Genomic DNA, 67331 nt, shown 5'->3' with positions numbered 1-67331 from the left:
GTCATGAAGGAATTTGGTGGGCAACAGAAAAGTCCTAAATGTATTTTTATAGTACACTTTTGTAGCCCCCAATATTTTTTAAAAATTTATTTATTTTTGGCCACACTGGGCCTTAATTGTAGCACTCAGGATCTTTGATCTTCATCGCAGCCGGTGAGATCTTTAGCTGTGGCGTACAAATGCTTAGTTGCAGCATGTGGGATCTAATTCCCTGATCAGGGATCAAACCTGGACTCTCTGCACTGGGGGACGGAGTCTTAGCCACTGGACCATCAGGGAAGTCCCTATTTTTAATATTTTAGACCAAAAATGGGAGAGTTGAGTTTTTCCTAGGTGTTTACATGTCTAGGGGGTTTAAGTAAAGAACTCCATTGTGATCCCCTCAAATAATAGCTAAATACTCACTCCCCGACCCAGGTCAGCATGAATGCAGCCCAAAAGCATATTGCTGAGAAGAAAAACAGATATATCAGACCTGGTGTTTTAAGAACAGGCCATGGAACTATAAATCAACAATACTTCAACAACCACAAGAAAAAAAACAAAACCTGCCCCAGATATCATGCATCATTTGTGCAACAGCAGTATGGAAAACTAAGGGGGAAACACCCAGTTTGGAGCAGTGGGAATTTTAGGGGGAGGGGTAGGCAAGGTCTGGGAACATCCAGGACTTTAAGAAGAAAATATCTGCAGTAACCACATTCTTCACTCTATCTCCTCATCTGCCGTATTTTCTTTATCAGAACCTGACGTCACAGCCGGAACACGCAGATCTGCTGGGTTGTGTATTGTCCGCCTCCTTCTCCTAAGATGTCAGCTTCCCTCCGTCTCCCAGCATCCAAGACACAGTAGGTGCTCAATCGATAGTTTGGATCGGTCTTGATTTGCTCTGTACAGCATTATCCCAACTTCCCAGCACCCCAACCAGGCCCCTCGCGCCCCCTTCCCCACCTCAATCCAGAAGCATCATGACCTTCTGCATTCGAGCCCTAATTGTGGAAATTTTGCTGGTGAAAGGGTCGGAGGGTGACCTGGGGCTATGATTGCATTTCCTTCTTGATAGAGTTTCTTCGTGTTTCTCGACGGTGCCGGTCAACAGAAATATTTTTCATCACAACGGTGAATCAACGTTGTCATTTCAAACATTTTGTAACCACATTTAAAAAGGAAAAGGAACTGGTGAAATGAAGGCTTCCCTGGTGACCCAGTCATAAAGAAACTGCCTGAAAATGCAGGAGACATAGGTTCGATCTCTGGGTTGGGAAGATCCTTTGGAGTGGGAAATGGTAACTCACTGCAGTATTCTTGACTGGGAAATCCCATAGACAGAGGAGTCTGGTGGGCTACAGTCCATGGGGTCACAAAAGAGTTGGACACGACTTAGTGAATAAACAACAACACCTTTTATTTAACCCAATTTGTCAGGAAGAGGATTGCTTCAACATGTACCAGCACACATGATTCATGACACTTTATGTTCTATTTTTATACTAAGTTTTCAAAATCCAGTGTCTTCTTGACTGGATGGCGCCCCACTCCATACTGGGTGGCTCAAGCTTGGAGCTTCTTAAGAAGAACTGCATGGGAAGTTAAGAGTCCTCTGGTGTCCAGAAATGTCCTTATTCTGCCCTTGCAACCTGTGGCATGACTTGGAAGATGGTGGCTCTGGTGCGAGGACGTGAGGTGAGAAATCCTGTCACTGGGAACATGGGTCCCTCAGCTGCCGGCAGCAGGTCTGATGCCACGCTGAGCAGTGCCCATCTCCAGGAGACCTCTGTTCACACTCTAGAAATTTTCATATCTTTTCTTTATTCTGATGAGTTTGAAACTTCATGAGGATGCAACATGGTTGCAGTTTTTAATCCGTTAGCTGGTTTGCTGTTTTTATTGTGCAGGTCCTTGGCAGACTTTTCCACCAAGAAAGTTCTAGGAAGAACTTTGTATTACTTCTTCACAATTGTCTTCCTCCTCCGCTGGTCTTTGTTTGGAAACTGTCCCTCTGACCCTCCATATGGACCCTCCACCATCCCTTATCTTCTCTTTCCTAGTTTCCGTTTCTCTGATTTTTGTTCTTTCTTCTGTGAAATTTCCTCAACTCCTTCTTTCAATCCTTCTACCAAATTTTTAAGTTTTCAGATATTATTTTGTACCTTACAAGGACTCTTTCTTGTTTTCTTCCTGTTTTCCCAAGTGCCCTCGCCTAGTCGCGTGGGTGCCTTGTCTTTCCCTAACTGAGGAAGATCGTCTGAAGTTTCCTTCTGATCCCTGCATTAGCTCTGGTTTCCTCTGTTTCCTCTTTTCTGTTGGCTCTCCATCTCTCAAGCACATCTGAGCAAGGCACCAGGATGCAGTCTGGGGCTCATTCCCTGGAGTGGTGGGGGGCATACTTGAAACAGCTTTGGACTGTTCCCTTTTTTGATTCCTATATCCTGTGAATGGTTGAGTAGAGTCTGACAGACCCACACAATGGAATACTAAGTGCCCTTGTACCATGGCGTTGAGAGGACTTTTCATGAAGATGGGGAAATGCTTATGTTACCAGCTGTGCAGGGATACCTAGACACAAAACTCTATCAAAAGCAATGTATTAAGGCACAGTAAAGTGATCTGAAAGGAACCACCCTATGAGGTTAACAGCCATCTCTCTGGGGGCACCATGTCTTTTCACTCTGCCCCGTTTTCTGCAGCTCCCAAATCCAGGGTCCCTCTGCCCTGGGTTTCTACCGAGAACCACTCCGTGTGGCCATGAACCACCCCATCTGGCCACGAACCGCCCCGTGTGGCCACGAACCACCCCATCTGGCCACGAACCACCCTGTGTGGCCACGAACCACCCCATGTGGTCACCTCTTTCCTGGCCACTTATCATCATCTTCCTCCCAGAACTTGAGGCTGGGGTGTCTGCTTCGTTGGCAGTACTAGCTCATACCACTCAGGCAAATGCCTAAACTGAATTCTGCTCGTGTGCCTCCAGAGCCCACAGTGCAGATAGACGGAACAGCACTCCCGAGGCTGCAGAGGGCAGCCCCCGGCCCCCCGCCTGCCCTGGCACATGGGAGCCAGCACATCTCCAAGGCGCCAACGGGACCCTCAGGGACTCAGTGGTAGACAGGCCCCTTCCTCAGTCCCCAGACTTCCAACACTCCGTGGGAAGGCCCAGCCCCCTTGGTTCCCAGTTTCTGATCTATTTATGTCTTATGAATTCAGTTATGTAAGTAAAGGTGGCCCAGCCCAGGGAGGGGCCCTCACCCCCATCTGTTCCCTCTCCCTCTGTCTTCTGCTCCCCACTGTGTCCACACATTTCAGGTATGCCCCCCCACCCCCTTATCATACACTCCACATTTATTCTTTCTCATCTCTTCCTGCTAGAACCCAACTGGGGCCACCCAGAACCTCCCCCCAGACTGCCAGGCCTCCACCCAACCGAAACATCTTCAGGAAAATAAGGTCCAGAGGGCCTCTCTGAAGATCACACAACAGGGATGACCTTCCCAGCTCCTCAGGTTAATCCCACCTCTAGGAAGAACCTCTAGCGTCTCCCCTGAGCTTCACAGACACCCAGAGTGGTGCCAGTTACCCGGCTCACAGTGAGGCAGGAGCCCAAGGTCACAAGCAAGATCCCACCTATTCAGATCAGTGTGGTCATATGGGTGCCCCACTCCCAGAGAGGTGGGAGGAGAGCTGGAAGAGAGGTGCCAGGGCAGGGGAGAAGAGCGTGGAGGATGGTGGTCTTTGGGGACCCGTCTCAGAAAGTGCCCCTCCCCCAGCACCAGCACCCAGCACTTGCACAGTCAGCCCTATGCAAGCAGAGCTAGACCTCCTGACCTTTGCCTCTGACCTTTGCCTTCTGGCCATTGCCTGAACCAAAACAGGCTGCTCTAGGGGCAGGGTTCCAGGTGGGCTGGTAAGAATGGGGGTCTGGAGGGCACTCTCGGTAATACTCCTCCATCCTGAGCCTTCAGACAGGGGCAGGGCAGGTGTGTAGAGGTCAGGTTACCTAGCACCGACTACCAGGCATGTTACGGGGTACTGGGACCAGCTTCAGCTCTGCTCTGGGGGCTGGAGGGTGGGGGAGCCATGGGTAGAGAAGAACCATGTGTTCCAATGTCCCCCCGCCCCTAAACAGAAGTCGGATTTAGAGAAGGGCCCCAAAGCTAAAGGACAGCATCTAAAAAAGAGCTGATCCAGTGGGTCAGGGAAGGGACCCAGGACAGTGGTTGACAGCAGATTCCAGAGAAACATGAGAGGGAGAATTAGGATTTGGTGATGGACTGGAAACCTCAGGATCCCTGCCGGTGTCCAGCTGGTGGGTGGGCCGAGGAAGCGCATCCAGGAAATGGCAGCGGGCCAGTGGAGAGGGGTCCTGGTGTGGCTCTGGGGATCTAGCAGTGTGAACACCAGGAGACCCGGGTGGTACACGGGGAACTGTCCAAGGGAAAAAGTGCAGAGAGGAGGAGATGGGAATGCCAGCCTGGAAAGCATAGTCATGGGAGAACGTTCCATACGAGGGCATGACCATCAGGGTCCCTGGATCCTGAAATGCCAGCAAAGATGAGGCCCCAAAGTGTCCATGCGGTTTGGTGACCCTGAGGTCACTGGGGACTGACCGCTGGGGTGTGTGTAGGGGTGCAGGTGAGGAAGTGAAAGGGGTCCTAAAGCAGCAGCTGAGATGCTGGCTGGCTTTAGACCAGAGGGGTGGGGGGAGAAGACATCGTTAGAAGGGTGAATCTGGGATCTGGCGTTAGGAAGGAGGAGGTGTGGGAAGGAGGTGGTGTGGGAAGGAACAGACCGTTCTCCTCTCCAAGCAGGAGAAGCGGTGGCCAGGCACCCTGGGCAGCCGACTTGGCCTAGAGAGTGGGGTTGGAGGCTGTTGGATGAACTGCGCTGGAGTGGGCTTAAGGGAGAAGACTCGGGACACCCGGGCTTAAAGAGGCATCCCAGGGGCCACCCTTCCCCGCCTGGCGTGGGCTCGGCCCGTGGAGGGCCTTGGCCCCACTCCTATCCAGCTTGCTCTGGGCGCTGGAAGGGTCACCTAGGAGCCACGTTGCGGGGTAAGTGGAGCGTCAGTCCGTCCCGCAATCAGCACCCGGGAAAGAAGCGGCGAGGGCCCAGAACGCGGAGGGAGTGAGAGGAAGGGGCAGGGGGCCACAGTTCCATCTCTGGTCGTGCGCCTACCACGCATCCCACCTGTCCGTCCACCGCTCCTTTCCCGGCTGGGAGCTGCAATCGGCCGGCCGGGGTCCCCCGGGCGGGGGTCTCCCCAGTGAGCTCTGGGTGGGTTGGTCTGCGGGGCGGTGTCCTCGGGGAGAGTCCCGCAGGATAGGAGTCCGCGAGGCAGGTGCCGGCACGGGCGCGCAGGGACGGGTCTGTCGCGCAGGGGCTCGGGGCGGCCGGCGGGGACCCACCTGCGCGCCGCTCCTGCCCCCGCCCCGTCCCGTCCCGTCCCTCCCCCTCCGCCGCCGCCCAGCGCCGCCGCCGCCGGAAAGTTCGCGTGTGGCTGGCGCGGGGCGCGGGCGCGGAGCCGGCGCCGACCCTGGTCGGGCAGCGCTGCCGGGGCGAGCGGCCGCGGGCCCCGACCCGTGCGGGCGGAGGACGGCGGAGAGGCCGGAGCGGCGCGCGGTGAGCACCTGGGACGGGCCCGAGGGCGCGTTCCCGGCCCGGGGCCGAAGGCTGGAGCGCGGGGCCGGCTGGCGCCCACCCCTCTCGTGGGTGGGCGGGCTCGGGCCCCGGGTATTGGGTATCGCCCTCCTCATCCGTCGGACACCCCCTTCCCAACCCCAGGATGCGCCCTTCCAGCTCGGACGGGTCAACCTGGTTCCGAACTACCCGGAGGGCTGAGGGTCTCAGGGCTTCCTCCGTCCTCTCCTCCCCGGGGAGCGCGTCCCGGGGGGTGGGGGGGGGAGAACAGTGGGGTGTCTGTGGCCGCCGGGCGCTCTGTCCTCCTGCCTTCCCCCACTCCCGATTCCTCCCTCCAGCACCCCCTCTTCTCTCCCCGCGCATACACAGAACCTCGGAGACACCCCCAGAGGCGTGGGGACCGCCGCTGGGCAGTTCTGCTTTACTCCAGCAGCGGCTGCTCCCCAAAGCTGCCCAGCGGTATCTTGTTTACCCGGGTTTCCCTGGAGGGCTCGAGGGGCGACAGCACCCAGCCTGATACTTCATCTGCGGAGCCTACACTTGCCACTCTGATCCGCAGAGAAGGCAGGGCACTGCCCAGTCTGCTCTTTCCTCACTGGGCAGCCCCCACTCACAGGTAGGGGCCACAAGGTTTCTGCCCCTACTAGGAACCTACTGACTCCTGATGTCTGGGCACCTGCATTCTCCGAGGACCCCTCGGGATGCTGTCTACACTTCTGTGCTGGGGGATGAGGGTTGGTGGGGCAGTAGCACTCTGGCCCACTTCCAGGCCCGCCCTGCCCCCATTAAGTGGGAGAGGACGCAGGAATCAGGCTTTGTCAACAACCTGTGGCCGGTGATCTGATCTCACCCTGGGGCCATGACCTTCTGCCACTTGCTCTGGTTTCACAAACACCCACCAAGCCCATTCTCATCAGAAGCTGGCAGGCCCCATTCAGAAGCTGGGGTGACTAGCACCCACCTTGTGGAGCCCAACCATCCTGGTGGGGTCTTTTCCCCAGTTCCAGGTCTGGGAGTCTGGGACATCCCCAAGGGAAACTGGGGAAACGGCTGAGCTTTGAGCCCCCAGGGGTAGTGTGTTCTGCCAAGCAGGGGACAGAACACATGCCCCCCTCAGCCCGTGGAGCTGGGGAGGCTGGGAAACAGAGGAGGGGGTGAACTGGGGCTGGCAGAAAGCTGGCCCTCCGTCCCACCCCATCAGTGTCTAATCCTGAGCTACCTGTGCTGGGCGGGTGCAGTCCAGGGCCAGAGAGGGAGCCGGGCCTCCAGGTCGGTGAAGGGAGAAGGCTTGGTCCCTTGCCGTTAGTCCTCCACCCCCCACCGGCTCCCTGGCCGGGCCAGGAGAGTAATAAGGTGGAAAACAGCAGCCCTGCCTGATGCCACAGCCAATGGGAGGCGTGGAGGGGCACCTCTGCATCCAGGTCTCAATCCTCATTCATCCCTGGGGCTGGCAGGCTGCCTCTGGGGTTGCAGTGTCCCCCACGGTAGGGAGGGGGCCTGGACCTGATACTCTGTCCTCCTCTTCAAGTGGCAAAGCTCATTTACTCTTTGATGATGAGGAGCCAAGGATTTTACAAGTAGGAAACTGAGGCTCTGAAAAGTTAGATTATTGATATTTGCCCTTGGTCCCAGGACCAGAACTGGGCCCCGCAATGTCCCCCTCTCCTGTGGGGTCAGCCTCACACCTGGGTGCTCAGGGCAGGGACCTCAGGACCTCAGCCTTGCACACAGCTGAAAGTCATCCTGTACCGAGTCCTCATGCAGAGAGGTGTCTAGAAATCTTGCCTGTACTCCCCTGAAAGGCATGGGGGGCCTCATCCATTTCTGCTGCTTCTTGTGTTTCTATCAGAGTCTTAGTGAGAGCAGTCATCCTCCTCTTAAATTGGTGGCAGGGTGCTGATGCCCTGATCCCTAGGGCCCTGGGGCCCTGGGTGCCTTGAACTGGTTACCCAGCCTGGGATCTGTAGGTACTGAACTGTGTGGCATGAATCTTCAAGGATTCCCAGCCCCATGTGCCAGACCAGAGTAAAGGGAATGAAGAATCGCCGCCCTCCCCTGCCCTGGCTGGGGCCCCAGGGCAGCCCATCCTTCCCTCCCCTCTACCCTGGGGCTCTGCTTCTCTCTCCGGTTCCCAGACTAACTGACTCCTACCTGGAAGGCAGACTGGCCCAGCTGTTGCCCTGCCCACCTTGAGCTCTCCTAACAGCCCTAGGAAGTCAGCAAGGTGAACTTCCACTTTTCAGATGGGAAAGTCAAGGCACAGCTGGGCCACCCCCCACCCCCCAGCTGTGCTCTGAGGGGGCCGACATTTTGCTTTGGAGCTCCTCACTGGACGAGCCCCGCCGCTTCGCCCTCCCCTCACCATGGCTGCAGGGCCTCTGGGCAGGGACAGCTTATCGGGCAGATCTCTTCTCCTCTGTCCCCTGCTTGTGGTGCACCTTCCGCTCCGCCCGCCCCAGGCATCCTTTGTCACTCTCTGCCTCCCTGCCCCTCCAGCCTCTAGTTACCCAGGCTGCCTCTGTCTCCCTGCGCCGGCCCACCTTCTCCCGCAGCGGGGCACTGTGCCCCTCACACAGCAGGCTCCGTGGCCTGGGTGGGCAAGGGCAGGGCAGCAGGCTGTTTGATAAGAATCAGGAGATAAGGCCCCTTGGGCTAGGGACACCTGCACCGCCCCTCGTTTTCCACCCGCCTGGGGGACAACTCCCTCGGAAGGCCCTCCGGTCCAGCTCCTCCAGAGCAGCCCTAAACCTGGGCTCCTCACCTAGACCAGGGCCTGCAGACCAGCGACTCCTGGGCCCTGCCTCACCAGGCCTGACCCACACCCTGGCCCAGGGTGAGGAGCCCCACGGCAGTCTGTGTGGACCCACCCCATGGCGTCCCGTGAAGGGTGAGGGGTGAGTCACAGGAGAGTCCACGTGAGCTGGCCCCCTGAGGGCCCATCTGGACTCCGATGGGAGGAGACTGAGATCCAGGGTTGTCTGGGAACCCTCCACCTTCAGTCGTAGCCTGCACCCCTCCTCCCCACCTTCTCCCAGGCACTGCTTCCAGCCAGTTTCGTCCATCTGTCCATCCATCGGTCCACCACGTGCTCACTCTGTGGCAGGGTACCTGGTGGGAGGGGCCCATCCCCAGCCCCAGAGGGGTTCGCATGAGGCAGCCCCTCCCTGTGCCCTTGTGGAATTCAGTAGAGCAGAAGATGGACTCTGGAACCAGTGACACGATGCCTGATGGGGCCGCTGATGCCTCAAGCGTGGCTCTGGCTAGGACCAGGCACCTCGGACCCCCACTGCAGGAACCACGAGGGCAGCGGTCCTGCGTCTGGAGCCCCCGGTGGCCCGGCAGTGCTCATCTCAAAGGAACACGCTGCGACTGCCTGCATGCTATGGTCCAGGGAACCCAGGAAGCCCGGCTTGAGTCTTAGGCGGGGCCCAAGAAAGCCCCTAGACACCCCAATCCTGGGCAAGGGAGCATGCCTGTGCCAGGGGCCACCTTAAGCATATGCCTGGCACTCCTGGCTCCTGGCAAGGCTGGAAACTGGCCCAGGGCCACCTCAATAACCGCATCCCTGGGGACTAAGAAATGATGGATGGTCCTGGCACCCTACCCCGGCCTGCCAAACTGACTTTCCCAGGGGCTAAGAATAGTGGGAAGGATAGCAAGGGCTGAAGGAGGAGGTGACATCTTTGGTACCAGGCAGGACTGCGATCACTTAGCTAGCATGGAGGGGAGGGTCTCTGGGGCTGGCCCAGCCTCCAGACAGACAGTCACGGGCCGTGAGAAAGCAGCTTCCCTTGGGTGATGGCGCCAAACCCCCAGGCACGGGGCCAGACCCCAACCCCCAAGTGGCAGAGTGACCACTTCTTGCATCACTTCCCTCCCAGCTCCCACTCCATCAGTAGGATTTGGAGACTCTGAGGGAGGAGTGGTTTTAGGGGAGCAGGACACCCTGGTGATCACGAGAGAAAGCAGCTGCGCCTCTTCACACCAGAGCCTGCCCCCCACCGCACAGCCCCTGCTGCTCTGATACTCGCAACCCCGGAGGAGCGTGCAGCCGCGAGGACCTCTGCCCCAGCTGTGCAACCCCAGCCAGATGTGGGGGGCAGCTGCCCAGAGGCATGCCCCCCATCCAGCCACGCTACCCCCACCTCCTCCTGCTGCTGCTGCTGGCCTGCCAGGTGAGCACTGCCAGTCCCCCACCCAGCCCCTGACTCCCACCAGGCTGTCTGCTCCCCGTGCTGATGCCTGTCTGTCCCCTCTGTCCATCCATCTGTCCCCCCACCCAGCCAGAGACCACCTCTGCTCAGGTGATGGATTTCCTGTTTGAGAAGTGGAAGCTCTATGGTGACCAGTGTCTCCACAACCTGAGCCTGCTGCCCCCGCCGACTGGTGAGGCCCGCCTTCGGCCCAAGTCCAGTGCTCTCATCATGGGAAAGCCCTGTGCCCCCAACCCCCACCCACCCATTTACAAGTGAGGACACTGAGCCACAGAGGAGCTAGTGACTAGCCCAGGGCTACAGATCGGTGTGTCTAAGAAATGGTAGAACTGCCCCAGAACTGGGGTGCTTCACCACCCTCCTCTGCTGCTGGGCACCAGCCCTCCACGCCTGAGGTCTGGACACAGTCTTCGTTCCCATGGAGCTCAAGGCTCAGCAGGCAGTGTGTGGGGGAAGTGAACTGGGAGGGGCAGGCAGAGGGCATTGGGCCTGGTGACGTGCAAGGGGATGGGCCATTATTTGGAGTGCTCAGGCAGACCCGGCACCAGCGTTTTGGACAAGTTCTGAAGATCACTCGGGTGCAGAAAGAGAGAGAGAGACTAGGGCAGGAGGAGTGGCCTGGGAAGCCGAGCCATTGTCTGGGCGAGGAAGGGGGCTAGTGTTGGGCCCAGAAGGATGGCAACAGAATTGGGGTTCAGCCTCCAGGGATAGTAGTACTGCCAGAGGGGCACTAGGAAGAGGGGAGACCCTCAGGGTGGGAGGCGGGGTATCCGAGGGGAGGGGGCCAGGTACAGCTGGAGCGCAGGACCGGGCTAGACAGAGGCGTCCGGGGCAGGCAGGATGGTCAGCACACACTGGTGGGAGCAGAGAGCGTGCAGCAGGGGCCGTGGGGGCCAGGCCCTGCTGAGGAGCAACCCTGGCCCTGCCTCTGCAGAGCTGGTCTGTAACAGAACCTTTGACAAATATTCCTGCTGGCCAGACACCCCTCCCAACACCACAGCCAACATCTCCTGCCCCTGGTACCTGCCCTGGTACCACAAAGGTAACCGCAGGAGGGATGTGGGGGGTCTGCCAAGGGGGTCAAGCGTGGGGGCGGGGCGCTGACCAGAGCCTGTGCCTCCCAGTGCAGCACCGCCTCGTCTTCAAGAGGTGTGGGCCCGATGGGCAGTGGGTGCGTGGGCCTCGGGGGCAGCCGTGGCGAAACGCTTCCCAGTGCCAGATGGACGACAAGGAGCTTGAAGTCCAGGTCAGCCTGCGGTGGGTGCCTCGGGCTGGGGCTGGGGTTAGGTGCGGTCAGACGAGATGGCCCTCTCCAGCCCCAACTGGCCCCTGCCGTTTGCAGAAGGAGGTGGCCAAGATGTACCGCAGCTTCCAGGTGATGTACACGGTGGGCTACTCCCTGTCCCTGGGGGCCCTGCTCCTGGCCCTCACCACCCTGTTGGGCCTCAGGTACGCCCACTGGCCCGCATGGGGGTGGGGGGGTCGGGGCCACAGTGGGCAGGGGGGCAGGGACTAACTCTTTGTGCCCACAGTAAGCTGCACTGCACCCGCAACTACATCCACATGAACCTGTTCGTGTCCTTCATGCTCAAGGCCAGCTCCGTGCTGGTCATCGACACGTTGCTTAAGACACGCTACAGCCAGAGGATCGGGGACGACATCAGTGTGAGCGTCTGGCTGAGTGATGGGGTGAGTGCCCGGACCCGGTTTCTTGGCCTCCGGGCCCCGGGGTGGCAGGCGGCTGGGAGACCTGTGCTCACACTGCCCCCGGGGCCAGGCAGTGGCCGGCTGCCGGGTGGCCGCGGTGTTCATGCAGTATGGCGTCGTGGCCAACTACTGCTGGCTGCTGGTGGAGGGCGTCTACCTGCACAGCCTGTTGAGCCTCGCCGCCGTCCCCGAGAGGAGCTGCTTCCCCCTCTACCTGGGCATCGGCTGGGGTGAGTGGGCTGGGGTGCGGGGGTCAGGGGTGAGGGCAGGCAGCCCAGGGCCCCGGGACCAGAGCTGTTCTTTCCCCCCGGCAGGTGCCCCCATGCTGTTCGTCATCCCCTGGGCCGTGGTGAAGTGTCTGTTTGAGAACATCCAGTGAGTATCAGCTGACTGGAGGGCGGACTGGAGAGGGGCTCACCTCTCCTGGCTGGGAGGTGAGCCCAGCCCCGTGGGGAATGGCCATGCAGCTTCAGAGTGTGAAAGCGGCTCGGGGGTCTCTGGCCAGCATCAGTGGGGGGTGGTGAGCAAACCTGGTGCCCCGGGGTGGAGGTCATTGGCAATTATCTCCCTTCTTTTACTGAGGCACTAATTAGAATCTATGGGGGGGGGCGGGGGGTGGGAGGCCGCGCTGGGAGGCTGCCAGGACACAAGCAGTCCCTGCCCTGTAGGTGCTGGACTAGCAATGACAACATGGCCTTCTGGTGGATCCTGCGATTCCCTGTCTTCCTGGCCATCCTGGTGAGGAAACAGGGCACCTGCTGGCACCACAGGGAGGGCTGAGAGGCTACTGGAATTGCCCCCCCAGCCCCTCCCTTCCTTCATCAGCCTGCAGCAGCCCAAGGAGTCAGACAGCATCCTGCCTGGGTGGACAGGGAGGGAGGCCTGGCACTCTGCCAGGACACTGGCCAGTGCCCTGTGCCTCGGGCCAGGTTTCTCATCCTTGAGTGGGTGCCCACAGCCCTAGGGCCCCGGACGCCAGGGCCTGGCTGGCTGCCTGACCCATCTCCAGGAGGGATAGGTGGGGGCCAGGGGCTGCCCTGAGCTGTGTCCCCCACACACAGATCAACTTCTTCATCTTCATCCGTATCCTTCACCTCCTGGTGGCCAAGCTGCGAGCCCACCAGATGCGTTATACTGACTACAAATTCCGGTGGGTGTGGGGTTGTAGGGGGGTAGGCGGCTTGCCAACCTGGACACCCCTGGGGGCCAGAGGGGGTATAGGTGGGTGTGGGGCATCAGAGCCCTGTGAGGGCCTGGGCCGGGTGGCTCAGGCTCCGCCCCCGCAGGCTGGCCAAGTCCACACTGACCCTCATCCCCCTGCTGGGAGTCCACGAGGTGGTGTTCGCCTTTGTGACCGATGAGCACGCCCAGGGCACCCTGCGCTCCGCCAAGCTCTTCTTCGACCTCTTCCTCAGCTCCTTCCAGGTGCCTTCCTGCCCCATAACCGCCCAAAGACCAGGCCCTGAGCGGCCCTGACCCCACCCCTTCTCTCCAGGGTCTGCTGGTGGCTGTTCTCTACTGTTTCCTCAACAAGGAGGTAGGTGAGGGGGTGGGTGCTGGGGGGAGCGTAGACACCCTCACCCTGCCCCTCGGGGGTGCAAGCCCCTTGTGTCCATCTGCACTTACTGGGCTCAGTTGCCAGGATGCTGGGTGTCAGGCCTGCCAAGATGGGTCAGCCTTAGCCCTGCACCTAGAGAGGGAGAGCTTCCCAGATGTCCCCAGATTTCTGTGGTGACAGAGCCTGCCTGGTTCCATACCCAGGGCACCACACTGCCCTTCAAAGCTGGCAGCTTGGGGATCCTGGGAGGGTGGCAGGGGCAAGCCCTGGGTATGGCCCGACGCACCTGCCCACCCCAGGTGCAGTCAGAGCTGCTGCGACGCTGGCATCACTGGCGTGAGGGCAAAGCACTGCAGGAGGAGCGCAACACTGGCAGCCACATGACCAGGCCCCTCAGGGGCCCCTCCAGTAAGAAGCTGCTGCTTTCAAGGGGCAGTGGCAGCAATGGGACCAGCCAGGACCCCTCTACCGAGACCCGCTTGGCTGGTGGTCTTCCTGGATTGGCTGAAAACCCCCAGTGAAGCCCCCAGAACTCCAGCTGAGGCTGGACTCAGAGGCCTAGAGAGGCCATCACCAGAAATCTGGAACTGATGTCCAATGGAGGCTAGAGCATGGAAGCAAGACAGCACCCCACTGTCCACACATCCCCCAGTGTGGTGGTCTGAGGGGGGGCACGTGCTCTGTGCCCAGGGTGGGAGATGGGGTGTGGTGGGAAAACTGTTCTGTGAATGTGTGCCCCCGTCATCCTGGGTGTCAGCATGTCCACATTCAAGGAAACGTGTCCTCCAACAATAAAGAGCTCTGTATACACCCTGGGTGGAGAGCTGGGCTAGAGAAGAACTGGCTGAGCCCAGGGCTTCCTCATGAGAAGGGAGTGGCCATGGACAGCCCGTGCAGGCTCACCCCCTCTAGACTTTTCCTCACTACCCCATCATACAGGTGAATTGGAGCTGGAACCCCTGAGGATGTGAGTGAGTGAGTGGTGGCTGGCAGTGCCCCACCAGCATGTGCTGCCCCCAGCCCAGTTTAGGTGGGCTTACCCCCACCCCCAGCCAGAGTGGACAGTGCCCATTCAGTCTTGGCCCCCCACCCCTGGCGGGTCACCATTCACCAGTAGAGGGAAATGAAAGGTGTTGACGGCCTAGCGGGGAGTCCCTGACATCACAGTCCTACCACCACCACATGAATGCATCTGGCTCCCTGCTGGAGCCGTAGCCAGGACTGGACTCAGGCCCAGTGAGGGCATCATTGGACAGGCCTGAACTGGATGTCCTCTACTGGTCTCTGCTTCCACCCCAGCATCGCAGTACACCTTGCCAACTGAAATGGGGAGAGAGGAATGCCCCAAATCGAGACCATCCAAGTGCAGGCACAGCGGAGTCTTCCCAAGACTGTGACCCAGCCCAACAGTCAGTCACAGGAGGTCCCTGCAGTCCTTGCTACGCCAGCAGGACAGCTGTGCACGAGGGTGTCGTCCGCTGTGTGGTGGGTGGGCACCCTGCTTGGTAGTCAGTGAGGGCTGATGCTCATGCAGAAAGAGTCAGGTGGCACGCCGAGTCCACGCTGTGGACCCCGGGGGCACAGTGCATCTGATGCAGCGGGTAGAGGCCTAAGTATAGGAGCGTCAGGACTATGGTCATGCCTCACGAGCTGCCCCTGTGGCTGGTGCCATGATGCCCAGTGCAGGGAGGTGTGAAGGGAGGAGCAGGGGTGCTGTCAAAAGAGGGAGGGGCAGCGGGAGCCAAGAGCAGAAGCCAAATGGGCCAGCCAGGTGGCCCTGCTTCTAGGAGCTGGTGGGAAGTGACTGCTGGGACCTGGGGGAGCGGGTGCTCACAGTCCCCGCCCAGCCACGTGGGCTGGAGCTGCTTAGGCAAAGCTGGGTTAATTGGGGCAAATGAAAGGACAGGAGGCCTCTCAGGAAAGGTAAATAGAATTACTCACCTGCCAGGCACTGGGGCCCTCCTGAGGGGGACCCTGACCTCGTGCCACCGGATATTGCAGGGAGGGAAGGGCAGAAAGTGAGCTGCGGCAGACTGGGCTCTCCTGTGGCCCAGGTGGGATGAGATGTTGCTGTGATTGGTGGGGACTGCAGGACAGCAAGGCAGTGTGGCTGGCTGCACCTCTGAGGACCTGAGACCCCTGACCCTGAAGCTTCAACCACGTCTTGTCCCAGGCTCCCCAGGCCCTAGCACACCTCTGATCCCGTCCACAGGGGCACCCCTACCTGTCCTCCGTGCCCAGGAGCCTTGTGGGCACAAGCTAGCACAGGGAGGGCACAAGTTCTCCTTCACGCCATCTGAGCTCCGGGCTGACGACTGCCCTAGGAGTGTGCCGCTCACCCAGGGGCCTCCTGACAGCCCTCCCCATCCTGACTCCCTCCGCCCTTGGCCTCCTTCACCTTGTCGCTGTCCCCGAGGGAACTGGAACAGGCCGGTGAAGTCAAGGGTGGAGATGGGGTGGAGGCCGGGCAGGGGCTGGACTCATCTAGCCAATAAACATCGACTCTGACCAGGCTGTCCTGCAGGTGGGGTGGAGGGGCTACTGGTGGGGGAACCCACTTTCCAAAGCAGGGCCCAGCACCCACACAGCATCACCCTGCATTCAGGAAGATGAACATTCCAGGCTCCCTGCCCCTTTGCCATCTCTGCTTCCCTTCCCACCTCCACCCCAGCCCTTCATCTCACGCCCTTCCCCCCCAAAAAAAGCATGGGAAATACCCAGCATGTGTGTCTGTGTGTGTGTAGCCCTCAGAGGGACTAACATAAACAAGGATCACACCTAGGAGAGTGATGGGCACCCCCAGGATGGCACTAGTGTGCCAGGCAGAGTGGGTCACCGGGGGAGGCAGCCTTAAGCAGGGCAAGTTTACAGGAGAGACACCCTCAAGGGGATCAAAGTGATTGAACACACTGAGAAAAGATCTAGATAACCTGGTGGAGAGTTCAGGTCTTCAGTGTCAGTACATAGAAAACTAAGCAAATGAAAAAAGGCGATTAATAACTTCAAGAACAGAAAGATAAGCAGAAAAGAAAAAAATCACAAATTACCACATGGTTTGGCTCTGAACACACAGACATCATAATTTAAATACTCAACACTGATGTAACCAAAGTTATGAGAGAAAAAAAACTAGGGAGGGCTGCTGCTGCTGCTGCTAAGTCACTTCAGTCGTATCCGACTCTGTGCGAGCCCATAGATGGCAGCCCACCAGACTCCCCTGTCCCTGGGATTCTCCAGGCAAGAACACTGCAGTGGGTTGCCATTTCCTTCTTCTAGGGAGGACAGTGGCTGTTAAAAGCAGGTGTATGCAGTGCCAGCGGTAAAGAACCCTCCTGTAAATGCAAGAAGCCTAAGAGAAGTGCGTTTGATCCCTGGAGCTGGAAAGATCCCTGGCTCGGGAAGATCCCCTGGAGAAAGAAATGGCAACCCACTCCAGTATCCCTGCCTGGAGAATCCCAGGGACAGAGGACGGGGCTACAGTTGATGGGTTGCAGAGTTGGACATGACTGAGCACATAAGTTGGGCTTATGCAAATAAGTTGGACTGGGTGTGAGAAGGAAAGGGGAAAACCAAGAAGCAACAGTTCACGGATGCTATTTAACAACAGAAACACAAAAGATCAGCAGAAAGGCTGAAAGTGGTTGCCTCTAGGTGAAAGTCAGAGAAGTCTCAGGGCCGCACCTGGCCAAACTCTCTGCCTGCCTGGGCCTCCTCCTGGACACTGTGGCAGCCTTCAGTCCCGGGTCCTCCCCTGCCTGCCCTTTCTCTTACCTTGCTCTCCACTGCTCTCAGTCCCCCGTCCTGCTTCCTCCTCCTTTCCCTGAACGAAGGGACCCAGTATCAGGTCCCACCCTCCTCCTTTCATCAACCTTAAAATAACATCAACATTCCCTGGTGGCTCAGAGGTTAAAGCGTCTGCCTCCAATGCGGGAGACCTGGCTTTGATCCCTGGGTCAGGAAGATCCCCTGGAGAAGGAAACGGTAACCCACTCCAGTATTCTTGCCTGGAGAATCCCATGGACGAAGCCTGGTAGGCTACAGTCCACGGGGTCGCATAGAGTCGGACACGACTGAGCGACGGAACGGAGCTGGACGGAATGGAACCTTTATCTCCAACCCTATGGCCCCTCCAGATCCACACTAGACTCAGCTTCCCACTTGGCACCTCTACATAAGACATCCAGTGGCATCTCGAATTCCACTGCCCATGTTAAGCTCCTTACCTGCCCCTCACCCAGCTTCTTCCTCCCACAATTCACTAGAGGTAGTCCTCCTAACAGGTCTCTCCACTTCTACCCTGAGTCTTATGGCCTGTTCTCAACACAGCAGCCAGAGCAATCCCTTTACACCCAAAGTCTGCTCCAATGAATCCCATCACACATCATATCTCACCTCAATTTACAGAAACGCAGGGAACAGAGGAGCCTGTTAACACTACAATGATGCAACCAGCCAAAACTGGAAATTGGGAAACTAAGGAAATGGCAACCCACTCCAGTGTTCTTGCCTGGAGAATCCCAGGGTCGGGGGACCCTGGTGGGCTGCCATCTATGGGGTCGCACAGAGTCGGACACGACTGACGTGACTTAGCAGCAGCAGCAGCGTCAGGTATCCAGGGAGTCTTCAACCATAAATGGAGGGAAAATGTAGGAGGCAGTACGTGACTACGACAGACTGAAGGGACACATCCAGCTGATGCAGCTGACCTGAGTCTACAACCCACGAGGAATACATTACTGTCAACAGCAGGGGACTACGGGCTGGGTATTACATGACCCTGGGGAATTGCTGTTTATGCTCAATACACATGACATTCTGAGTACATGCTCAGGAAGAACGTGCTAAATTCAGGTTTTGATAAACAAGCTTAAAAATCAGATATGGCCAGTCTCCTACAGCAGGTCACCATTCCCTCATATGGAAGATCAGGGCAATAAAATTGCCCCCTCCCTGAGGTGTCATGGTAATAACCCCACCCCACCCCCAAGTTGCCAGCACAGAATAAAAGCAGACAGAGATGTGCATGGCACCGCCAAGGGTAGAATGTGATGGAGGTGTGGGCACCCCGTCCACCAGGACACTCCCTCATCTCCTCCGCCCTCACTGTCTGAGGGTAGGGGAGGTGTCTCCAGCCACTCAGAGTTGACCAGGCGGCCCCCCATGCTGGTGAAGATTCTATCACCAATACCCCGGAGTCCAACACCCCTCCCCTGCAACTCTGGCATGGCCATTAACCACATTCCCACCTCTGAAGACTCCAAGCCTAGGGCCTCTTTCTCAGAAAACCTTAAGTTGGCAGGGACAGCAGGAATGAAAAGGCCTTGAGGGTTGTCCCATGGGCCCACCCACACATAGGCAAAGTACCAGTGCTAGCAGGTGAGGCCGGGGGGAAGGTGGCTGTAGACAGGGGAGGCCCAGATGCTGGGGGCCCGGTGTGCCACTGCTCCCACTTCCCAACCCCACAGGAGCGAGGAATGACCCAGAGAGGGCTGGGAGCAAAAGCAAGTCGATTTTTAACCAACGCAATGTATTAGATTTTTCCAGTGTCCTGCCAGGGGGCCTGAACACCCCTTCAGGGGGAGGCCTTCTAGTCACCACAGCCCAAACCCTCACTTTAAATGGGAAACTGAGGCAGGACAGCAGTGTCACATGCCCCAGAGTTCACAGCAAGGCCAGGACTGTGGCTGCGAGAAGGCAGACATCCAGGCCCTCGAAGTCTTGTGGGTCGAGTGTCCTGTCAAGAGCATCCATGAGGTGACTATAGCGACAGCTGGCCCTAATACTCGGCAGCAACCCAGAGGAAGGTGCTCATCTCCACTTCAGGGAACTGAGGCTTCAAGACTCAGCAGCTTGCTCAAAGCACACATGCAGCAGTGGCTTGGCTGGGTTCAGGCCCACCCCTCCCGTTCCCCAGGGGGGTTCTCTGCTGGCTGACCACCACCCCATCCTCAGTGGTCTTGGACATGCTGGGTGGAGGGTATGTGTGCCTGTGTGCCCACTCAGCCTCTGACCACAGGGCCCTGAACCCCAGCCAGGCCACGCCCACCTCCTTCCAGTCACAGACAGGGGGGCTGTGTGGGTGACCCAGCCCAGCAGGCACTCAAACCCTTGGCAGGATGCCCCATAGGTCCCTAGGGAGCAAACAGGCCTGTGTGGTTACAGGAACTTGGCTCAGGGCCTGGCACCAGCCAACGCCCACTGGCTGCTGCTTATTGCATGAACCATCCTTCCTGCACCCTCATCCCTTGGGAACCCCCTCCAGGAGAAGACGTCTCCCAGAGCCACCTGTGGGGCCGCTGGAGCCCCAGAATACTCTAACAGGAAAGGCTGTTCCCGAAATAAATTCCTGTTTGGCTTGTCCGCCAGGGCTACGTCCAGGTCTGAAGGTCAACTGCACTGACGCTCTCCAAGTCCAGCAGCCACCCTCCCTGGACAGCAGATAGGCCACCCCCCAAGGGCCCAGTGCTGCCGAGGGATGTGTTACCTCCAGGGCACCCACCTCCACCTCCCACTGCCCTCCAGAAGCCCAAGCCCCCTGGTGGAGCCCAGGGATCAGATGGACTGATCTGGGCCTTGGACTTCCAGCCCTGCATGGGCAGTCGAGACAGGGGCCTCACAGACCAAGTTGCCAAGCCAATGCCACCCCACCTTTATTTACTGGTCCTCAGGTTCCATTCAGACACTTGGATCTGGAGGGCACAGAAGAAAAAAAATATGGCCCTGAAGACCCTCCCAACTCACCAAACAGAGCAGGACCCACTGGGTAGCCTCACCAGCTCAGGCCAGTCCCACGCCCCTTCCCAAGGGCGGGCCAGACCTGGCTGCCTAGAACCCTTGGAGGGGGTACCCAGCAGTGTGCCAGGCCCGGAGAGCTGGTGTCATCCTGAAGCTGACAGGGAAGGAAGGGGCCAGGCTGGACAGTGGAGTGGGGGGTCAGACGCTCCCCGTGCCCCAGCCACAGATGCAGCAGGGGTCAGTGAGGGACCTGTACTGGGTGTGCATGGGACCACCCCGTCCTGGCTCCTGGCCACTTCAGGACAAAACCAGCCCAGTCCCACAGCACAGGAGACAACAAAGGGCCCCTCATCTCCCTCCTGATCCTGGAAGTGGCCAGGGGTCGGGGGTGGGGGCAGGAGAAGGCGACAAGAATCAGGGTCGAGGCCCTGGGAGCAGGCAGGACCAGCAGCTCCAAAGGTCCAGCCAGGCCCGGGGTGGGGCATGGGCTGGCAGGGCCGAGGCCCTCCTAGGGACGGGGGTAACCTGAGATCCCCCGAGAAGAAAGGAGAGGCTCGGGGAGGAGGGGTAGGCCTTGGCCATCAATCATGCCTGTCCTGGTCCTGGGATTTTTGGCCCACTGGGAGCAAGGCCCCCTCCCCCTCCCAGGAGCTGAGCCCACAGGAGAGGAGGTGGCCAGCGGCAGGCTGCACCCAGATCTCCCGGAGGCCAGGGGAGGGGCACTGGCGCGCCTTAGGACTTCTTGGCGTCCTGCGTGTTCCGGCGCTTCAGGTCGCTCAGGTCGATGGGCTTGAAGGCTGCCGAGGGACAGAATGGTCAGTGGTGGGTGCAGGTGGAAAGGCAGGGTCTGTCCCTTGTCCTGCCCTTGCCTCTGAAAGCCCTGGGACCCAGGCCAACCCACCAGGCTGTCTTGGAAGCAGCAGGCAGGGGGCCTTCCTGCCCCCTGGCCGGCCCCTCCCGCCCAGGGCAGCCCCACTTACTCTTCAGGCTGGGGTTAGGGACCTTCTCCACGTACTCCTCCACCAGGCCCCGCTCGCTGCCCGACATCTGGCTGCGCAGGTCCCGCTCCACACCCTGCCAGGCTGCAGGAAGCAGGGGTGGTCAGGGCCCCTACTCTCGGGCCCGCAATCCAGCCCCGTCAGTGTCCAAGCAGATGGCACCCACTCCTGCCCTGTCCCTTCCCTCCAAGTGGCCCCGCAGGCCCCCCGCGCCCAAACTCCCACTTCAACAGTTTCTTGCCCCCAAGTCCAGCCTGCTTTTAACCTGAAGTTGTCCTCAACACACCCTGCTCCCTCGAGGAGCCCTGCCCAAGCCATGCCCCTTTCAGCCTCATGGTACCATGACCAGAGCTGTAGTCACAGAGGCGTAGGGGACCCACTAGGGTACAGCACTTCCTCCAGGTGGGCGCCCCATCTTTCCCACATCCTCCGTCCCCCACCTCCCAGCACAAATGCTGTGCACACGTGCTCACACCTCCACCACACCACTTCCAAGACATCCCCAGTTCCCCAGGGTGTGCCATCTTCCATGGCCCCCCTCTTCCCAAGCAAACACCACTGACTCCAAATATTGCCTCTTCTGGGATGTTGCTGTCGGGAACACCATAGTGCTGACCACGCACACCCATGACCAGAACGGGGTCTCCACACCCCACAGGAGTACAGGGGGAGGAGGGGCTCGGGGGGCTGTCTGGGGACGCCCCGTGTACCTTCGTAAATGAAGCGCACATTCTCCTCGTGGGCTGGGGTGAAGATCTCGCTGCTGTTGGGGGGAGAGCGGGGGCTACTGTTCCTCTTGCCGTTGTAGACAACTCTGGAGACGGGGGAACTGGGGGGAGCCCGGCCCGTGAGGAGGGGCTACAGGGCAGGGCCCCCCCACACCTGCAGGTCACTCCACTACCTAAGACCCACCTGGTCATCGCTGGGGCGTCTGGTCCTCGCACTCCACTGCCGTATCCCCTCGGCCTCTGGAAGGGAAGCCCCACGACATAGGAGTGGGATGGAGGCCACCCTCTCCAGAAGGGGTCCAGGGATGGGAAGGGCATAGGGGCATTTGCTTCTTCCCTTTAGCTGTGGTCTCCTTGCCTTCCAGGAGACAGGGTCGAGCCACAATCCAGCTGGCTAAGGGTATAGTACAATTAGCCAAATGCAACCAGGGGCCACCCACAGGCCTGAGTCAGAGCAGCTTGAGCTCCAAGTGGACCCCGCACTTGGACCACCGTGGCCTAGGCAGCACCTACCCCAGGGTCGGGAAGCCCTGTTGATATTCCCAATTCAAGTCTCAGAACACCATTCCTGACAGAGCGCGGGGCTGCAGGAAAGGCCTGCAGTCGTCCAGTGCCCTCACGGCCTGCAGGGCCTAGTATCTTGTTTCCACTGAGCTTCAGTTTCCTATCTGTAAAATGGGGATGTGCTTCCCAATGGGAAAAGTGCCTGCCCAGCTTCCTGGTCCCCAGGGTGTAACAGGAGGGTTGGCGGAGGGCTGTGAGCCTGGAGGAAGCCATCAGGCCAATGCTAGTGACCGAGACTCTGGGGTGTGTTCTGTTTACAGGCTCTCTCAGCCCAGGAACCAGACAGCCCTGGATGGGGGTCTATTTTTAGACTCACTCTCAAAACTGCCCAAGTGGACAAGTCCCCTCTCCAGCTGAGGACACACACCGCAGGCTGAGGAAGCTAGTTGCACAGGGCTAGTCCCAGGCCTGGTCTTGTCCCAGAATAGGCCAACCCCAGGTGCTGGGGATAGGGGGAAGCCCGGGAAGGGCCTGTGAGCACAAGTGCCTCCCCTCCACAGCCCCTGGAGCCTGGGGGTCCCAGAATGCTCAGAGCATGTAGCCACAGCTCCCTCCTGAAGAGCCTGGAAGATGAGACCCAGTGGATACTTCCTCCCTGGCTCCTTTGGCATTTAAACACCCGCACAGGGGGACTCCCCTAGCAGTCCAGGGGTTAAGACACTGTGCTCCCATTGCAGAGACCATGCGTTCGATCCCTGATAGGGGAACTAAGATCACACATGCTTCATAGCACAGCTGGGGAAAAAAAATCTGCACAGGTAAAACAGCCTACAAGTTGAGGTAGTAACGACAAAGCACAAAGCCAGCTTCCTGGGGGGCACATAGAAGCCTATGCCCTCCCAGGAGAGGGGCCCTGCTCCTCACAAAGGGACTTCTCCTTTCTTGGACTCGAGGGATCTCACTACCTATGATTCTCCTGTCCAGGTGCCAGTCCCACAGACACCATAGCACAGAGGGAAAGGCCTCTCTGGCCTGAGGGTTCCCTGGGGACACCGAAGGGGCTCAAGAACACTCATGTCTCCAGGGGCTGTTGGCAGTGCAATGAGGTGGGAGGCTTCAATTAAGAAACAGGAGGAAGGCACCTAGAGGATCAGCCAGCCCCCGCCCAACCCAGGCTGGCCCCTCCTGCCCAGGCCCCCTCAGCCCTCCTGCAGTCTGTCCTCTCAGACCTCGGGGGCCACTTCTTCAGGGTACCTGCCTTCCCAGCTTTGCCCATCTCCAGGGCTTCTTCTTTCCAGGGCAGCCTCAGCCTTGGCCTCCTCTGGTCACAGCCTGAGGGCTGCCTGGCCTTTATGGGTGCCTGACTTTGGTCCAGGGCCCCCATTCAGTCTCAGGCCTAACTCAGAGGCCAGCCCTTTCCAGCTCCCAATGCCCCAACTGCACACACGCGCATGCATATATGGCTCTGGGGTTCTCTGAGCATCTCAACTGCTCCCCTTGGTCTCTGCATTCCCAAGGCCTGGGCCCCAGGCCCCTGGAGCACTCGGTCTCCACAGTGGGAACCCACCCCTTGCTGCCCCCACCAGCTGGGCTTCCTGACCAGAGGCTAGACTCCCCCACGAGCCTCGGAGCTGTCTGTGTGCCTGTCAGCGGGCACCTGTTCACACAGATGTACTACTTGAGTGAACAAGGTTTCTGGTGCCCTGCGCAGAGCAGCCAGGAAGTACCTTGGCCAGGGGCAAGATACCCACAGGCTCTCACATCCTCAGGACTTGAAGAATTTGTAAAAGGACTTTTTAAAAAGGAGTTATTGTCTGCCTCCTCTCAATGGGGTAAGTCACACCCAACCAGGTCTGACTTCAATGGCCTGTGTCCTACCAGCTGGTTCCCACTTGTTAGGAACCCCAGAGTCCTCCGTCTTCTCCCTGCAGCTCGGCCTCCCTCCAGGGGCCTTTCTCCTTAGGACCTTGGGCTGGCCCTGCCCCGCCCCCGTGGATACCCTGCCTACGTGGGATCCAGGGACACCAAGGCTTCACCCGAGTGTACCAGCAGCTTCCCGCGAGGCCAGGGCCTGCTGCTCCCCTGAAGACAGAGGGACAGTGAGCGGCACTCGCTCACCTTCATCACCTCCTCCAAGGAGTTGGGCCCCCCTTGCTGACCACAAGGAAATTTCCTGGAAGTATCTAACAAACGTGCATGCCCCGTGACAGCCACTCCAGTTCCAGGACAGACCCAAAGGAAAGGGCCTGGTGGCCACCGAGAGGTGCACAGGAGCAACCAGGGAAAAGGCACTGTCTGTGCCGAGGGAAGAGCCACTGAAAGGGGCCCATATACACTGGGCCTGTTTCCGCCCTGGAAGGTGACAGCTACAAGTATGAGCCATAGCAACGGCGGGCGAATCATACCACTGATGCTAAAAACAGAAGCCTGGGGACACATGGCTGTCCAGTGGAGAGGGCCGAGCCGCAAAGGCGTGGACAAGGGAGACAAAACAAGGTCAGGGAGGAGATGTCTAAGAGGGCAGTTGGACTCAAGAAAGACCAAGGCGCAGAGGTGACCGCTGAGCCACCATGGCAAAATCTCCAACGACCTAGCATGAAGGGGCTCAGTGGAGCAAGAGGAGGAAGTGGGTCCTTCGGCCAAGACTGCCTGTCCCTGACAATCGGTTGTGAAGAGAGGCGCGAGGCCTGGGCTGACAGTGGTGTGTGGGGGGAAGCAAAGGGAAACTTGAGCACATTTACTGTCTGGGGAAAGTGCTGAGCAGGGCCTCTACAGAGGCGACTGCAGATGAGCCAGGCGACCAGCAGCCTGGGGAGAATGGCACACCTGGAAAAGCTCCAGGGACACCTAAAAAGACTCAATAGGCCACGAGAGTCCCCTGAGGTTGGAGTTTCCAGTCCATCTGGCCAGTAGGGAGGGAGTATCCACTTCTGCAAACATCTCCCTCCTCTTGTTTGCTTTCCGACTTTTGTTTACCATGATTATCAGGGACAGTTATTTCCTGAAGACTGGAGCTCAAAACCTCACTACATATACTGCTGCTGCTGCTGCTAAGTCACTTCAGTCGTGTCTGACTCTGTGTGACCCCATAGACGGAAGCCCACCAGGCTCCCCCGTCCCTGGGATTCTCCTGGCAAGAACACTGGATTGGGTTGCCATTTCCTTCTCCAATGTGTGAAAGTGAAAAGTGAAAGTCGCTCAGTCGTGTCCGACCCTTAGTGACCCCACAGACTGCAGCCTACCAGGCTGCTCCATCCATGGGATTTTCTAGGCAAGAGTACTGGAGTGGCTTGCCATTGCCCTCTCCGCACTACATATACTACATCCCATCAACTCTGAGAAACTTCTTTACCCTTTTAATAGCTTTGAAATCAGGCTGTATCTGGCAATCGCCAGCACAAAGGTTAGCACCATTTTGTCATGCTCGGTGGAGCTTGTGAGGCCCAGCTCACACTACTCAGGTCTCAGATCTGATGAAGCAAACAGCATCCCCTCAGCCCACATATCCCAAGCCTCCACTTACGTGTGTGTAGTCTTCAGTGACTTCTTCCCATCCCACCCACCCCTGGTCCGACATCCACTGCTCACTCTCCAGTCCATGTCGGGACAGGACCCTGCACTACCCTTCTCCATCCCTGGTACACGTGATGCCAGCATGGTCTTCCCAAAACCTGCCCCTGCCCAAGTCACTCCCCACCCAGACACTACCAGGAACTTCTACTGCCATCAAGCCCTCAGTCTGGCCACAATCTAATTCACCAGGTGTGGGTGTCACCAGCTACTGGGTCCCCAGCCCATCCCAAACACAGTCTGAGCCACAGAGCCACCTCTGCAGCTGCCAGTCACAGAGAACCACACAAAGTCCCCCGGCGTGCTCCAAGGCCTTGACTGTTGTCCACAACAGCCTAGCCCATCGCAGCCAGTGGGCTGTATGCTCAGCACCCGGAAGGGTTCAGAACCACTCCGTGACCGGGGGTCATCCATCGCTGCTCTGTCACCCCTGGACAGGTCTCTTCCCTCTATGGGCAGTGGAATGCCCATCTGAGCCAAAATAACCCCCAAGAATGTTCACCAAGCCTTCCAGCTCAAAGGGACCCAAGGACAGCCACATGAAGCCACAACAAAAAACAAAATCTCTGTGGCTGTTTATCCAACGAGACAGTGGACAGGACAATCATAGAAGGAATGTATCATCCAACTGGGCATTTCAGAGAGTAAATGGGCTGCTCTTGATTACGAAGTGAGAGCCAGGACAGCCTTGGGCAAACTGAATGCAGACAGTTTCCTCAGGCATGGTGTAGCTCCCCTCCACTGTGGAGGGGGAGCAGACAAGGGCTAACTGTGGAGCAGCCACTGCACTGAGCCAGGGAGAACACCAATAAACCCCACTTTGGAGGTTTAGCGGATGAAGCAACCTGCCACACAGCAGAGTGGGGTCTGGGCCCCAAGAGACTTCCAACCTCTCGGCCTCCCAGGCCACAGAAATTAGGGCTAGGCTAGGATCGCTGAGCTGCCCTGAGCAACCCAGAGACCGCCTCTGCCTTTGCTTGTACCCCTGGCAGGTTCCAGACCCCTGGCATCAATGTGGTTCTGCTTAGAGACAGGGAGGGACTCTTCCTGGATGGATCTATATAGCACCTTGCTCTTTCATGGGGAAAAAAGGGCTTCAGAGACCTCCAGGGAGGAGGAATGCGGGGAAGGGAGCCCAAAGCCCAGGCTCCAGACTGCCAGTCTCAAACTCTTTGCCCACACACAACCATATGTCTAAAGGCAGGGGGTGAAATGATATTCTGTTGTCTGGAAACGTAACAATGGATATTTCGGAGTTTGAATCAATGATGCAATTGCAGCCACTCTGTGTTCCTTTAAAATTTTTGATAGGTACTCAAATTTTCTCAAGACTCCACTTCCCCTTCATATTCTATGTCTTTGGGGCTCTCAACAGCCCAGTTTCTACCAATGAGACTTTCAGAAGGCAATCTACGACTTAAGGAAGTACCAGCAGGACACTGTTGTTTTAGATACCAAATGGGCCTGGCGACCCATGAAGCCTCTAAGACCCAGGCGAAGCCTCTAAGCACTGCACCATCCCTCTCCCTTTTTTCTTGGTGACAGCAGCAGCTTCCCTCCCTAGCAACAAATCCCAATGTATGCATTCCCCTCCTTCCTCACTTGGCAATCTCGCCAGCCCTTCCACTCACCCCAAATCAAGCCTCCTCCTTCAAGACTTGGCGCCTGACACTTCCCTCCCCACCCGCACGGCTTTCTTAAAGCTCTGGACACTCCCCCTGACACCTCAAAGGCTTTTGCTCAAAATGTCCCATCTGCCCAAAATCACCGCCCTGGCCCTGGAGGCCCGGCTCATGACCATCTTCTCTGGGAAGCCTTCCCAAGAGGCAGGTGGGGGACAGGACTTGTGCGCGTCCGCGTTACCTGAAGTTTCTCACAAACCTGGCTTGCTTCGTTCGCGGCCTCCCCAAGGCGGTCCCCGCCCACCCCGGCATCCCCCGGGGTTCCGGTGAGCTCCCCGAGGACTGGCAGCCTCTTACCCCCTTCCCTCCCCTGACACTGCCTCGCCTAGCTCGGAGACCAGGAGCGTGGGATACGCGGGACGGCGGCGGAGGGCGAACCGCGGGAACCCGGCCGGCCGCGTTTCGCGGTCAGGAAGCATCGTCAGGGCTGCTCCCCAGACGACGAGGAGGCGGCAGCTTCAGCGACGGAGAACGGCGGCCCGCTACTCCCTCTGAGCCCCTTGACCCGCGGGCCCGCCCCGCCTCGCCGCGCCCCTCCCCAGCCTCCGCCGCGGCGGGCCGGGAACCCCGCGACCCAGCCCGGGGCCCTCCCCTCGCGGCCCTCCCCTCGCGGCCGCCGCGCCAGGGCGGGTCCGGGCCGTGCCCGCCCCGCCCCCGCCCCCGCCGCTACCGCCTCACCTCGCCCTCTCGGCCGCCGCCGCCGCTGCCAGGGGCCCGGCCGGAAGTGACGCGTAGCCGCCGCGCACGCGCACTGGCGCAGGTCACGTGACCGCCGGCGCGCGGAGGGGCGGAGACTGAGGGCTGGGACAGAGAGGCTGGGGACTGAGGGGTTCTAGGAGTTCGTGCCGGCCGGGGACGAGGGATGTCGAGGACAGTCTTCTGGGCCAGCGGGGTCGGGGTTCTGGGACAGACAGGGCCTGGGGGTAGCGGGATCGATGGACGGCAGGGACCGGCGGTCGGGAGCCGCGAGACTCTAGCTCCTTGCTCCGACACTGCCGGATCCCCAGACCAGAGTGGATGGCGGTTGTCCGCTGACCACCGGAGCATCCGGAGCGGAAAGACCGGGACAGGACGGTCCCCAGTAATCAGGCCATCACCACGGGCTTGGGAATCACGTTTATTGAAAAAGTAAAAAGTATAGCAATAAAAAAAAAAAAATCACCCGAAGAAAAAGCCAGGCCGCGGTTGGGAGAGGGGAGGGGTTCTGCCTAGGTGTGGGGTCCTGGCCAGTCTGGCCGGCCCATAGCCCCGCTGGTGCGGCACTCCTGGCATCGGGGGAGATGGGCACCTGACTTCTCCAGGCAGGGCTAGCGCCCTGGGAGGGCAGGGCTGGGCTCAGTCCATCTTAGTCCCTTTGAATAGCTCCACCAAGTCCTTGAATTCCGGGTCAATGAGGTCTGAAGGCAGATCTCCATCGTCGTTCGCTGCTTCTCTGTCTGCCCCCAGGGAAATGAGGTACCTGGGGTGCAAAGGGCAGCCCTGGTTGAGGAGGGAATGTGACCTGGAGAATGCTCACCCCTGCCTGAGGGTAGCAGCCTGCGGTTCTGATATCTACCTGTTTTTTCTCTTTCCAGGTGAGGTGAGGAGAAAGAAACCGACCCTTTGGAAGTTTCGCTAACTTTTGCAGTTTGCTCTTGGGAGGCAACAGGGCAGAAAGGAGATTCCGGAAGCCCTTAGGGTTTTTAGCTACACTAGCAGGGCCACCTTTTGGGGGACTACATCCTGGAGGCCACCCTCTCACCTGGCTATATCAGGATATCCGTCGCTGCAGGCGATGTGTAGGGGTGTCCAGCCTGTCTCGTCTCGCTGATGAATGTCTGCCCCGTATTTGACTAGCAGCTTCACGCACTCGAGGTTTCCAGAAAGCACCGCTTCATGAAGGGCAGCCAGGCCTGGACAGGACAGGAGGGGTCAAAGCTCAGGCCTTCCCCTGCCACCCCACAGAGCCTCACTGGCCCCGCAGGCACTCACCCGAGGGGTAGATGGTGTCCAGGGAGACTTTCCGAGTCCGGATGAAGCGCCCCACCTGCTCCAGGTCGCCCTGTCGGATGTGGTCCAAGAACAGGACGTCATTAGGGAAGCGCACGCTGCGATCAGCCAGGAGCCTCCGGCGCCGCTGCCTTGGGCTGTAGCGGGCATAGCGGGCTGTTCTGCTGGGCATCCTGGCAGCTATGGTTTGGGCCACCCCTGTGGGGACCCTCCTGCTCGGGGAAGGAAGGTGCACGGACCCGAACTGTGTGCAGGCTCTTCTGACTGACGGTGACCTCCAGCACCGCCGCCACAATGCTCTCCGTGCTCCCGTTGGCCAGGGCACCTTCTTCTTATATAGGGCCGGCAGAGCTATATAAAGCTGCGCAGTCATGCTCGCACCGGAGGGGCTGAAACTGAGCCGCTCCAGCCCTGCCCTCAGGATCATGTTTAGGGTTCATCTTTCAGCCCACCTGTCGCTGTGCCTGGCCAAAGGGGTCAGATCCTTCCTGGCCACTGCTCCCTGCCCCACAACTGGACCTCGAAGGTGCTTGACAGAGGGCAGGAGAGACACTGGAAGGGCAAGGCCCATAAGTAAGGAGGACAGATAACCAAGGTCATTGAGGACCAGGGTCTCCCTCCATATCGAGAACTTGGGGAGAAGCTCATGATATGTGATAAGCACAGCCACCTCTGCCCACTGGGAAGGCAAGGGGATGGCCCACACCTGAGGAAGCACAGGAGAAGCTGTACAGAAGAAGGCCCAGCCCAGCCCATCTCCCTGTCATTTGTCACTTTCTGTCATGGCTTGTATCACTGTCAGGGGAGTTTTCCCTAAACGTGGGCTTCAGTGGCACTGCCCTTCTGCTTGGAAACCTCCCAGATTAGAATCAAAGTGCAGAACTTCCCTGGTGGTCCTGTGGCTAAGACTCTCCACTCCCAATGCAGGTGGCTGAGTTTATCCCTGGTCAGGGAACTAGATCCCACGTGCCACGGGGAAAGATCCTGCATGCTGCACGGAAATAGAAGATACCACGTGCCTTAGCAAAGACCTAGTGCAACCAAATGTTTTTTTTTAATTTCTCCACATTTTTAAGTTTTATTTATGTATTTATTTTTGGCTCCACTGGGTCTCTGTTGCTGCTCGCTGGCTTTCTCTAGTTGCAGTGAGCAATGGCCACTGTTCATTGTGGTGTACAGGCTTCTCGTTGCAGAGCATGGACTCTAGAGTGCATAGGCTCTTATAGTTGTGGCTCACAGGGCTTATTTGCCCCTCTGTGTGTGAAATCTTCCCAGAGCAGGGGTTGAACCTGTGTCTCCTGCATTGGGAGGCAGCTTCTTAACCACTGGACCACCAGGGAAGTCCAAATTTCTCCTTTTAATAAGGAGTCCAGCCTACTGGTGTCCAGGGAGTAGGGCCCACCCTACTCCATTTCCAAATAAGGTCACATGCGGGCGTACTGGGAGTTAACACTTCAGCGTATGAATATTGAGGGGCACGGTTTGGCCCCTAATGCTGACAAGATCCTCCAGGCAGTCACTAAAGACCTGGATGCTGGAGATGGGCCAGCAGTCTGTAGTGGGGGGCAGGAACTTGGTTATGAGAAGCCCTTGCACCACCATGTTCATCTTGTTCCAACAAAATCAACAAATTCATTGACACTCCAGGTGCAAAGCCCTGGGTCAAATGCTGCAGAAAACACTGCACTGCCCTGATGGGGTTTTTCCTCCTGCCTCTGTGCCGCTGACGTTCCCTGGGAAACTCCAACCGGCCCAGGCCCTGTGGGGCCCCAAGGGATGGGTGGTTCCCAGGGCTCCTGCATTTCGGGCTCAGAGTGTAGTGCTGGGCGATCCTAACTCTTGGTCACTTGTGTCACTTACGAGCATCTACAGTTTCTATCAGCGTGTTTACACGAAGCCCAGAGACAGAGTACCATGCTGTACACAGAGACAGAACTTTCCTTTGATGTGAAGATTGTTTTTTCTGCTGTTGTGGAAAGTTCTGTCTGCCTGCCCTGCTCAGAGGATCAAATGAAAGAACTCTGGATGAAGAAGCTGCCACCAACAGCCTGGTTTTTCCTGCCAGTGACAGGCCTCAGGCCAGATAGGGCAAACCATCAGGGTGGGCCTACTAGTGACCCCAAGAAGGACCCTCCCACTCCATCCTGCTAGAGGTGAGCTGAGAGAGCTCAGGATCTGGGCTTTGAGGTTTCTGTTTGGATATTTGGATCAGAGAAGGGACAGATGCCTGAAACGCATTCTGGTGACAACTTGGGAAACATGTCCTCAAAGCCATGGACACAGCCTGTAGCAACTTTTGGCAGAAGCCAGCCATGAGCAGTCTAACCTGCTATTCGCACAGCCACACCAGCACCAAACCTGTATTTACACAGCTTTGTCCCTGAGCCTCTGCCCATGTGAACTTGTCAAGTGACCTGGTTTGCACAACTTGAACATTCTGCTTTCAGGAGAACTGAAGCAAACCGAAACAGTTAATGGAAAACGCTCACTTTGAAAAGTCCGAGGAAACTCAACTAGCAGAGGTCTGCCTCCAGTAGAAAACAAGCCAGGGGCCTGGAGGGGAGTCTGGGCGGGCCCACTCGGCTGCCTTCCGGCAGATGCCGAAGCCAGAACTTCAGGGTCCAGTACACAGGCCCAGCAGCTGCTTTTTAGGTTCCAGGCCAATCGCTTCCTACCACCTGTAGAGAGGAAGAGAGAGATTGGGACGCCCTAGGCTGTTAAGCCCTGACTGCCTACCCCAGAGCCCACAAAGTTACCTTGCTAATCCACCAGCCCTGCCTGGTCTGGGACTCCAACCGCCACCTCCCAGCAATCCCAGACCCAGGAATGTGCTCATCAGCTGCCTGGGCAAAAGGGGAAAGCTATCGGTGACTCACCCCCCCTCCTAGGAGCACATGACAGGACGCCGTGCTCCGGGCAGCAATGCTGCTCCCAGACTTTCTGCGCGGAGGGCCAGGCTCTACGGAGCTGGTCAGCGGGCTCACCAGCGTCCATCACTGGGCAGAGCCCACCCCTCGCAACTGGGACTCCGGACAGCCCTGCTCTCAGCCCATCCTGGATGGGCTTCTCCGGAATCCACACATGTGCCTCTGGGAACCCTCTCCCATTTTGGAGGGCAGGGCTAACATCTCCCCGGAAATCTCCCATGGAACCTCCAAGTGCCTGAGCTCACTACTTCGCGAATACATGTCTCACCGGGTCAGCAGGACTGGACCAAGGCACAACACACACAGACCCTGGAACAGCCCCAGCACAGGCTACCTGAGAACCAGGGAAGGGAACTCTGCTGCGAATGACGGAGTGTGTGGACAAGCCAGTGCTTAGCTGCTGCTGCCCAAGGTGCTAATGCCAGGTTGTTGCTGAACACCAGCTGTATACCACATGCCCAGGTGGGAAAAGGGAGCAGCCCAGGTGGGAAAAGGGAGCAGCCCTGGGGTTTGAGGGCACAGAGCAGACACACAGGCCTCTGGCTGGAATGTAGCTGTGGTCATGGGGGAAGTAACACACACGCACACAGCTCCCTGCAGACTGAGACCACCAAGGGAAGCACATTCATATCAAGTCTCACCATCATGCCTGACATGCCCCAGCCATCTCGAAGGCCCCGGCAGCATCAGAACTAGGGGCTACGAATTGGGTAAGGCACCCATCCTTCCTACTCTGGGCAGCACGTTGGAGGGCTGATGGAGCATGTGGAGTGACAGCCTGGGCTCCTTGGAGACCTGGCCACATTTGCTGTTCCTGGCCTCCCAAAGCGGGCTCGATCTCCACCCCAGTTCCCTCCAGGAACAACGTCAGTGTCCCACTGTGCCTACAGACATGTGCACAGAACAAGAGAGAGGAAACCCTGCCCTTGGCAGGGGTGCCCTGGCTGGGCTCTGATGCCCACCCAAACCCCGCTGGCCCCTGTGGATGTCCCACTCAGAGCCCTTGTGGAACCCCAAGGCCCAAGAGGTGTCCCCAGTCCAGGTTCAGGTGCCATGAGCCACTGTAGCCAGGATGACAGCTTTGAGTCATAGTTTTTGAGTTTTGGTTTTTTAGTCTGGCGGGGCAGGGGGAAGGAAACGTCAGTTGAACTACTCTTCCTTATACAAACTATGCATAAGCAGAGGCTCTAAGGAGTCAAATTACATTGTAAAAACTAAGAGATTGGCTCTCTTAACATCAGATTCTTTTTTACACAAAGGTCTAGTGATGAGCACAGCAGTTTAAAAAAAATTTTTTTTGTTTACTCCAGCTTTGCTGGATCCTAGTTGGAGCAGGTAGGATCTCTTAGTTTTGGCTTGTGGGATCTAGTTCCCTCCCCAGGGATCAAACCCAGGCCCCCTGAATTGGGCGCTCAGAGTCTTAGCCACTGGACCACCAGGGAAGTCTCTGAGTACAGCATTCTTGAAGTCTGAACGTCCCTGATTTCTCATCCAAAGCTGCAGTGGTTCTAAGCTGCGGGGGGTGAGGTGAGGGGGTACTCTTGCACAACAGACCTGCGCTCCCCTAGCTGTCATGTCCTGACATGGCACGTTGGCAGAATCCATGCTGTGAACACTGGGTGCCCACAGCAGGTAAGGCTGCAGACCCCCAGCACAGGTGAGCCAGTCGGACAGCATAGGAGCAGGGCCAGGAGGCAGCCCTCCCTCTATCCCGGCCACGTGCACTAGGTGACACATGGTGTCAGCTCCTCGCGCGGTGACAGCTCCACGCATGGTGCCCATGGGATGTGTACATGCTTCTGGGTGTCTGCCACGATCCAAAAAAGAGATGGCTCAACAAGAGCAGCCCCAAGCTCACCTCCTCTCCCTAGAATGTCACAATTCCAATCCCCATCCCCGTGCCTAAAAGTTGTTTAAGGCAGAGGCGACAAAAGGCAGAAAATTTTAACTTTATTTGGTCAACGTGTCCAATTGCAATATTGTGGTAGAAATGCCTGAAGAAGTGTCAACATACGATTCAGCTCAAGCATCCTTGGCCGTCTCCCAGCCTGGAAACGAAGGGTCCTGGTTCTGCCTGGTGCAGGCCTCAGGCCACCCTGGACATCACAGAGCGATAAGGACCCTGGCTTGGGGAAGGAGGGGGCTGCTGGGTTGTCGTGGGCCCAGCCGCACCCTCCGCTCACGGGGGGGGGGGGGGGGGGTGCCCTGTGACAGAGACCGGAAGTCTCCATTTGATCAAATGATGCAGGAGCCACGCTCCACCATGGCAACACCGCATGAGGTGAGGGACCCGTCCAGCCTTGCCTGGTTCTGCCCCACAGAGGGCACGAGTCCCAGGGAGGCCTGGCCAAGGTGGAGCACACACCCTGACGTCCAAAAATGTCTAAAAATCCCACAGACGGAATTTTTTTTCAGTGATAGTATAAACCTAACAGGAATGAGAGACATTGCCAGCGTGAGATTCCAAAACATTTTAGCAAGCACTCTGGACAAAACCATGTACAAAAAAAGTACATCACGATTTAAAAAAAATAGGCCCACCAAGATGGGCTAGGCTGGCCTGGAAATAAACCCCTTTCCAAAAGTTGAAAAGCAAAGGAAGACGGGTTTAGATTTGCACATGTGTTAGAGTGAAGGTGGCTTCAGAAAAGTTCCCTGCATTTCCGATCGACGCTCCCTCGCCGGGAGGGTCTGCGGGCGTCCGGAGGCTGTGCTGCTGGGTGTGCAGCCCACTGGGAGGTGCCGGGTTTGGTGCCCAGGTCTGGCTCTCTGCATTACAGTTCATCTTTCACAGCTTTTTGATCATCATCTTCCTCCAGATCAGGCTCTTCTGCTTCTTCGAGATCTTCCAGATCCTGGGACGTAGGATGAAAGGGAAGGGATGTGAGAAGTCCAGGCTGGGCCAGTTTGCTAAGGCTCCACGTCCATGCCGGGGACACTAGGGACCAGTCTGGCACTCAGACACAAGCAGCCAACTTTGGTCTCTATGAACAGATGCGTGGGTGTGTGGGGTGGGCTTCCGGAGGACAGCGAGGCATGGGGGCTCCTGCCCACAATATAGGGTGGAAGCAGAACAGGTGCTCTGTGAGCTCACCCCATGCTGTCGAGTGGGTGAGTGCCTGGACCTACTCCATCCACGGCACAAGTGTGAAGATTGAGCAGGGAGCCACTGGTGTGTAATGTCCACCCCTCAAGTCCTGGAGTTCGCGGGGCTGGTGACGGCCCACCAATCACAGCAGCGCACTCGGCCCTGGCAGCCCTCACTGCCCCCACCCTGCCCCACTGCACCCTGCAGCCAGGTCTGCCCCTTGTCCCACATCCCTGCCCTATCCCACATCCCTGCTCTTCCAGGCGGGCCCGGGGGCCTGCACTGACCACTCCCTCCACCACCCTACCCAGCCCCACCCTCTCGGCCCAGGAGCACTTCTGCTATCCCCTCCTCTCCCCCCAGCTGAGAGGACTGAGCTCATGCCGGGCTGAGTAGCTCAGCCGACAGAGAACATGCTGGATGTCCCTGCGAAGAGTCCGGAGTCAACAGTGGAGCCTAAAGACCCTTCCAACCCCCCACCCCACCCTGAGCAGCACCGCGTGGCAGCACGCCCCACAGCCCCCACAACCCGCCAGGTCCAGTAACCACTTACGTCATCATCTCCAGCCCCATCCTGACCACCGCTCTCCAGGAACTTCTTAAAACCTTCCAGTGTCCGCTCCCCGTTGTAGTCGATGACCTGCAGGGAGGGGGGATGAGATGTGAGACGCAGTCCCCCCGACAGCCCCCCAACTCCTTCGCACACCCCTCAGTGGTGGGCGCACCGTCCTGTCGGCGCTGGCGGGGAAGAACTTGAGCGTGGGGAAGCTGTGCACTTTCACTGCCTCCACCTCGTTGGCCGTGGAGTCCATCTTGGCGATGACTATGTTCTCGTGGTCCTTGTACGTCTCTCCCAGCTTATCCCAGATGGGGGCCAGCTGCTTGCAGTGACCGCACCACGGGGCATCTGAAAGAAAGCTGTTCTGCGTCTCACTGGGCCAGCAAGTGCCCCGCCCCAGCAAGCCCAGAGGAGTGGAGGGCCTCACTTACAGAACTCTACAAAGACGTTCTTTTTCTCATCAAAAGCGACCTCTTCAAAGTTCTTTCCGACCAGCACTTTGACAGGCTGCTTGTCCCAGTCGTCAGGCAGCTCCTGGCTCATCAGGTGGGGCTGGAGGGCGAGTAGAGGAGTCAGGCATGTGCAGTCACCTGGGAACTCAACTCCTCTGCCACCTAGCTGCTCTGTGCACCGCAAGGATCCTCAGCAGCCCCACCCCGGACAAGGTCTGCACCTTAATCTTGCCCTCCAGGAAGCGGTGGCAGAACTCAGTGATCTTCTCTGCCGTCAGCTCATCTGACTCTGGTTTGTATTTGGTCATCTCCTCCTCCAGCGTGATGAGGCGCACAGCTGGGCACTCCTCTTTCTTCAGGCCGAAGAATTCCAGGATGCGCTGGTTGTCAGTGTGGTCGCTGTCGATGAAGATAAACAGGATCTTGGGAGAGAAAATGCACGTTGATGGCACTGCACAATGAGGGCTCCCTAGACTTCCCTGCCACCCACTCCCCAACAACCAGGACCCCACACTAAAACAGGCTGTCCCGAGGCAGGAGGAACCCGCCGATCAGCCTTTGATCCAGAGATGCCAAGCCGTTCGCGGGTCACAGGGAGCACGCACCTTGCCCTTGAAGCTCTCAGCCGCTTTTTTGAAGTTGCTCAGCTTGCCCTCATAGTCAGACACGCTTTTCGGCAGGAACAGAAGGATGTGAGTCTTGATTTCCCCCCCGAAGATCTTTGGGGCTGTCTGCGTTGGAAACACAGGTTACTTGGTCTGAGACACAAACCAGGCTATTGACACGGGCTATTCTCTCCTTGGCCCCAAGGCCACCACACATCTAATCCCTCTAAGTCAGGGTCCCCAGGACCAAACATCAGGACCCCTCCACACACACACACACACAACCAGGGCAAGATCAGCCACAGAGACACACCTGCTCGGTGAACTCGATGACCAGGGGCAACTGGTTGTGCTTGATGAAGTCCAGAAGCTTCTCCTTGGTGACCTCCCCCTCAAAGTTGTTCCGGCCTTCGTCAAACTGTGGACAGAGAAAGGCATGGCTGCCAAGGCTCTCCACAAAGCCCCCTGTGGCCCTGGCTGGCTGACCATAGCCAGGAAGGCAGTCTACAGCCTCATTTTCCTGTCTGGGTTGTGAGAGCAGTGGGTGGGTGACGGGGATGTGCCCGCAGGACCCACATGTCTCCATCCAAAGCAAAAACTCAGGTGACGGCTGCCGGAACACCTCCTCTGCGCAGTAGGCAACAGTGAGGTCACCAGAAGTGCACAAAGACTCCCCACGAACACCAGCAGGCAGCCTCCCGCACGCTGAGACCACAGAAACTGGCTCAAACCCTGCCCCGGCATGTTCCTGACAAGCCATGAGAGCCCCACGTCCTGGGTGGGGTGCCAGGGGACTCCCTCATTGCCAAGTCCCTAAAACTGTGGCCCTCCAAATGTGGGCCTCACCCCTGTGGACCCAAGGCCCTTCCAGGGCGGCCACAAGGTCAGACTGATTTTCACAACCATGCTCAGACGGCAGGTGCCTTGTCATGCATTCCCCCCCCAGAGTATGCGTTACGGCGTGTGACATTGCGTCAGACTGAAGGCAAACAGGAGAGACAGCTGTCTTCTTTCAGACAGACACCAGAGACCGGCAGATAGCTAAAACACCACCCTGATCACAAAAACATTGTCTGGGAAAAAACTAATTTTCACAAAAAAAAAAATTTTTTTTTTTTTGCCAAACCACGCAGCTTGTGGGATCTTAGTTCCCCGACCAGGGACTGAATCCCAGATGGATTCCTAACCATTGGCCCATCAAGGAATTTCCTCCCAAAATGTCTTTTTTGATAACATGTAATATTTATTATTGTTATTTTAGAACGAACAAGTTTTTTTTTTAATTTCTCAGTTCTAACATGTCTGACACAATAAAAACGGGTAGGTATTCCACACCAGAAAAAAACGTCTTCGGGAACTTCAATACTCTTATTAAAGTTTCAAAGTCCTGGAGTCATGAAAAGCGAAAGCTGCAGACACAGAGCTGAGAGGTGTGGCCCCAGCTCCGAATGGGTGGGGCAGACACAGCTCCCTGCAAGGAGGCCGAGCCGTGCCTCAGCCTGTGTGGCTGGTCAGCGAGCCTCCCATCACCTATGTGAACTGCGATGGGACCTAAAGAGAGAAACCACTCACCTTCCCTGCCTGGTCATTTCCCTCTGCATTTTCCCAAAGTAACTAGCCACTTTCCATTCCCACCCCACTTATATAGAGCTGAAGCTGGCTCTGCCTTCCCCACACCCGTGATGGGAAGGTGCAGAGCGACAAGAAGGACATGGAGGCAAGAGGCTGGCCACGGCCAGGCTCCATCACGCATAAAGCAGATCTCCCGTTAAGAGGCAAACAGACGGCCATCCCCGCTCCTCCAAAACCGCCGTGTCTCTATCAGGACACAAGCTTGGTCGAGGTAATGGTGCCACGTTACACTGTGTGCAGTGTCTGCTTTGGTGAAAAACAAACAGCCCTTGTTTATCTGGGGACAGCCACGGGAGGTCTTGGGGCCCTGGGCAGAAGCCACCTCACCAGGGTGCAATGAGAATGTCACAAAAATAAGGCCCCACCCCCACTCTTAAGCCCCTGGCTTCAAAGATGAAAGAGAAAAACAAAGTGAATACCAAACAAAGACACAGGGCGATCAGCTCTCAAACCAGTGGTCCAAGCAGACCCAAGCTGGGACTCGGACTGAGAGTTGCAAGTGGCAGCTGGCCATTCTTGGGAGTCCCATCTCTCAGGGTTGCCCACACAGAAGACTCTGCTCACACTGAGGAACTAGGCAAACAGCCTGAAGGAACAAGTAAAGGCGGAGAATGGGGACAATTGGCCAGCGGGGAATCCGCACCTTCTTCCTCTCATCCATAGAGCTGTCTGCCCGACTGCAGTTGTGACCCCAACTGACGCCTCAGCACAAAGCCCGTGGGCTCTGCCAGGCTCCTGCTCACAACTGCCCAAGGTAGCATGACATTCCAGCATGGCTGCCAGAAGCCAGCAAGTGGAAGAGGGAAGCCCCCCTCACTGTCCCCCTTCCCCCGTGTAGATACCAGAGACTTGAGGCCGAGAAGAGATGAGCAACCATGACTACAGTCTTTGTAGACAAAGCAGCATCCTTCTTAACCTTCAAGGACATGTGATCACCAGAACCATCATCAAAAGGGTGATGGAAAAGGACTGTGGATCAAGCTGATGAAAAGTGGTTTGCAAGCGCCACAGGCCTGAATCTCCCCCTCCTTCACCCAGAACTGGAGGACACACCCAAGACTTTCTATTCAAGGCCCCCAGGACCTTTATTCCACTCAACTCCATCCAACTTGGCTGGGTCTTCTCCTAATCTCCTAATCAGCTGCTCCTCAGCTGTTAATAACAGCTTCCTGGGTACCTTTGGGAAGACAATTAACTAATTTAGCAATTCTGTTCCCTTCAAAGGATGTGGTGAGGATGGTTACCGAGTAAAGAATGTAAAGAATACCTCTTGTTTTGAGGAAGAGGAAAGGACTTCGGAAGTAGCTGAAAGCAAGCCACCCCAGAACCCAGTGCACCCTGGAGGGCTGTCCTCCCTACCGCCAGGTGCCTGAGGCTCAGCAGCGCCCCCAGGAGTGCAGCGGGGGGACTGGCCCCAACACTGTGTCCTTTCTCATCACTCAGTTTACAACTACCTTCTAACCCTGGGAATGAAACAGGAGTCCAAGGCCCACCCCCTCTCCTTGAAGATGCACCTCCAGCCCAGCTCCCCCCGTCATAGCCTTCCCTCCTCCTCCACTCTGCACCCAATCCAGGGACAGCTATGTCCCAAGAGCATGCGTGCTCGGCCAGCCCCAAGCCCACTATCGGGTGGCTAAGATAAAAAAAGAGACCCCGATCACCCACCAACTGCTGTGCACATACACCAATCCCAGCTGTGTCCTAGCAAGAGTGCGGAGAAGTCAAGAGACACACGGCCTCTTCCTGACCAAGCATAACAGACATGGGGCCAGGGCAGCCTGCAGGAGCCCACAGGAGCCCTGAGGCCCAGCTCTGCAACAGAGTGGGAACACATGCCACTAATACCCCACCGTGGAAACAAAGTGACAGCTGCATGTTACCACAAATGTAATTAATGCCACTAAAAACTTAAAAGTGGTTAAAATGCTAAACTTTATCATGTATGTCTCACCACAGCTTTCCTTTAAAAAGCTAATTCTCTCAAGCTACTTGCATAAACTATCGCAATGGAGCCAATACAGAAGCTGGACATAGGGCCCACAGCTGAAGGGCTGAAGGCCACAGTCTAAGAGGCTCCTACTACCTGACGTTGCAAAACGGGCCCTGATAACAGGCGGGCCGCAGTCCAGCAGCCAGTGCTGCCTGGGCAAGGTCCTCAAAGGTGACACCAGCCCAGAACTTCAACTCCCCACTGCGTGGGGGAGGGGGGCACTCACCTTCTTAAAGAGAACAACCCCATCCTTGTCCAGCTGGTATTTGGAGAACACGTCACTGTTAGATGTGATCCCGAAGGGGATGTCATCAATGGCCTCTGCTGCCAGCAAGAACTGCTTTGCAGAGTCCGACTCCACGTCCTGGAGAGAAAAAGCAGAGGTGGCCACCGTCCCAATGCTGAGGACCCCTTCCCTGGTCAGCAATGGGGGAGACCACAGTGCCCAGGCCACGGCAGGTGAGAGGAAGACCCAGGGTGAAGTTAAAAAGCCTCTACCTTGAAGAAGCCGATGACGGCCACCTCACTGGACTCAACCAAGGACTCTGCAGCAGCCCCGTCAGACAGCGTGCTGGCGGCAGGGCCCGTGCGCTTCTTCAGCCAGTTCACGATATCATCGGCTTCTCGGCCGGCTGCGCCCAAACATAGGGAGGGTCCACTTGATATAAGGAATGCACCCACCCTCCCCACCTGTCCTTGTCCGAGCTCTCTGCCAAAACCAGAGCAAAACATCACCTTGCCATAGGAAAAGCATCTTGTCTACATACCTACCCAAATTCCAAGGTTAAAAAGGCTTGTAGTATGTATATATGGGAGACTGTGGATGTGTTTAAAGAAGGGAAAGGCAGCAGTGACCTCTGGGTAACAGATCATAAGTCACCTGTTTTTCCTCTAACACTTTTGCATCTTATAAATTTTCCTTGATAAATTTAAGTTCACTAAACACACGCGTACTTTCCCCCCAGTGGTCTCACACTAAGCTTCGTCTTATTTAACGATGTGATAGGGTTGGAAGAAAGGGCTGCTTAGCAAGACAGTCTCGAGACCAGCTTTCCCCTGAAAAAGCAGGATGGGCTCTACTGCCTCGTGCACCCAGACTGGTCAGGAGTCACTCAACCTACACACCTCCTGGACTGGCAAGAGGCAGAGACCAGACCCCGCACGCCACCACGGCAGATAAAACGAGAAGGAAAAAAGCTGCTCCTCCCAAGACTGAGACCAGTTGCCCTTTATCCCCTTGTGTGACTACATAGTCTGACCTGGAATGGGGTTGCCAAATCTCACATTTAAAAGGATTCTGCCTAGAATTAATAAAAGCTGTGCTATCAGTTATAGGAGGAATCAGAAAGGGTTTTCTCATCTACAGAAGCTCAGCGTTAATGACAGGATTGTGGTAACTCTGCATATGGCACTCCCATTCCAAAAGTGAACACAAGTAAAAGTGGGAGCAACAGAACAGCAGCTTACTGAGATCAGAGCTGATGTCAGAATGAACAAGACGGGCTGCTCTAAATGATTCGGGCGGATAAGTCATGGAACCGGTTTCATAGACAAAGATTCCCCTTTTGTCACCAGTACCAACTGGGCTACACAGGGAGGCGGCTGAGCAGCAACTGTGGGAGGGGCCGGTGCAGCTGGGCTTGGATTTGAGCTCTACCACGACCGCCACAAGCCCCAGCTTTGTACCCACTGATCTCTGTCTGCCCCGCCTCTGTGAAAGGCCATCACACCTGCCCTGGTGGCAGGCACACAACGTGTTGTTCCACTTGCTCAGCCTCCCCCCACCCCCACACTGGTCAACCTGAGGACAAGCTTCAGTCGGCTAGCCACCTTGTGGGATGACCCTCTCCACTTGAGAGAACGTTCCTCACACAACCCTGAGGCTGAACTAGACCCTAGAACCCAGTCGGAGAATAATCTCCTATTATATTCCAAGACCCTGTCTACCAGCAAGGAAAGGACAGCACCACGCTCTCACCTGTGTACTCTTTGGGGGAAGCTGTGTCTCCATTCTTGAAGAACTTGATGGTGGGGTAGCCTCGGACACCATACTGCTGGGCCAGGTCAGACTCTTCAGTGGCATCCACCTTGGCCAGTCTGATCTCGGAACCTTCTGCCTTCAGCTTCCCAGCTGCTTTGGCATACTCCGGGGCCAGAGCCTTGCAGTGGCCACACCATGGGGCGTCTGGGAGAGAAGGCAAGACCTAGAAAGCAGCACTGACCCACTCCACCGCTTCCCTTCCCTTTTCCTTTGGTACCTCCCTCCATGAGATCTTTATTTCTGCACCAGGATAACACCTCTGAATGCAGGGGCTGTGGATGCTCTTGAGCCATATCGGATAGGGGGCACGAAAGACAAACCACTGGTCCCTGCTCTCCCTCATCTTCAATGGCTAATAACTTCCTACTACCTGCAGGCAGTTAATGCAGCCGGGTCCTAGAATTTCCCTTTCGGAACCAGACACATTAAGAAGTTAAAGCTAAAACCATGGCTGCTGTATATTTACTGACAAGTAATAACTATGAGACACACATCTGCGCACACCAGCCAGAAACTCACATCTACACAAGTTCTTTAGATTCTCTCTCAACTCAGGTTAGTGGCTGTGTTGGGCCCAAGATTTCGCCGAGACAGTCAGGGCTCATACACTTACGAACACAAACAAAGGTTTTGGATTCTGGTGGGCAACACTGTTTATCAGAAAACAGCTGTCCCTGGTGAACTGTGATGTAGGCAGGGGCAGGGCTCTCCGGGAACTGGTCCAGGTGAGCAATTCGGAGGCTACCCCTGCATAGTCCTTCGTATTTGTGGCAGTTCATTGAGTCGACCCTACTTTTCTTAGGCTAACAGAGGGATCCTGCCGTGTGGACGTCAGGCACAAAGGCACATCCAGGATGTCTGCCCTGGGTCATCATCAAGGTCCAGCTGGGCACGAGGGATGCCCCCAGGACGCGGGCAGCGTAGGGACGCTGACAGCAGGTCTGTGAGCTGCTTCCGCTTACAGATGGGCCTCTCCAAGGGACAGAAGTCAGCGCGTCTAGGGGTGGCCCGCTGACACCCCTTTAGACTCCAGCCTATCTCTAGCGGGGCCGGGGAAGGAAGCGTGGGGAAGGGCACCCAAGGGCCCCATCCTCCAGCCCCCTTCCGTTCCCCAGTCCACCCCGGTGGCCCTGCCCCCTCCTCTGTCCCTGCTTCGTTTTTATCCCGCGAGTGGCCGCGAGGCCCGGCCCGGACGGATGGACGAGCTGGAGGCACTCACAGAACTCCACCAGCAGGTACTTGTGGGCCGCCAGCGCCTCGTCGAAGTTGCCCTTATGGAGCACCAGGACGTGGTCCTCCTCGTCGGGGGCGCCGGCACCCGCGCGGAATAGCGCGGTCAGGGCCAGGCAAAGCAGAGCGCGGCGCAGCATGTCGGCACGGGCGCGGCGCTTCACTTGGCGCCGCCAGGACAGCAGGCCACGAGAGCGCGCGCCGCCCGTCCCGCTCTTATAACTCCGGCCGCCGCGCGCGCGCGCCCGCCCATGCACGCCTCCGATTGGCCGGGGGGGCCTGGGGCCCGCCTCCGCTGAACTCGCATTGGGGGCCCACACAAGTCACGGCCCCGGATTCGGAATTGCTACAAGCACCTCCCTCGCCCTCGCTCGGGATTGGTCGAGGAGCTCGCGCTCGTACTCTCTCCCGGTATCTCACTGGCTCCTGGAGGAGAACTTTCTCTCTCTCGACTTGTGACTGGTGGTTTACTCATACACCTTCCCCGGGCCTGGAATGGCTGCTACCTTCGGGGACCCGGGTTCTACGGCTTCTGATTGGCCAAGACATGCGCGCTCCCCGCGCGATCCTTTGTCGAACGTGGCAGTGGGGAGGAGTCCTCAGCTGAGGGGCGGAGCCACGCTTCCGCCTCCGAAACCCCTCGTGTTGCTTTCTGACTGGACCGCGTATCCCACCTGACACCGCCCCCCGGCTCTGCAGGCCGGAAGCTGGGCTGACGCGCTTCCGGCGCGCGTGAGGCCCGTGCGGCGCCTGCGGTAGCGCCTGGTCTCTTCTGCGGGCGTTGCCCGGGTGGCCTCCGTCAGTGGCCAGGGCGCTAGTCGGTGGAGGCAGAGCGAGGCGCAGGGGCAGCGCTCGAGGGGCCGCGGACGGCCTCAGGCGGAATACGATGGAGGAGCCGGCAAGGCCCGCCAGAACTGTGCCTGGCATGGGGCCACTCGCTTGGTGAGAGGCTACGGTCCGGCACCGTCCACTGTGGGCATCTGTCTACCTTCCTACCGGCTGCCTCCCACGAGACGGCCTCCGGGAAGCTTTCAGGCGACCGGGTAAACCTACGCAGTCCGCCACGGGGTTGGCTAGCGGCCACTATCACTGAGCTCTACAGTGCGACCGGGCAGTGTAACCCGGAGTGAGTGTAACACAGAGAAGACAGATTGAGGATGGAAGAGGAGTGTACGATATTCCCTTGATGACTTTTTGTATGGATACGTTGGAATATTTTGTTGGGTTAAGTGAAAGTATTAAAATTTCAGATTTCTTTTTCTTTAACGTGACTTCAGAGCATTTAAAATAATATGCGTGGCCGGCATGTTAGCTTCTGTCCGGCGGCACAATTCCGGACGGAGCAGCGCTTTGCCCTCAAAGGCTCAAAACCCAACCCGCAACCCCGTCGACACTCTTCTCCATTTGTGTTCACTTCCTCGGTTGTGAAATGCCACCCCCACTTAAGACTCATCATCGATTTAATAACTTGGCAGGAGGGAGACACTGCTACGTTAAATGTACACGTTGGCTATAGTAACACCTTGGTTTTAAAAATGGTAAAACAAAAAGTATGCTTTTGTACTTTAGAGAGTTTGCATTTATTGACACCTTGCTCCTGAGGGCATGTGTTCCCATATCCTATGCAGTATTCCTTCTAGAATATTAATTTCGGAAGGTCAAGACCAGGTTCTCTGTGCCCCTCCCCCAGTACCAGTAAAGCAAGTCAGGAGGAAGTGGTTGTACCTCCTGTGGGGTACTTTACAGGAGTTGGGCCTCCCGAAACAAAAGGCTGTGAATATGTGTCTGCAGCCTCCGCCCCACTGCCGTGTTCTGGCCTGGGCAGAGCAGGCAGGGCTCATAATAAGTATCACAGCCCTGCTCTGCTGTCTGCGAACCGGTGGGAACTGCCTCATGTCTCCTGCCCAATCTTCCCACATTTTTGTGATTGCCATAACTGTTTTACAGACCACAATTTGGGGCCTGAGACAAGGGATCTTTGTACCACATCTTGATTTCAGAGGCACTCATGAAATCTCTTGCCTGGAAAATCCCATGGACCCAGAAGCCTGGTGGGCTGCAGTCCATGGGGTGGCTAAGAGTCGGACACGACTGAGTGACTTCACTTTCACTTTCTTGCATTGGAGAAGGAAATGGCAACCCACTCCAGTGTTCTTGCCTGGAGAATCCCAGGGACTGGGGAGCCTGGTGGGCTGCCGTCTGTGGGGTCGCATAGAGTCGGACACGACGGAAGCGACTTAGCAGCAGCATGAGATCTGAGTATAGATAACTAAATTTGGGAACTATAGTTTTTTCGGCTAACAGAATGAAGATGTACTTGGTGACGGTTTGGAGGGAGCTTGGCCTCACAGCATATGGTAAATAGTTGAGACTACTGGGACCAGGAGAAGAACAGACCAGATGCAGACAGCAAGGATCTGAACTGCTGGCAATGGTTGAGCCTCACTGTGGTTCAGTTTGAACTCCTGGTCAAAACCAAGAGCAATTGGGACACACCTTGATGCAGGTGATGACAGGGCCACTATTCTGCAGCCCAGATGGACACAGCCAAGTCCTCCTTCTGTGAGGACCAGGGCCTCACCAGGGCTCTGGCGTGGGTGGGGACATACTTTCACCATTTGTCTGCTTTGATGTACCTTCTCAAAGCACAGTCACCCATCATGAAGCAACCTGTGCACTGACTTGGGCAGGAGCAGGGAAGCAGGGTTCCCAAAAAGTGGGAGGGAGGCCAGGTATGGGGATAGCCCCAGGTCTCCAGTTTCTGGGGTTGGTAAATAGCTGGGTGAGGTGCAGGGGTGCAGCCTGTCCCCCAGAACATAGGCCAGGTTCAGTGTACACCTCTGCAGGCCTTGGCTCTGAGAGGAGGGCTAGTGTCTTTTTCCTAAGGCCACTCACAGGCCTTTCAAGGGCAACTCTAGGAAGAGGTGATGAAACCATGGACACTCATGCCAGTGCCCTGAACTGACTGTGTGTCCTTGGAGGGCAGAGCCTACCCACCTGCTAGCTGTGGCTCTAGCATCTCTGAACCCAGCACAGTTGGCTCAGGATAACCTCCAGGGGTCTCTCACACCCAGAGAAGGTGCTCACTGGTTAAACAACTGAGTGATCAAATGTTTTGATAAAGACTACTCTCAGAGTTCTCGGTGCGGTGAGCGCAGGCGGCATGGCGGGTGGCTGGGTGCCACTGAGCAGACTCGGCTATGGAAGGTAAACCATTGGTGATATCCAGACAGAAGACAGAAGTGCTATGTGGAGTCCCCACCCAGGTGGTCTGCACAGCGTTCAGCAGTCACAGCCTGGTGGTGGTGACCCAGTTGGGGAAGACAGGTACCCTGGCCTCCCTGGAACCCAGCAATGTGACCAGGGACATCAGCAAGCCTGTGCTGACCGCTAAAGTCCTCCTTGGGAAGGATGAGCCTCTCATCCATGTCTTCACAAAGAACCTGGTGGCATTCGTGTCTCAAGAAGCTGGAAAGAGAGCAGTTCTCCTTGCCCTGGCCATGAAGGACAAGAGCATGGAGGTGGTGAAGGCTCTGAAGGAGGTGATCCAGACATGCCAGGTGTGATGACCCTGGCATGGTCACCCCTGCTGTCCAGGAGGGCCATGCAGCAACTCAGACACCCTCTCAAGGATTTGAAGGTCCTCCTTTAGTTAGGAGGAGCTCTCTCTGGCTTTGGCCCTTGAAGTTGGAAGAAATACAAACACCTCGGCTGACCTTGGTTTGGAGGCTGACGTCCCCTGTGGAGGGAGGACAGGAAACATGTCCTGAGAAAGTTGTGAGTCCTCCTCCCCAGGTCCAGACAGCTACACGTGTATGAGAATTGACAGAATGAGTCATGGCCCTCAATTGTTGGGGGAAACTTTTTAATTAAAAATAAATGCATATCCCCCTCCAATAAAAAGAAATCAAGATCTCTGGACTTCCCTGGTGATCCAGTGGCTAAGACCAGGCTTCCACTGCAGGGGACACAGATTGGATTTCTGGTCAGGGAACTAAGATCCTGCGTTCCACGTGGTGTGAAAAAAGCATTCTCAGAATAAAGCTACTCCTTTTCAACCCAACTGGAGGTATTGAGAGTTAACAGCAAGCTCATGAACACCCAGGGATCGTCTTTACTTGCAGATTTCTACTGTGGAGCAGCAGCAGGGGGCCGAGGGCTGTGCTATGGGCCACAAAGGTTTGCACACAGGTGAGCTGGGACACAGCAACCAGGGGCAGTGGTGAGGGAGGCCGTGGTAGACTGAAGCGGACTTGGGTTATAAAGCATGATAGTGCTGGGTGTGAAGATTCTAGTAAGCTCCAGTAACTGGTGAGTAGTCACGTGAAAGGCGCTGATCTGGTGCCCATCGCCACACTCCTCAGTGGAGGAAGGGTCCCTGTGGGGGATGGCTGAGGGGGCAAAAGCTTGGGGATAACTGAGGGCCATGGACAGGAGGGCGTGGAGAGGGCCACAGGTGCTGGTTCACAAGGGTGGGGAGGCCAGGCTCAGGAGCACTGAGCTGTACAGACAGGTTTGGGGTGGAACCAGGAGGGACTTGGGACCCGGGAGACACGTCATGCTGGCCCTACAGGTGCCACCTCATGTTAGCCTTCACCAGGGGAGGAACCAGAGCAAAGTCCTGGCTGCTGGCACGGTGCCTGTCCAACCTGGCACTTGGGGTCTGAGTTCACGAATCAAAATCAAGCTTGGAAACAAGACAGTCTTACTAGCCCTTCTGGCCTGCCAGAGCCTCCGAACGCCCTTGCCCAATAAACCAAATTGCTGACAGTACAGGTTAACCCGAGATTTGAAAATGTTCACTGGACATTTTAGGAAGTGGACTGGGACAGTTGGAGGGGCTCTGGTTGGCCCTGGGGCTCCTCTGGCTGGCTGAGACTACAGCTGCTGCCTGGAAGCCTTTCGCCTCCAAAGGTAGGGCTGTTTCAGAGGTAGGGGCATCTCAGTTTTGTGAGAAAGGCCTTGGGCCTGGGAACGCAGGGCTGTGCAGTCTGTTTTCCCCTGCCTGAGGCTGGTGGTCCCAGGAGAGGTTGGTTAGGGTCTTTGCCCTCTGTGGCTGCGACTCTTGGATTTATGTCTGGGCCAGCTGCTGCAGAAACTGGCAGTTTGTCCTGGTACCCAGCACAGGGCCCCACCTCCAGAAGCCCACAGGGGCCCTGGGGTAAGGAAAGCCAAGCAGTAGCCAGCCCTGTGGGAGCCATCCTGGCATGGCATGTGGTCACTGGCCAGAGGGTGGGAGTGAAAGGGTACTTCCTGGTCTGCTTCAGCTGGCAATAAATCCTTCAAGGGCTCACCCTGCTGCTGAGAACTGGGAAAATTGGCAGCCTCCAGGAGGTGTGGCCAGGGCGGGCACACGGACAGCAGCAGCCTAGGTGTGGCACACCCTTTTCTCACCAGCTGAGCACAAAGGGAGATTTCACCCTAAAAGTTTTGCCACTGAGCCATGAAACGGGGTTTCTGGATTCAACCTGTCTGGGTGGAACTGGGGATTCCTATTTGCCCTCTCCTTCTTCAGTCGGTAAGGGGTATCTTAGTTCCTGGGTGCCCTTGGGGGTGATGCTGAGGTAGCACCATCCCTGCTACCCCAAGGTCCTGAAGAGACCCTGCCAGGTAGCAGGACTGGCAGTGGCACATGCCTGCCTTGGCAGTCAGTCCTTCAGGGCTCCCCAGGCACTTTTCTGCGACTCCTTGCAGGGAGGGTCCCCATCTCCTCCCATCCCCGCCACCTCAGCAATCCCACCTTTGGACCTCTGGCCTTCCACGCCACTCCACTGGCCCTGCTGCCAACTTCTCCACCCTCCCATCAAACTCTGAGTCCCTGTCCTCGGTTCCTTGGAACCCAGTCATTCTATTTGTTCCCAAGCCTTCAGCATGGTTCCCCTTTTTTGAGGTTGGAACCATTCCCCCCCAGAGGCTCAGACAGGGCCCACAAATGGCATGCAGGAGTCACTGTGAACACTCCACAGGCACCAACTTTCCCCCCCAACCCCTTTCCCCGGCAGAACCCACCCAGCCAAAAGGACAGCACTAGCTCTGTGGGCTGATGTGTCTGAGTATGGGCTGTAAACCCTTTCTCCTTCACCAGCCAAAGACAGTGGTGACTGCACCTGGCCCCTGGCCCTCCTGCGGGTGCCCTGGGGAAGCAGAGCAATGGGGCCCCCATTTCCCCTTCCCCGCCAGATGAGCAGCAGACACCCTGGCTCCTTAGGGGGAAGTTTATTTCCCGGTCAGAAAAGGAGAAGCAGGGACAGGCTCCTGTGCACTCTCGGCCTGGGCCTGACCAGGGAGGGTGGGGTCGGGTGGGGTGGGGGCAGAGGGGACGGCTCCAGCGGTGCAAGCTTGGTCCCACAGTTGTCCTGGCTGGGTCCAGGGAGGGCCTGCTGGGGATGGTGGCACCGAGCCTGGGGGCAGAGGCGGCAGGCCGGCGGGCCCAGAGGACGGCACATATGGAGGCAATAAATACTGACGGGCCAGGCACACAACTCCAGGCCGGCAGGCCAGGAGGGACAAGTAAGGCTCGGCCACTGGCTTTGTCTGCTGAGGGCTCGCTCTTGGGGCCGTGGGCTCTAGGCACTGCCCATTGGGACAAAGAAGGCAGAGGCGTGAGGACACCCAGCCTCCCAGATGGGACTGGAGGCCAATTTTGAGTTTTGGCAATTTGGCTTTTCCCAAGCCCCTGGAGCTGTCCCCGCGGGCCTGGCCAGGCCAGGGCAGACTAGGAACCAGCACATCCCAGAAGCCTTCCCGGGCCACGGGGATCACAGACGGGATAGGGACTGGGGGCGGAGACAACACATGCTCATGCAGACACAGAGTTAGAGGTTAAGTGACGCCCCCACAGCACACGTTCCACATGTTAAGGCATCATGGTTAGACCGTTACTGACAGTGATGGATGGGCTGACCGGGGAGAAGTGAAAGCTGGAGGACGACCGGCCCCACGAGGCCCCACGCAGTACACCCCACCCCCACCAGGAAGGGGGCGACAGGAGTCCAGGTAACATAACAGAGACGGCTCAGGGGACCTGAGCACCCTGAGCCCCACTGCGATGCCTGACTCCCATGCTGAGGACTCAGGTCGGGTCAGGACAGTGGGGAAATCTCGAGGGATACAGAAGGGGAGGTAGAGGCCTCCCTCCCCACAGCACAGGCGGGAGCAGCAACAACACTAGACCACCGAGGAGGCTGGGGCCAGCGGGCTGGAAGGGTGGAGGGGGAATGGGCCAGCCAGAAGGCAGGCCAGGGGCAGTGGTGGCAGCGTGGGCGGGCCCTGTCAGCACTTTGGTCTGGGGTCGGGAGGGGTGGGTGGTGGGGTGGGGCACGTCCGTCCTTCCGTCCGCCCGCCCTGCCCGCCTCCCGGCCGTGGCTCAGTCCTTCCACTCCTTCTTGATGGTGAGGTTCCACTCCCAGGACAGGTGGTCAGTCCTGTCGTCGTCTGTGAAGCGGGACTTGATGCTGTAGCTGCCTCGAGCCAGCATGCCCTTGGGCGCCTCCTCCATGGGGGTCAGGAACTCGTACTCCTCCGCCCGGGGCCCATAGCTTCCCACCATGTAGTCGGTCTTGTCAACTGCGGGGTGCAGGGAGGGCGTCCGTCAGGAAACAGCCGGGCCTTTCCTCACTCCCTCCCGATGCCCCTTGAGCCCCTGGGTGGCCGCCCTCACTCACTCTTCACGCCTTTCCTGTACGTGTGCTGGATGTACTTCATACCAGACACGATCTCTCGGTTCACCTGCAAGGAGGCACCCAAGCGGGGCTTAGCCAGACTCTCCAGCCCGAGGCCCCAGCATCCTCCCTGAGCCTCCTCCTTACCCGGAAGGAGATTTTTATCCGATATTCCACACCCTCCTTCAGCACAAAGGACTGCTTCTTGAAGCTCTCCAGATCACCTGCGTTTGAGAGGAACGCCACACTAGGAGGTTCAGGTAGGGGAAGCCACTCCGGCCCTGGTGGGGTGCCCTGTCTGCCCCTCTACACACACACACACACCCTGGCATCCCAGGCCACACACCCAGACACCCACACACACACCACCCCCCAATCCCAGGTCACACCAAAGCCAGAGCCTTATTAAAACCACTTGGTTGCACTTCCTATGCTCCCCACAAGAGGGCGCCAGCACCTCAACAAATTATTTTTAGGGGAAGCAGCAGGGTGCCAGGCAGCCCCAGCCAGGAACCTGGAGATGCCACTCACCTGTCAGGTCCAGCTCCAGGGGGCCCGGGGCCGTGCTACAAACCAGGGTCAGTCGGGTCACCACAACATTGGGGACATTGGGGTCTGCAGAGTGACAGCAAGTTAGAGCTCCGCCAGCAGGGGAAATAGTGGCGGACACCCAGAAAAGCGACAGGTGTCCAAACACCCCACTGGGGTCCACTTACCAGCAGACACAGCCACACGACCGAGGAGGGCTTCCTTGTACTTGCGCAGACTCTCGTCGTCCTTGTCCAGCTCCTGGATCTCCTGGATGCTCTTCTGGGCTGGGGGCTTGTAGTTGACCGAGTGCTCGTCCTCCTCGTTCTCCGCCGCAATCTGTGCCAACTGCTCGGCTGTGGGCTCCTGCTCAGCCATACTCACCTCTAGCTGGATGTGAGACACCTGTGAGCAGGGTAGCAGGGGCTGTGGCAGCCTGGAGGGACCCACAGTGTGTCCCCACCTGCCCTTCTGCAGGACCTGCAGGTGATCTGCACTGGTTCCCTGAAGGTAGCCAAGCCCCCAACCTGGGCCCAAGGGGAGATGCACGTTCTGTAACAGGAAGGCAGTGACAGCCAGAACTTCAAAAAGGGCCCAGACACAGGCTCCTGAAGCCCAAAGGGGCCACTCACCTTCTCGCCCTGCCCACCTCACAGGACCTCACCCCAGCATCCAGAGCTAAATGAAGCTGCAGCCTACTCTCAGAGGAAACCAGGCACAGCTCCCTGCTGCCCAGGAAGCAGCAGCCCCTGGTCCAACCAGGAAGCATCAGGACCAAGCGCTGCTTCCTGTTCTGAGCTGCCCAGGCCCTCCCCTCAAGGAACCCCTCTGGCGGGGTTCTCTCTGACCACCCTGTTCCTTCGAAAACGCCCCAGCTACAAACCAAAGCCTTTGTGCAGGACATGGGTCAGTCATGTCTCACTCCAGCCCAAACACAGGGCTCTCCTAGGGCTCAGATGATGGGGCTAGCCTAAGTCCCACAGGTAAGTCCTAAAATGGCCTAAAAGACCCTACCTGTCTGACAAACCAATCTCTTAACTGTGAAGGTCTGTGACCTAGAATTTGGGAACTGCTGCAGCCATGTGATGGGTAGCCTCAAGACCTTCCTTCCGCCTGTGCCCCAGGAGAGCCCAGAGCAGTGCTGTCAAAGCGAGAAGTGATGGGGCAGCCACAGGACTTCCTTCGCTAAGGATGACCGTCGCACCCCGTAGAATCCCTGAGGAGTATCTGAAACCGACTCAGACTAGACCCGGCGGTGTGGGAGGTGGGTCAGGGCCACCGGTTGCCAGTAAAGACAGCCAATGCCGGGACGTGCGTGAAGACTAGATCTTACAAAGGGCCGCCGGGGACCCGGAACCGCTCGGCCGCCACTGGCAGGGTGGGGCCGTCTCGTTTTTCCAAGCTTCCCTGCAGCTTCCTCTGGAATTCCTCTAGAAGGCTCACGCCCTAACGTCACCCAAGCGCGGCCGCAGGCGACAAAATCATTTAAGTGCGATGGCGAGGCCCGCACTTCCGCAGGGCCTGCAATCTGGGCCAGGCGGGGCCCGGTAAGCAGGGTGGGGCGCAGGGACTTCACCTCCCAAGGGAGGAGGCGTCCCGCCTGGACCCGGTCGGCGAACACCCGCGAGGAGGGGGCTGCCGAGTACGAGCAGCGACCACAAAAGAGGTCTGCACAGACCCCGGCTCCCGCCCCCGCCTCCAGATCCCCGCGCCCCCGATCGCACGTGGGCCCGCCCTGTGCCCGGGGCGCCGCCCGCTGTCAATGCCGCCCCCGCCCTGCGCAGATTCCCCCAGCGGGACTGGCGGGCGGGGCGGGAAGCGAGAACAAAGGCGCGGCCCCGGCCCCCTTCCCCGCGGCCGCCTCGCCCGCCGTGCCCACCGCGCTCGCTGGCCCCGCCGCCCGCACTCACCGGAGGATCGTCCGCGCCGCTCTCGCGCTCCCTCCCGCACAGAATGACGAACGTCGCCGCCCCGCCCGCGCGCGCCCTGCCGGCCACTTCCGGGGTCACGCGACTTCCGCTCGCGCCGGGCGGGCCGCGGAGAGCGCATGTGCGAGGAACTGCCGGCAGCGCGCAGCCGCCATCTTGCGGGCCGGCCTCGTGGGCGCGTCCGTTCGGGCAGCGCGGCAGAGGGGACTTATCCGGTTGGGGCTCCTGTGCCCTTTGCCACAGGCGTTTCTTAGTCCCTGGTATCCCCAGGAGTCAGCCGGCAAGCTGAAGGGGCGGGGAAGTGAGACTATCTCGCTGAGCGCGACGGAAAACTGGGCGCGGCATGGCATTTCTGCGAGGTGCTTGGACGCGCGTGTGTCACGGGCGCGTCTCCGTCAGCGGGCATCTCTCCCTCCGAGGGCACGCAGCCATCACGCCGCGGGGACGAGCCGGCACAGCTGGTCCCCTCAAGGAGCCGGGATCAGCGAGTGGCAGCCGTCCGGCCTTAGGCTGCCTTCGCGCCCACTCGTCGCCCACTCCGCGCCCCCCCGGAAGTTATCGTCGGACGTTCATCCACGGGTGTCCAAATAGCTCTCTCCAGGCCCTTCCCCTTCCAGACCAAGTCAGCATGCGATCGCCCTTTCGGGAGCTCCACCCAGCGTGGCGACTGTCGGACACATTACCACGCGTTCAGCTAGCGAGCATTTTGCAGTCCCAAGCAGGGCCTATGATTTGTAGGCAGCCTGGCGGAGCCTGCGCTGCCAACGCTGGTCTAGCTCGCATCTCTTCCTTCGCCGCCGTCTCGCGGAGTGCAAGACCTGAAATGCTTCACACCCGAATCATCACACACACACAACCCCTGCATTGCGCGTGGTGGGGGCCTTTTAGGTCACAGAACCTAATATGAAATACTGACCTTGGTATCTTCTAAAAATGTCTTAACTTTGGGGGAGTATTTGCGAGTTTTCTGTAACTAAGAGTCACATGGTCAGCTTAACTTGTAGAAAGTTGAGTTGGCCAAAGGCAGAGCATTCCAATCTTGTATTTTATTCCACGCGCTTTTGAGACTTCCTGTTGGGGCATCTGAAAACCGCGCCGCTAGACCCGGCAGCTACACTGCAGAATCGCTGACTGAGCAAAAGTTTGTTTTTCAATAACCCAAGTGCTTTTTGAAAACTGTCAAACTCTGTTATATTAGTCACCTATTGCTGTGTAAAAACATAACCCTGGAATTTAGCAGCTTAAAAAGACCAACATATATTGTCTTCACCGAGGATCAGGGAGAGCTCCGCCGGGTGGTTCTGGCTCCAGTTTAGTGAGGTTGTGGTTGAACTGTGAGCCAGGGCCCTGGTTTCAGGATCTGCAGGAATTCCAAGCTCATGCACGTGCTGTGGGCAGGAGGCTCTGATCCTCACAGACTTTTGGCTGGAGGATTTAGTTCCCTGCTGCCCACAGCTTCTGGCTTCTCTGTAAGGCAGCTGGCTTTCCCCAAGTGAGGCCTGGGAAAGAGAATTCGAGCCAGAGAAACAGCAAGTGCCTAAAACAAAGGGGCAGTGCCCTTCAAAACCTAGTATCAGAGGTGCCATTGCTTCTACTCTTCTGCTGGTCATGTGCTGGAGGGGAGTACAGGGACATGAGGACAAGGAGATGTGCTGGGCCATTCAGCCATCTTGGAGGTAGAAAGAATGGGAATATGAAGCCCAGAGTATCCACCATCAGCTTCTGTGGCTCCCCTCCAGCTTGTCTCCAGCCCTGTGTCATGTGTGCCCTCATCTCCTTACCACATGGAGTCAGTTTGAAGCAAACCTCAAATGTCGCTTCTACCATAAATATTTCCACGTGTATTTCTACACACAATATTCTAAGTAAAAAGGTCCTTTAAGAGTTAGTAAACAGCGGTACCATCATCCCAAGTATGTAACAAACCACTCCAGAACTTCCCTAGTGGTCCAGTGGTTAAGATTCTGAGCTGCCAATGCAGGGGGAACAGGTTCAATTCCTGGTCAGGGAACTGAGATCCCATATGCTGCTTGAGGTGATAAAATGAAAACAACAACACAAAGATGACCATGTTGCATAGCACTCAGCCTGGGCTGTTGGCCCAAGGACTGCCCACATGGCTCCTGCGGAATTTTGGCCACTGGGACTTCAAAAAACAAATGTTCCAAGAAACCTGTTTTCTGTGCCTGAAGGAAGGGCAGGGCCCAGCAGTAAGGGCAGGGCCCAGCAGTAAGAGCAGGTGAGAATCAGGAATAGAGATACATGAAACAGTAGCCAACATTCAGTTCACAAATCACTCAGTTTATTACACACGATTACAAAGCAGGGACAAGTGGGTAATGAACCACTCCGGGGAGAAGCTTGAGACGAGGCCTCTCAGCATGAGCAGTGTCTTTGGTCCCGGGGCCATGGGTCTCAAGACAAACATGAATGGGAAGTTGCCTTCTGCTCCAGCAGGGCCTCTGGCAGTGTCCGAAATAGCTGGAACAGCTCTCAGCAGTGTGGAGTAGGTTCCTCCAGGGAAGAGTCTTCAAAGTCACTGGGCGTAGTGGTCTTTTCTTAAGGAGCAGCAGTTAACCCTAGGGGGAGGGGTCTTAACAGTCGTTCTTTTTCTTTGAGTGACATACATCATCCTTCAAGCTTCTTATCTAAAGTAATAATCTTAGTTTATCACTTAAGATACAGTGCTGCAACAGACATTTCAAAACAACTAACATGGAAGTTCACACTGGCCAGTGTGACTCCATTTTTAACTACCTAACACATCTTCTGGAGAAGGAAATGGCAACCCACTCCAGTGTTATTGCCTGGAGAATCCCAGGGACGGGGGAGCCTCGTGGGCTTCTGTCTATGGGGTCGCACAGAGTCGGACACGACTGAAGCAACTTAACAGCAGCAGCATATCTTCACATAGCTTAAATCCCACAAGTTTCACACGAGGTGAGTAGGAGTCATAACAGAAATCACTTCATAACAGATTAGATTCCACCTCTCGATGGAATAGAAACAAAGGATGATGTGTGGCCTTCTACCACACACTGCCTCTCAGGACCCCCCAAAGTCTCATCCCATCATGGTTTCTGGTCAGGACTCAGGTGAGGATGAATCTGGGGGTGTGGCTTCTCTTACTCTGAAAATGGGGGCTGAAGACCCAGAAGACCTGCTTTGTGGCACGAGGCAAACCTATATCATCTCACTCCCTGACCATCAGAATTGTGACCATAATGTGTGTTTCACACCAAGTTTTGTAGTAATTTATAAAGCAGTAAGTACCTGGAATACCAACCAAGAAAATTAAATTCTTTTTTTTTCAAATTATCTGTAGTTAGTTTTGATTGCACGGGGTCTTCATTGCTGCTTGTGGACTTTCTCTAGTGGCAGGCAGGGGCTACTCTTCGTTGTGATGCATGGGCTTCTCACTGTGGTGCCTTCTCTTGTTAGGGAGCACAGGCCGTAGGGGCACAGTCTTCAGTACTTGCATCACGCAGGCTTTAGTTTCTCCCCAGCATGTGGGATCTTCCTGCACCAGGGATTGATCCCATGTCCCCTACATTGGCAGGGGGATTCCTATGCACTGTACCACCAGGAAAATCCAAGACATTTATCACTAAAGATCTATTATTTTCCTTGATTGTATTGAGTTGTTTTATTTTGGTTAGAGCTTTGTACATGACATTAGTTGTGCTTGTATCTTCATAATAGGATCATCGTCTCTGCTCCTTGCAGTGTCCCGTTGAAGGACCTGGGTCCTTCGAGTTTCCCACCACTGTCTCTGGATGGCTGCACAACACCTAGTACTGACATTGTGTCCCTGCCCTCCATTCTTTCTGAAGGTGCGGGTTGGACTGGCAGGAGCTGGACCCTTTTGGAATGAGACACATTTCTAGGAGGGAGGAGGGAGGCCACTGTTTTGAACCTTTTGTCAAATTAGCAAAGAATCTCAAGAGATGTGACCTGACAGGGCATGGCCACGCCCAGAGCACCCAGTGTGGCTGGGGAGGGCTGTGAAAGTATACCTTGAACCTTAACAATATTCTGAGGAAAGAACAGTGGCTGTGTGCAAAGATTTACTTACAAAGACTTTAAAATATATATATTTATTTGGCCGCGACGGGTCTTAGTTGTGACCTGCAGGATATTCGATCTTCCTTGCAGTGTGCAGGTTCTTTTAGATGTGGCTTGTGGGATCTAGTTCCCTGACCAAGACTTGAACCCAGACCCCTTACATTGGGAGCGAGAAGTCTTAGCCAATGGACCACCAGGGAAGTCCCAGACATAAGGACATTTATTTCAGCATTTTCACAGTATCTGAAAAGCAGACCCAGAGCATCTACACTGTAATAAATAAATGTATTAAATTTAAAGCCCTGTGATGAATTAAAACTTTTTACATTATTCAAATAAAAATATTTAATGACATAGAAAGTCAGCTTTACTGAGGTAGAACTTACAAAATCCATCAGTTCAAAGTTGACAATTCAATTATTTTTTAGTAAATTGGTAGAAGGGCATAGTCCTCAGGCCAAGAAAGTTTCCCTTGCACTATTTATAGTTGACACCTACTCTAAGCCCTCTTTCCCCTGCAGACTCTGGCAACTGCTGTCCTGCTTTCTGCATCTGTACATTTGTCTTTCCTGGACCGTTCATGTTAGTGGAATCACACAATGTATAACCTTCTGGTGTCTTGTGATTTCACCTAAGGTTTTGCAGTCCATCTATAGTGTAGAATGTGCACTTTGTCCTGTTTATTGTGTAAGTAAAGCATATTTTGTTTTGTATTCACTTGTCAATTGATGCACTTTTGGTTTCCTTTTTGTCTGTTATGAACATTTGCATTTGTTTCTTCATGAATGGTTTGTTCGTTATCTTGGGTAGATTACCAAGAGTGGATTTCCCCATGTTTTCCAAGGTGTGTGCATGCGTGCTAAGTCGCTTCAGTTGTGTCCAACTCTTTGTGACCCTATGGACTATATAGCCCACCAGGCTCCTCTGTCCATGGGATTCTCCAGTCAGCAATACTGGAGTGGGTTGCCAGGCCCTCCTCCGGGGGATCTTCCCAACCCCGGATTGAACCTGTGCCCTTATGTCTTCTACATTGGCAAGCGTGTTCTTTACTCCTAGCGCCAACTGGAAAGCCCTTTTCCAAGGTAGAAAGGTACCATTTTACAATCCTGACAGCAATGTGGAAAAGTTCCAGTTGGGCACACCCTTGCGAACACTTGGCATTGTCTTTGTTTTTTATTAAAGCTGTCCTAGTAGGTGGGACATGATGTTTGTGGCTTTGATTTGCATTTCCTTGATGAAGAGTCTTCTTTGGTACAACACCTACTGAAGTTTTTTGTCCATTTAAAAATTTGATTGTTCTATTCAGTTGCAAGACAACTAATAGGTCCTGGATAGGAGTCCTTTTGGAGAAGGCAATGGCACCCCACTCCAGTACTCTTGCCTGGAAAATCCCAAGGGCGGAGGAGCCTGGTGGGCTACAGTCCATGGGGTCACTAAGAATCGGACATGACTGAGCGACTTCACTTTCCCTTTTCACTTTCATGATTGGAGAAGGAAATGGCAACCCACTCCAGTGTTCTTGCCTGGAGAATCCCAGGGACGGGGGAGCCTGGTTGGCTTCCGTCTATGGGGTCACACAGAGTCGGACACGACTGAAGCGACTTAGCAGCAGCAGCAGGAGTCCTTTGTCAGATGTATCTCTGTTACTTGACATTGTTTTTCTTTGTGTTTTGTTTTTAAGCTTTATTTATTTTATTATTATCATTATTTTTGCCTGTGGGGGGTCTTGGTTGCTGCACTTGGGCTTTCTCTATTTGAGTGTGAGCTACTCTCTAGTGGTGCACAGGCTTCTCACTGCAATGGCTTCTTGTTGAGGGGCATGGGCTCTAGGCTCAAGGGCTTCAGTAGCTGGAGCACGTGAGCTCAGTAGTTGTGGCAGACTGGCTTAGTTGCTCCGTGACATGTGGGATCTTCTCCTCCCAGGTATAGAACTGTTGTTCCTTGCATTGCAGAATGGATTCTTAACCACTGGACCACCAGGAAAGTCCAATATTGTTTTTCTTAATGACATCATTTGAAGGGCAACCTTTTACTGAATTCTAACATCAGTTTTTTTCATGGCTCATGCTTTTGATGCTGTGTCTCAGAACTCTTTGCCAAAGCCAAAACTGTGAAAATTTTCTCCTATAGTTTCTTCTATTATATGTATAATTTCAGCTTCCACTTAAGTCTACACTCTATCTTGAATCAATGTTTGTGTATAACTGAGTTAAGAGTTGAAAAGACTAATAGTTTTCACCCACTGAACTGTCTTGGCACCTTTGTTGAAATTTTATTCACCGTAAACTTAAGGCTTTATTTATAGACTCAATTCTGTTTTGTAACCTATTTGTCACAGCCTGTTGATAACCATAGCTTTACAGTAAGTTTTGAAACCTAGCAGTGTAGGTTCTCAACTTTATTCTTTTCAAAATTGTTTTGGCTATTCGAGGTCCTTTGGATTTCCATATAAATCTTAAAATCTGTTTTTAGTTTCTACAGAAGCACTTACTGACAGGGATTGTTGTTTAGTTGCTGAGTCATGTCCAACTCTTTTGCGACCCCATGGACTATAGCCCCACCAGGCTCCTCTGTCCATGCTATTTACCAGGCAAGAATATTGGAGTGGGCTGTCATTTCCTTCTCCAGAGGATCTTCCCAATGCAGGGATCAACCTGTGTCTCTTGCATTGGCAGGTGGATTCTTTACCACGGAGCCACCTGGGAAGCTCCATTACACTGAATCTATGGAGCAATTTGGGGAGAGTTGCCATTTTAACAATACTAAATGTTTCAACCCAAGACTAAAGATTTCTATGCATGTATTTATTTATTTATTTAAATAATTTTTTTTTTTTTTTTACCAAGCCGCATGACCCGCTGGACCTTAGTTCCTTGATCAGGGATTGAACCTGTGCTCCCTGTAGTGGAAGCCGGGACTCTTAACCACTGTACCACCAGGGAAGTCCTTTAATTAATTTTTTAACTGAAGTATAGTTGATTTACAGTGTTGTGTTTATTTCTGCTATATAGCAAAGTGACTGAGTTGTATACATATATACATTCTTTTTAATATTCTTTTCCACTGTGGTTAATTCCCAGGATATGGAATATAGTTGCCTGTGCTATACAGTAGAACCTTGTTTATCCATTCTATGTGTAATAGTTTGCATCTGCTAACTGCAAACTCCCAGTCTGTCCCTCCCCCATCCCACCCCAGGCATCTATTTAATCTTTAGTTTCTTTCTGTAGAATTTCGTAGTTTTCAGTGTGCCTGTGTACAGACTATTTTTTTGGCTGCATTGTGTGGCATGTGGGATCTTAGTTCCCCTATCAGGGATGGAACCCACACCCCTGCATTATGAGCATGGAGTCCTAACCACTGGACCACTGGGAAATTTTTATGTTATTTTTAACATAAGTTTCATTAACTTGCTTACCAAAATTAACACTGCTTTCTGATATTATCTGATAGTTCATGTTCAATTTTTCTATCTCAAAGCTCTTGTCTCAGGGGAGTCGAGGGATGGATTGGGAGTTTGGGATTCACAGATGCAAACTGTTATAGATAGAATGGGTAAATAGCATTCTGTATACTGTATAGCACAGGAAGTATATTTGATAGTCTGTAATAAACCATAATGGAAAAGAATATGAAAAAGAATATGTAGGAAAATCCCTGGCAGTCCAGTGGTTGTGCATGTTCAGTTGCTCAGTCATGTCCAGCTCTTTGCAACCCCATGGACTGTAGTCTGCCAGGCTCTTCTGTCCATGGAATTTTTCCAGGCAAGAATACTGGAGTGGGTTGCCATTTCCTACTCCAGGGAATCTTCCCAACCTAGGGATCGAACCCACGTCTTTTGTGTCTGTCTCCTGCATCAGCAGGCAGATTCTTTACCACTGTGTCCCCCAAGACTGCCGTTTCACTGCTGAAGGCCCAGGTTCAATCCTTGATCAGGGAACTAAGAAACTAAGATCCTACAAGCCCTGTGGCACAACAACAATACATATATAAGGCAGAATCACTTTGCTGTATAGCAGAAATTAACACAACATTGTAAACCAACTATATTTAATAAAATACCTTACAAAGGAAAAACAAAAACAACCCTCTCATTTCAGTTGGTTTATTCACTTCAGGATCCAGATGGAGTCCACACTACACACTTGGATGATGTGCCACTGAGAGGTTTATTCTCATACCAACTGTCTGAAGCCACACATCAGTGAAATTCTGACTATTAACTGGAGTGACCCTGCAAGCTGAGAGCTCACTCCAAGGACTGCCCCTGCTTCAGGCATCAGTCATGAGCTACCCACATTTTTTGCCAGCAGACTACAAATTCAGAGGTTCCCTTCACTGCTTTCTCAGGTTCAATAAACAACTCAGAACTCAGGAAAACAATTTACTTCCAAGGATCCATTTATTATAAATGATACATGTCAGGAACGGCCAAAGGGAGATGCTTAGGCCGAGGTGGGGGTGGGGGATGTTCCTGGAGTCTCTGTGCTGTCTCCAGCTGCAGCATCCTCCCAGCATTACGATGTGTTCGCCAACCTGGAAGCTCTTTAAACCCCATGGTTTAGAGGGTTTTCATTACAAGGCATGATTGATTAAATCATTGGCCACTGGTGATTAACTCAATCTCCATCCCCTCTCCCCTCTGCAGAGGTCAGGGGGTAGAGGGTAGGGCTGAGAGTTCCAAACCTATGTCTTTCTGGTGACCAGCACCCACCCTAAAACTATCTAGGGGCCCACCAAGAGTCATTCATTAACATAAATTGAAAAGGCCTTGTTATGAATAACAAAAGATGATCCTATCACTCAGGAAATCTCAAGTGATTTAGGAACAAAGGCCAAAGATCGGATTTATATAGTTATTATACCACATTCACTTCTTTTTTTCACATTCACTTTTGATTCCTTTTCTATGCTTGTGGCACTTAGGTGGGGAGAAAACCAGGACACCTGTGGTTAGAAGTTCCCATGGGCACTTGTGGATTTGCCAGGTGAATCGTCGGGTGTGTGATGTAGTGTGGTGTGTCTTCTGTTCCCTTTACATCACAGGGGGGATGAGCCCCAGGTCAGTTTGAGGAAGTGCTGTGGGCTTCCCAGTGCTTCATCTCAGGGGACACTCTGCTGATCCTACCTGCAGTGAGGTATGGTAGGCTCCTGGGACTGCTTGGCCCACTATTTTCTATCGTCACATCAGCTGCTGAGGACTCTTCCCAACATGCATCATTTTATTAGGCATCAGAAAATGGTGATTTTTTTTCTAATACTTTTGTGTTTCTTAGCTGGATTTTTGTTTTCATATTTATTTATTTGACTGCACCTGGTCCTGGTGGCTCAGAGGTTAAAGCATCTGCCTCCAATGCGGGAGACCCGGGTTCGATCCCTGGGTCGGGAAGATCCCCTGGAGAAGGAAATGGTAACCCACTCCAGTATTCTTGCTTGGAGAATCCCATGGATGGAGAAGCCTGGTAGGCTACAGTCCACGGGGTCGCAAAGAGTCGGACACAACTGAGTGACGGAACGGAACGGTCTTCGTTGCAACACATGGGATCTTCAATCTTCATTGTGTCCTGTAGGATCTTTAGTTTCAGCACATGGGATCTACGTCCCTGACCAAAGATGGAACCCAGGCAGGCCCCCTGCTTTGGGAGCTCAGAGTATTAGCCACTGGACCACCAGGGAAGTCCCTTAGCTGGAATTCTTTATAAAAAACCTCCAGTCATCAGCTACTTAATCCCTTCAAATTACAGTTTGTATAGGAAAAAATATTTGTTTCATTCCTTTTATTGGCCAATTTTTAGAATGAATTAGTGCCCAAGTAATCTCCAGAGGTGAACAGTAGGTTTTTTTTAAAGTATCATTATGGACTCTTGGATGTTATTTATTTGAGAAAAAAAAAGAAAGAAATATTAATTCTATGAAACCACTAGTGGTAATTTGAATGGCTTGTTTATGATGGATTTGCACATTTAAAAAACTGGAATGCTCACAATGACTTTTATAAAGATACTAATTTACAATTAGCTAACATGTTAAAACTTTTATAATTTGTTTCTACAACCTGCACAGATAACATAAAAATTAACTCTGGCATAACTTGGACAAGATAATATATTTTAAACTAATGATATTATCATGGGGTTGCAAAGAGTCGGACAGGACTGAGCGACTGAACTGAACTGAACTGAAGTGAATGAGATTATCTCCCAGTACTCTGATGGCTTATTTTCACATTAAATCTTTATTGATATATATTGTTTATTGCTGCATACATGCTAAATCACTTCAGTCGTGTCTGACTCAGTGCAGCCTCATGGACTGTAGCCCACCAGGCTCTCCAGTCCATGGGATTCTTCAGGCAAGAATACTGGAATGAGTTGCCATTTCCTCCATGGTATCTTCCTGATACAGGGATCGAACCTACGTCTCTTATGTCTCTTGCACTGGCAAGTGGGTTCTTTACCATTATTGCCACTTTCCCCTAAATGGTCACTTGATTCCAGAATGACTTATTAATAATGACAGATAATTAATGTAAACCATATAAACTTTTATGAAAATTATACCTATGTAATTCCATAACAAGTAATAAATGTGAATTACAAAAATAAATCAGGGTATGTGGGAAAGGCACAATAGAATACAAAGTGTAGCAAAAGAAACTAATTGTAGTACAAATTACTCTGAAGCGGGTAGAAGAGAAGGACTTGCCTAAGCAAATTTGGAAACTGGTACTTTCACTGGAAATCAGTACTCTATGGCTCAACACATGGATGAACCCAATACTGTACCCGAGTTAGTAAATGCTTCTCACAGGGGTGTATGTTAGCCATTCTAAAATCAGGCTAGGTGGATACTTAAAGGACTGACATCATTTAAGCAAATATCATGTTGATAATGAGAGCCAGGTTTCTTATTGCCAGGGAAAGAATTTACAAATAAGGGGAGATAAGAGTGAATCCTGTGGAATTAATTGGGTTGGAATCAGAGAACAGTAAAAACTCATGGTTTTTTTTTAAATGCATACATATAGCTAAAAACAGAGGTAAATATTGAGGTATATGCATGAATTAGTATATATATTTCCTAGTTTTGTCCTGAGAGGGCCCAGAAGCAACAACAGCCCAGCAACAGTGAGCACACCCAACACCCAGATCTTGGTGGTTAAATACCAGCCTCCACGAAAGGAGCCAGGGAATAGAAGGTGAGCCTGGAGCCTCTTCTGGGGCCAGAAAGTCAGGAAGTGCTTTAAAAAACAGGCTCCCCTGGCAGTCCAGCAATTAAATTTGACTCTATGCTTCAACTGTAAGGGGCACTGGTTCAATCCCTGGTTGAATTAAGATCCTACATGATCTACACAGTGCAGCCAAAACATGAAAAAAAAATTTTTTTTCTTAAAAAGGAAAAAAAAAAAAAGGACATGGCATGTCAAAAAGGCACAGGCGTGAAGAAGGCAATGGTAACACACTCCAGTATTCTTATCTGGAGAATCCCATGGACAGAGGAGCCAGGCGTGCTACAAGTCCATGGGGTCTTGAGAGTCAGACACAACTTAGTGACTAAACCACCACCCAGGTGGGTTAGCTGAGAACTAGAGCCCCCCTGGAAGTTAAGTGGGGGGTTGGAGAGGGGTGCAGAATTCTGTCTGGGGGAGAAAGTAGCCTTGAACTAACTGGGGCAGGGAGCTGCCAGAGAGACGGCTCAAGTTGTTCCCAACAGGAGAAAGATTGAGTTCAGATGTAGGGTTAGAAAAATAGGTAATTTGACCAAAGGCATCAGAACAAGCCAACCCAACTGGTTCACGAATGTAGTTTAATTAAATGAATCCAGATGGAAATAAAAATAGATTTAGGGACCACAGAGTGATTGGCGGGGAAGGCAATGGCAAGCCACTCCAGTACTCTTGCCTGGAAAATCCCATGGATGGAGGAGCCTGGTAGGCTGCAGTCCATGGGGTCGCTAAGGGTCGGACATGACTGAGTGACTTCACTTTCACTTTTCACCTACACACATTGGAGAAGGAAATGGCAACCCACTCCAGTGTTCTTGCCTGGAGAATCCCAGGGATGGGGGAGCCTGGTGGGCTTCCGTCTATGGGGTCACACAGAGTCGGACACGACTGAAGTGACTTAGCAGCAGAGTGATTGGAGGAGTGGAGAAGGCTCAACAGGGTCTGGCTGACCTCACCTGAAGCCTAGGTGAGGAGAGAAGGGCTGTGAAGGCAATTGGAAAGTAGTTTGGGGAGGTTTTAGAAGGCAATCTGACTTCTCTTTGGAGGAAGTTTGAGCTGGTTGGGTTAGCAGTCGAGAGAAATGGGATTGAAAATGGAATTAGGGCCTCAGTATCCTTGGTGTTGGCCCAGCAAATATTACTTAGTTGCCACCAGCCTGAAGAATCTATGTTGTAAACTCTTTGATTCCTTTGATTATGTGCTTTATATCCTCTTTTCCTATTTCTTAATAAATTCTTTTGAAAAATGTGAAGAAAAAAAAGGCATAGGAGGAACCCTAATGTCTGAGCAACAGAGTTTATCAGATTGTGACTCATAGAATTACATAAATTATCATCAGTTACCAGATTATGACTCATAGAATCAAATAGCCACAAGTCCATACTGACTGAAATAAATAACTGAATAAATGGTGGAGAAAGGACTGTTCTTTCTTAGAAAAGAATTCCAATTAATGTTGAGAGAATAGGAGAAATACAAAAAATGCAATATTAAACGCCACAATAATAATAATCACACCATGAAAGTGAAAAAAAAGTGAAAGTGAAAATCCCTCAGTTGTGTCCGACACTATACATGGACTGTATAGTCCATAGAATTCTCCAGGCCAGAATACTGGAGTGGGTAACCTTTCCCTTTTCCAGGGGATCTTTCCAACCCAGGGACTGAACCCAGGTCTCCCACATTGCAGGGGCATTCTTTACCAGCTGAGCCACAAGGGAAGCCCAAGAATACTTGTGTGGGTAGCCTATCCCTTCGCCAGTGGAGAATTGATACCGGGGTCTCCTGCATTGCAGGTAAATTCTTTACCAACTGAGCTATCAGGGAAGCCCTTATTGCACCATAGGAGGCTAAAATTAGCAGGCAAAATGGTGAGAAACAAGTATTCACTTAGTCTCAAAGTTCCTCCCAAAATTTATAGATTACAAAGGAGAGAAGGATAACTCTTCCTTCTTTATGGAGAAACCTGGCAGCTCCCACTGAATCATGCAAGCAAGGTTATAAGATGGGTAATGAGAGAGACAGACCACCATTCTGTACCCCATAGGAAACCCTTTCAGTGATATTTTTGCTTGGAG

The 67331-nt window shown here is 55.1% G+C and overlaps 5 protein-coding genes and 1 pseudogene across 7 annotated transcripts; 2 read left to right on the top strand and 4 right to left on the bottom strand.

Annotated features, from left to right (window-relative positions):
* Positions 1–5629: 5629 nt before the first annotated feature.
* GCGR (glucagon receptor) lies at positions 5630–16261 on the top strand. Of its 2 annotated transcripts, none has more exons than XM_088829247.1 (14): positions 5630–6253; positions 9626–9812; positions 9921–10023; positions 10831–10893; positions 10976–11097; positions 11194–11300; positions 11384–11540; positions 11629–11788; positions 11873–11933; positions 12227–12296; positions 12620–12708; positions 12845–12983; positions 13054–13095; positions 13416–16261. In XM_088829247.1, exons 2-14 carry the CDS (start codon positions 9753–9755, stop codon positions 13635–13637), a joined length of 1395 nt encoding a protein of 464 aa, XP_088685373.1. In that variant the 5' UTR covers positions 5630–6253; positions 9626–9752; the 3' UTR covers positions 13638–16261. The 2 variants fall into 2 exon arrangements, with proteins under 2 accessions (XP_088685373.1, XP_055264301.1); XM_055408326.2 differs by having other exon boundaries at positions 5631–6253; positions 10786–10893; positions 13416–14848.
* Positions 16262–19741: 3480 nt separating this feature from the next.
* MCRIP1 (MAPK regulated corepressor interacting protein 1) lies at positions 19742–28105 on the bottom strand. 2 transcript variants are annotated; one of them, XM_055408335.2, is made up of 5 exons: positions 28012–28105; positions 21762–21817; positions 21560–21678; positions 20832–20933; positions 19742–20648 (listed from the first exon to the last, which is right to left on the bottom strand). In XM_055408335.2, exons 2-5 carry the CDS (start codon positions 21767–21769, stop codon positions 20584–20586), a joined length of 294 nt encoding a protein of 97 aa, XP_055264310.2. In that variant the 5' UTR covers positions 21770–21817; positions 28012–28105; the 3' UTR covers positions 19742–20583. The 2 variants fall into 2 exon arrangements, with proteins under 2 accessions (XP_055264310.2, XP_088685375.1); XM_088829249.1 differs by lacking the exon at positions 28012–28105 and adding an exon at positions 27631–27918.
* A 332-nt stretch (positions 28106–28437) lies between these two features.
* Positions 28438–29647, bottom strand: PPP1R27 (protein phosphatase 1 regulatory subunit 27). Its single transcript, XM_055408337.2, has 3 exons — positions 29305–29647; positions 29075–29225; positions 28438–28792 (listed from the first exon to the last, which is right to left on the bottom strand). Exons 1-3 carry the CDS (start codon positions 29492–29494, stop codon positions 28669–28671), a joined length of 465 nt encoding a protein of 154 aa, XP_055264312.1. The 5' UTR covers positions 29495–29647; the 3' UTR covers positions 28438–28668.
* Positions 29648–34179: 4532 nt separating this feature from the next.
* On the bottom strand, positions 34180–44051 carry P4HB (prolyl 4-hydroxylase subunit beta). The gene is made up of 11 exons (XM_055408323.2): positions 43836–44051; positions 42554–42760; positions 41074–41207; positions 40802–40939; positions 37267–37371; positions 36954–37079; positions 36570–36770; positions 36328–36448; positions 36063–36244; positions 35891–35977; positions 34180–35104 (listed from the first exon to the last, which is right to left on the bottom strand). Exons 1-11 carry the CDS (start codon positions 43984–43986, stop codon positions 35024–35026), a joined length of 1533 nt encoding a protein of 510 aa, XP_055264298.1. The 5' UTR covers positions 43987–44051; the 3' UTR covers positions 34180–35023.
* A 355-nt stretch (positions 44052–44406) lies between these two features.
* Positions 44407–47732, top strand: LOC129538598 (proteasome assembly chaperone 3 pseudogene; annotated as a pseudogene).
* Positions 47733–50047: 2315 nt separating this feature from the next.
* On the bottom strand, positions 50048–54076 carry ARHGDIA (Rho GDP dissociation inhibitor alpha). Its single transcript, XM_055408321.2, has 6 exons — positions 53946–54076; positions 52224–52440; positions 52039–52122; positions 51655–51731; positions 51511–51574; positions 50048–51412 (listed from the first exon to the last, which is right to left on the bottom strand). Exons 2-6 carry the CDS (start codon positions 52411–52413, stop codon positions 51213–51215), a joined length of 615 nt encoding a protein of 204 aa, XP_055264296.1. The 5' UTR covers positions 52414–52440; positions 53946–54076; the 3' UTR covers positions 50048–51212.
* Between the last annotated feature and the right edge of the window lie 13255 nt (positions 54077–67331).

Source organism: Moschus berezovskii, chromosome 20, assembly GCF_049115385.1.
Source record: "Moschus berezovskii isolate FMDL1 chromosome 20, NW_MosBer_1.0, whole genome shotgun sequence".
Lineage (NCBI taxonomy): Eukaryota > Metazoa > Chordata > Mammalia > Artiodactyla > Moschidae > Moschus > Moschus berezovskii.
Note: the sequence above shows the minus strand (reverse complement) of the source record. Positions and strands in the feature narration are given on the sequence as shown.

Coding starts and splice junctions, on each gene's coding strand:
- GCGR (XM_055408326.2), top strand. CDS start 9,753: ATGCCCCCCATCCAGCCACGCTACCCCCACCTCCTCCTGCTGCTGCTG. Junction 11,789..11,872: donor CTACCTGGGCATCGGCTGGG/GTGAGTGGGCTG, acceptor TCCCCCCGGCAG/GTGCCCCCATGCTGTTCGTC. Junction 11,934..12,226: donor TGTCTGTTTGAGAACATCCA/GTGAGTATCAGC, acceptor CCTGCCCTGTAG/GTGCTGGACTAGCAATGACA.
- MCRIP1 (XM_055408335.2), bottom strand. Junction 20,934..21,559: donor TGTGCGCTTCATTTACGAAG/GTACACGGGGCG, acceptor TGCTTCCTGCAG/CCTGGCAGGGTGTGGAGCGG. Junction 20,649..20,831: donor CCCTAACCCCAGCCTGAAGA/GTAAGTGGGGCT, acceptor GTCCCTCGGCAG/CCTTCAAGCCCATCGACCTG.
- PPP1R27 (XM_055408337.2), bottom strand. CDS start 29,494: ATGCCCAGCAGAACAGCCCGCTATGCCCGCTACAGCCCAAGGCAGCGG. Junction 29,226..29,304: donor GGACACCATCTACCCCTCGG/GTGAGTGCCTGC, acceptor TGTCCTGTCCAG/GCCTGGCTGCCCTTCATGAA. Junction 28,793..29,074: donor GGATATCCTGATATAGCCAG/GTGAGAGGGTGG, acceptor TTTGCACCCCAG/GTACCTCATTTCCCTGGGGG.
- P4HB (XM_055408323.2), bottom strand. CDS start 43,986: ATGCTGCGCCGCGCTCTGCTTTGCCTGGCCCTGACCGCGCTATTCCGC. Junction 36,771..36,953: donor CTGAGAGCTTCAAGGGCAAG/GTGCGTGCTCCC, acceptor TTCTCTCCCAAG/ATCCTGTTTATCTTCATCGA. Junction 35,105..35,890: donor ATGGGGCTGGAGATGATGAC/GTAAGTGGTTAC, acceptor CCTACGTCCCAG/GATCTGGAAGATCTCGAAGA.
- ARHGDIA (XM_055408321.2), bottom strand. CDS start 52,413: ATGGCTGAGCAGGAGCCCACAGCCGAGCAGTTGGCACAGATTGCGGCG. Junction 51,732..52,038: donor CCTGGAGCTGGACCTGACAG/GTGAGTGGCATC, acceptor TCTCAAACGCAG/GTGATCTGGAGAGCTTCAAG. Junction 51,413..51,510: donor GTACAGGAAAGGCGTGAAGA/GTGAGTGAGGGC, acceptor TGCACCCCGCAG/TTGACAAGACCGACTACATG.